The sequence below is a fragment of the Sorex araneus genome, chromosome 2 (genome assembly GCF_027595985.1).
Source record: "Sorex araneus isolate mSorAra2 chromosome 2, mSorAra2.pri, whole genome shotgun sequence".
NCBI classification, from domain to species: Eukaryota; Metazoa; Chordata; class Mammalia; order Eulipotyphla; family Soricidae; genus Sorex; species Sorex araneus.
Window position 1 is genome coordinate 300636286 of NC_073303.1, and position 72089 is coordinate 300708374.

The window sequence follows — 72089 nt, forward strand, 5'->3', positions numbered from 1 at the left end:
CCTCCATTGTTGGTGGGAATGTAAATCTGGTTCAGTCTCTATGGAAAGAGTTTGGAGAATTCTCAAAAGTTAGTAATTAAATTGCAATATAACCCAGAAATTTTACTTCTTGGCACCTACTCCAAGGGCACCTATTCCAAGGATACTATATGGAAAAAAGACAATTGTATTCCTATGTTTATTGCAGCACTTTACATACTAATGAAGACATGAAACCAACCCCCATAGCCAAGATTCAAAGACAGAGGATTTGTAATTTATAATCCTCTTTATAAGTGTATAAAATAAATGGACACACATACACACTGGTATATGACTCAGCTATAAGAAAGGATGGAATCATGCAATTTGCTGCTACATGGATGGAACTAGAAGGTATTGTGCTGAGTGAAGCAAACAGGAAAAGGAAAGTTCTAGAATTATCACTCTTATATGTGAACAATAGAGAAACATAGTAAGTATACAAAAAATGCCCAATGGTAAGAGATCTAAGAGTCAGTCTACAGATGAGTTTACCAAAAGGGTGGGCAGGAGTGGGAGGGAACCTTAAGACATTGATAGAGAAACACCAACTCTAGAGATGGTTGTGGCATTGGAATACTGTGTGCTGATACCTTATTATTAGCCATATTCAAACACGGTGTCTACATTAAAATTAAGAAAAATAAAACTGCTCAGATCCTGAAACAACAATTTGGTACATTTCCAACTGTTTTAAGTAGGAAACTAAGAACCAAAGTATTGAAGAGAACTCCTTAATATTGAGATAGGTTAAAGCCTAGTGTTATATGGAAATTAGGAGACTGATCTTCCCTGGAAAATATTCCCCTAAGGAAAGACTTCAAGGTTTAATAATAGCTGTTAATTTTCTCCAAAATGCCAATTAACTATGTTGTCTTCTGACATACTAGAGAATTATCTTCCTTTCCCCCCACTTAGAATCCCTCTTTGACTCTGTAACTGTTTTACCTATCAATAAAGATTGCATCTTTGATCAAAAACTTCCTCATCTGCCAATATCTGCCAATCCACAGATTGAAATTGACACCTTATTAAGGTATTGCATAGGACATAGTAAACACCAAAAGTTTTAGCCATAAAAATTTACAATGATTAGGGCTGGAGCGGTAGCACAGTGGGTAGGGCATTTGCCTTGCACGTGCCGACTCAGGTTCAATTCCCAGCATTCCCATATGGTCCCCTGAGCACCACCAGAGGTAATTCCTGAGTTCAGAGCCAGGAGTAAGCCCTGTGCATTATGGGTGTGACCCATAAAGCAAAAATAAATAAATAAAATTTACAATTGTTATAACAACCACTAAAAATCACTATGGCTGAAATTTGCATATCACCTTAACTCCAAGAAATCAAGGCCTTATCACCCTTTCTCTTGTCAGAACTTGTATGTATATTATATGCTTTGTTAACTTATCTTTTGTCTACCTTGTGTTCAACCTAAAACTTTTCCTCATTCATGTTATTCTCTCTTTTTCTCTCTCTCTCATATACAAGCATATGCACACACATTTACACACACACACACACACACACACACACACACACACACACACGTTCTGATTCTTTGGAGAATACTGTCTTACTGTTCCCTTTAAATAAGGGGCTTGCCTGTTTACCAGTCTCTGAATTCTTTCATGCTATGTAGTCAATAGCCTAGAAGCTTTAACAGTAGCCCTGACATCTTTGTTTTATTTAATTTTATTTGTTTTCCTGAAACAATATCACTTAAAAGAAAAAAAGAAGAAATTCAATCCATAACCCTTATCTCAGATCACAATATAGCTATTATAACAATCTAAATTTGACTGTTTCAAAATGAAAATAAAATTACTCCTTGGTTTTTCCTCTGCAACCATCTTTGGTTCTTTATTCTAAAATAAAAAAAAATGTTTCAGACATTTATTTTAAGTAATTTGATTGGTCTTATTGGTCTCCTTCTCAAATAGTTTGACCTAAAATGATTTTGTGACATGATATAATTAAAACATAAGACTCACAAAATTATCCAGAAGACATCATTATGTGGTAAAAGCAAAAGCCATCAGAAACAAGAATGAAAGAAACCAGCATTTCCTTCCTTTGGATTCATAGAGAACCAAAAAGCTTGGGTCAAACTTGCATCCTTTGACAAAACTGGTCATTCCCTGGCTTCTGGAAATGAAACAAAAGAGAATACACTGGGGAATTAAGTCACCTAAAGAGAGGGCTGAGCTATGGACTAAAATTGCAGGGGCTAGTTCTTTAAATGAAAAAGAAAAAGAAGACAGCCTCATTAATTTAATGTATTTGATACCGGGGATGGGTAAAGTAAAACAATTACTTCTCTATTTTTTAGTGAAAGAAAACTGTTCCCTGCCTCAGAACTAATGATATGGACTTGAACTTTCTAATGCTCTTTTAAACTTCACCATGGAGTCTAATTCAAGCAATCCACCTATTACTATCCTCTTGTAAGGAATTCTCTAGTCAGACCTTTAATTATTTAAATTAAAATGATAATTAATTGGTAATTCATTTTGATGGGGTTGGGAGAGAAAAGAATTTTGTTTGAGAGAGAATTGACTCCAACTTATTTATTTATTTATATTTAATTGAAGAGCCATGGTTTGTAAAGATACTTACAATTGCATTGTAGACATACAGTTATTCAACAACAATCCCTCCATCAGTGTCAACTTCCTCCCACCAGCGTTTTGAGATTCCTTCCCCATCCCAAACCCCACTCTACCCCGCCTGTCAACTTGACAGGCACATTACAAAGTTTCAGTAGCTGCCACTTAGTTCTCATGTTTTCAGTTCTGTTGAAATGTGTTTTGTATATATGGCTATATAGCCTCCACTCATACCGATGGTATCACTGAAGCCTTGGTGTCTGTTAACCCAACACTTCTTGTTCTATTATTCCTCCCTTGATTTCTTTCCTTCTCTGTCTGTCTGCTCTCTAAACTCTGGGTTCATGGATGACCTAAGCATCCCTCTTTTACTAAAATATATTTTCTTATACAGTATTCTATATTTCACAGATAAGTGAGGTCCTCACGTGTTTGTCTTTCTTCTTCTGGCTTACTTCACTCAACATATTTTCCAGTTCCGACCAGGTTGCAGAAAATTGCATATTTCATCATTCTTTGCAGCTGCATAGTATTCCATTGTGTATATATACACTTTCAGAATCCATTTATCTGTCATAGAATACCTAGGTTGATTCCATATCCTAGCTATTGTACTTAGTGCAGCAATAAATTATGGTGTGCATATATTCTTTTGACAGAATGTTTATGTTCTGGGGAAAGATGCCCAAAAATGGAATTACTGGTTCACATGGCACATCAATTCTAAGTTTTTGATTAATCTCTTTGGCCATTTAAGTATAAGGTAAAATTTAAAGAATAAATGCTTCTTCTAATTATTCCATCAACTGGATTGACCCATCATTCTCAGTCAAATTACATAAAATATAACATTTAAAATGTCTGCCACAGTAACTGTAGGTGCTTGAGAGCTAGCAAATTAATTCCATATAAACCAGAGGCATAATACTAATCTAAATATAGGATTAAGAAACCTAATGACTGAGGATCAATATTTTATTTTAACATTCTTATTTTCTTTTACATCGTAATTTTACTCTAATTGCATTCTATGTCAACTGAAAAAATGGGAAAATATAATATACAAATGTTAGACATTTAGATAATACAATAGTAGTATCTTTACAATCCTATTCCCTTTTAATTTAGCCAATGATTTTTATCTTATAATCTTTCCTTTGGATGTGATTGATCTCAAACATTATTTTTTACTAGTCTAGTCCTTCTTAAATTCTATTCTCTTTACAATAAAATAATTTTACTGAGCTTAAGTATACTTGGCACTCAGCAATGTAATTTTGTAATTTAAGTTAAAGCAAAGCAAAATAGCATTAACATCAGAGAAACCTCATGGCCACTTAGGGAATACCAAACAATGTCTCCATCTCTGTGAGGTCAACGGCACTTTAATTTTAAAACTTAATATTGTGCTTGCACCTGGATGTGATCTTCTCAGGGATCCCAACTCCTATTAATCAAATCATTAAATCACAGCAGGTCAATTAGTAATGCAAAAAGAGGAAAAGACGGACCAAGAAGACAAGAAAGTTTATATCTATTAGACATCAATCTCCAATAAAACAATCTGCACAGGAAGATATATTAAAATCTGCAACTTGCTTGAAGTAGATGGTGTTTATGATATCTGTCACCAAATCATAAGTACAGATACATTTATCCAGTCTCTAGAATATTCCTGCCAAATAGTATGGGGGATATGCAGGGCTAGAAAGAATATTTCTCCCCTAGGGAGTTCTGGGGACATTCTAATAAATGTCACTCTTTTGACAAGTCTCTTTATTTACTCTAAGCTTTCCATTTCTCCTTTTAAAATACAAAGGCAAATCATAGAATTGCTCTAATTCAGCTTACTACATACAATCACTGTAATTCTGCTTATAAGAAATCTCTTTGATTGAGGATTTAAGTATTAGCACAGCATTTCTGTTCTATGTTTACAGATAACTCTTGGGTTATCCAGAGAGAGTTCTAATCAAAACTCTAAAGTGCATTTTTTTTAACCAGACTAAGTCACTGAATTTTATGTCATTTCTTATCTTCACCATTGCATCCTGTATTGATGGCATAAGGCTCCCTGTATACTCGCCTTAGTATTAGAAGTATCCAGTCTCTATCTAAATAATTTAAGATATGTCTAAAGTCATTTTCCATGGAAAATGTTGACTTACAACTCAGTAACTTTGAAGAATGAGTAACATCATTTTTGAAAATTCCAGATCTTGACAACTGGAAAACTTCCTTTTGAAGGATAAATTCTTCTCTATTGTAATACTCTCCCAGATTTTCATGGAAATGTCCCTCCTACTATTTTCATAAACCAATAAACATGATTCAGCTGGCCTTTGGCAAAGCTTGGACACATACTGATGCTCCCATTTGAAATTAAAAACATAAAAACAGTTTATATTCCATCTGCCTCCACCATAAAGATAAATCCATTTACTTAAAATTTTAGTATAGACTAGGATTTTATATATTGTTTTATGCTGTAGAAATATATGACTTTGATACCTAGGCAATTTATGATAAAATACACAAAACACTTTAAAACTAAGTCACTTTATAGCAAATGATAATGTTTACTACTATTTTGAGTAAGTATAGACAATACAATTTGTAGAAACATTCCATTTTTTAATGTCCTGGTGATCTCTATTACCTCAAATCATATGCATTTACCTTACACAATCCAAATTTCATAATCACTCAGTATAATTTTTATTACAATTTTAATAATAATAATAATAATAATAATAATAATAATAATAATAATAATAATAATAATATATAAAACTCTAACTAAACAGGAAGCAAGAGAAGATGGAAATAAACATAATTAAATAGGCATATTTTGCATACTGCTAACCTCTCCCTCAGTTTGGGGATTGTCTACTATGCTCACATTGGCTGAGTTTCTAAGAAAGCTTCCAAAACTGAACCCAGGATCTCACGGCATCCATCAAGTTGTAAAACAAAAGTAAGAGGCACATGTGTTGACACAGATAGGTTCTGACCATATGATAATTAGTACATGGATTCAGCCCTCCCATGTCATTTCTAGAAGTCCAAAGTCTTATAGGGAAAAAAGAGAAATATTTAAATAACATGAAATCAGCTAAATTGTGAAATCTCAGTTATACTGACACCAAAATAAAGCTTCAGGGTTGGAGAGATAGTACAGTCGGTATTGTTTCCTTGGACTTTCCAACTCAAGTTCAATCTCTTCATATGATCCCGTGAGCCCATCAGGAGTTATCCCTGAGTACAGAGTAAGGAATGAACCCTGAGCACTGCCAGTGTGCCCCCAAACAAAACAAATACAAAGCAAAAGCAAACAAAATAATGGGTTGCAGGAGAGGAGCAATAGAACAGTAGATAGGGTACTTGATTTGCAGAAAATTCAACCCAGGTTTTATTCCTACTACTATACCTCCTGTCCCCTGAGGGATCCCTGAGTACAAAGCCAGGACCAAACTCTGAACACCATCAAGTGTGGCCCTAAAACAAAACCGTAAAATGTGCTTCAACTCTGAGTACATTGCTACGGCAATGACTGCAATAATGATGCGATGATTCTTATTATCATAAATGTGATTGTGTTCTTTGCATCACTTTGACAACAAATCTAACAATTTTTATTACTCTTTTGGGTCGTTTATTGCAAAATATTTGTCTTGGTAACTATAATTATTTCAAAATGGTGTGAAAACCAAGGTGTCTTTATACCCACTCCAGTCTCAGTCCATTGCTCACATCTGTCCCTTTATGTCACACATATCCACCCTTCCTTTTCTCACCCTTCTTCATTTTCCTTCAGAAAGTTCAGAATTTCTGCAAGAAGCTGGCAAGGATTATCTATGTTCAGTATAACAAACAGCCTTGCTGTGATGAGGGACAGATCTAGGTTATGGTGAGTGATAAATTTGCTTGTTGCATCTCCACCCAATTTAATGACCTATCCTCAGACATTTGGGCAACTTTTTTATTTCCTCCTCTCTTCCATTAGATGTCCTCTGACTTAGTCTCAATTTGGCAAAGTGCCTTCCTGGAAACACTGCAGGCCCTGTAACAAAAACAGCTCTCCATCTAGTTCTGCATCATGAGTTACAGCTTGTATGCTAAGCAGGCTAGCATGAAATTTAATGCCTACTAAGGGATCCTGGCAATCCAAAAACATTATCTCAGATACAGATGGCAAAATTTGAAAAAATACAGAATTTGGAAAAGGGGATAAAAGAAACACATTAGCAAAATAATTGGTAACAATAATAATATTGGGTGACACTCAAGGACATAAATGAAATAAGAGAGGTATGTTTGACCTCCCAACTAAAAGTCTTAAAGTGTGTCATTTTATATACGTACTTTATATACATGATTATACTGTCTTATTCTGAGCCCTAGCAATGCTAGGAATACTTAGTTGACAGGTTTTACCTTATAAATGTGCTACTCTGATCCAATATTTCTTTACACAGAAAAAAAATTAAAGCTCTTTCTTCAAATGAGATTCTCTTTCCCCCTGGGTTTTCGTTGATTTATAATTGCATCGATATTTCACATTTCTATTAAAACAGCGTGTTCTAATGCTCAGTCTGGCAGAGGCTTTCCTTTGCATTTGACAGGATGTCCACCAAATCTTCCTATTATGGAGAGAGCTTGGTGTTCTGGGAAAATCAATAGGTATTTAGCTACCAGGGAGACAGAAAGATGGAGTAATGTAAATGGGCAGTCACTGACATTCAGGAGGACGGACATCTCTCCACAGGCTGAAATGAGGTCTCCAATCTGCAAGTTGTGGAATTTAAGCAGTTATGTAGCCACATTTGGAAAGTTAATCATTCAGTTTCTCTTTTGTTCCTTTTCGATGAGCCGCTCCTGGGAGCAGAGCACTGTCATTCACTGTGAGTTACTGCATCATTGACCATCCTTTTTTTTTTTTTTTCCTGAAAGGAAACGGCCTTTCGGAGAACCCATATTTGTTTAAGCTTCTAAATAACAAATCCCTGATCCCTGTGAATCACATTGCTTTGCCATCAGTTTTAGAAGATGTTCAATGTACATTAAGGCAAAGACACTTCTCTCTCTCAGGTGTACCCAATAAAGCCTGCCTCTCTGCTATTCGCAATAGGCATTCCATTGTAATAAGCCAGCATTTGTTATTCCCCTTCTATCTGTATGAAAATCAAGTCATCTGCTCAAAAGTCAATGTATATTCCCAAATTTCTAAGTCAGTTAAACAAATTCTTAATAATAGTAGTCTTGCTGAGGAGAAATTCTATTTCCCTTAGGTGGTACTCTGGGAAACAGCATGCAAGAGCAAAATCCAACTTTAAAATATGACTTACTATATAACTAGAGGGTCTGGATGGGTTATTCTTTGTAAATATGGTTGATGGCCTACCCAGATGTAAATAGATGGAAACTTCTCACCAACACTCTACCCACAGTTCTTAAAATTGAGATGCTGAAGTAATTATTTTGGAGCTATTGTTGAACAAGTTTCAGTGCATCCAGAAAGTAAGGGACCAAGTCTTACTTGGAAAACATTTTGTGACTAAGGCCTTCATGAAGCAAATCTTAGCATCCAAAAGAAAGAACAGGCTCCTGTGGGAAATAGCCAAATTTCAAATAAAATCAACCAAGCAGAAAGTTATAAATAATATTATTTTAACAGGGTTTTGAGGTGCAGCCAAATATTTTGGAATGCTCTCAGTCCAAACAAAGCCAGCATATTTCTCATTTTTTCCAACCTCATGACTGAGACAAGAGATAAATGGAAAGGAAAAAGCCCACAGTTGCGAAATGTAAATTCAAAAGAAAATCAATCTGGACAGTCATAAAAACCAGGTGGCAGACAAAATTTAGACTCATTTATGAAAAAAAAAACACACACTATCCTCTAACAGGCAATAATTAAGGTACAGTGAAAATAGCAAAAAAATTGGATGCCAAAAGAAGTTTGGTTAGTTGATTCACTCACAAAATGTGTGTCTGAATAAATTAATTAGTTTCTCTGAAGCTTGCATTCCTCATCTGGAAAATGGAGATGATAGTACTGATCTTTCAGATGTGCTAGAGGATATTAAGAAGTCAAGAACAGAAATCCCTGGCACAGCATTTAGTATAGACAGGAATATCCAATCCCCCCTCCCTATATCTCAATTTTCCCCATTTGCTGGAATATATGAAAGTTTGCCTTGGATCTAGAAGTATTAAGTTGCATATTGTTGTTGCTATTAAGAGAAAGAGTGTAACACACCAAAAAATATGTAATTGGACTATAAAACAGCAAAATAAGTTTGACACTGCTTCTACAATATGCTAACTCTTAATTTCATGACACGGCCTCACATCTCTGGGTTTCAGGTTCTTGTGTTTAAAATCAAATACTTGATCTGCTGGGAACTCTCTGGTGTGAGTAATCAGAAAATTGTGGGCATCTATGCCTATTCACACCAAAACTGCTTGGCTGAGTTTTTATTTTATTCTTATGAATATTCTATTTCCAAATGACTTTAAATGCAGCCAAAATTAGATTTGTCTTCTAAGATGTGGATATTTTACTGAAAGCAAAGAGAGCTTTGCTTTAAAGAGTCGGTCAATGCATGTTTGTGGAATTAATAAGTTTCACTAATTAGGATGAAACAGAATGCTGCTCTTAATATAAAACATTGGTCCGATCCCAGCACATTTGTTCCTCCTTAATTACAGGTCTCTCACTCAGTACTAAAATTTCTATGGAAACATCAGAAGCGATACCCCTTAATATCATCAAATGGAGTAAGAAGCAGGCATTTAAAACACTTCTGCTTCTGAACCATGCATATCTAAGCTTATAAATTTTTAATTAATTTTTGCAGTGCAGGAGGTTTAGAAAAAGAATATAATTATCTCTCCCAAAATAAATAACAAAATAATTGTAAGCTACTCTTTCTCAGTAATTCCTAATAGAAGGAAAAGTCCAAATTTAAGAACTCTGACTTAATTGCATATATTAAAGCCACAAGAAGTCATAACCTTTCCTTTCTCTCAGCTAAATGGTCAGGATGGCAGGATTATCCTCCGTATGATTTGGACACTAGGGGTTCGTAATAGGACTTTCTGATCTGATCTATATGAATTGTGACAAGTATATGACATGTCTTTTGGACAGGAAGATGTCTTAATCTTGAATCAAAACATTCTTTATTTCTATACTTGGAAATGTATATCCAATGGGAAGGAAAATATTTTAAATAAAAACTTCCTACAAAGGAATAATATTCTGCAGCCCCTCTCTGTATTTGTGTCTCTGCATTTGTGTGTGTGTGTTGGGGGTTAGGGGGGGTGTTTTCTCTACTTTCTCCATACCTGAATCAATTTTTTGGTAGGCATTGAAATTTAAAAGACAGTCCGTCAAGAGAAAGAGGACTCTGTCAGTAATGTTCTCTCTGGCTAAAAGGTGTATGTAGCATCCTTTGTGACAGACAGTTGCCCCAGGCTTGAAAGCTTATGATTTTTCATTTTAACATATATGTTTTAAATTCCTTAAGGAATCAATTCTGTTGATGAAAAGCAATGAATCTAGAAAAAAAATTTTACCAAACAAGCAAACAGAAAGTTTCAAATCATAAACTAGGATTGAGGATATGTTTATTTAACTTTCAAGCTAACACAAGTATAACCACTGATGACTATATCTGATGAGATGTGTTGGTTATAAATAAATTCTCTACTTCTTGACTATTTTTCAATTATGAGTTTCTGTGTATGATTATTCAATTTCTTTTTTATTATTGTCAATAACAAGGAATTTTGCAGATGTGGATTTGGGATGAGTACATATAAACAAAATTTTTTTTCATTAAAACTTCTCCACAATATGAAGATGTCATGAGCTTGTCAAATTAAGATGTCAAATTAAGAAGGAAAACTGCTAACTTTTTAATTCCTCTTAAGATTTAGAAGTATTTGTTTCCAATAATATCAGAATTTCTCTTAAATTTAATCTGAGAAATTTTATTCAGAATCTCTTAGGCCTTGTTCAAAAAATTGTTTTAATTCAGCCAACAGTTAAATGAATTGTCAGTCAAATTTCAACAGGTAGTTGCACCTTAAAATTTACTCCTAACATTATTACTGATGAATACATTTCACATTTTGTAAAACAATACTGATGAATTTCCAAATTACTCATGACCTGCTATTGTATTCTTTGTACTCTCTAAATGAAACATATTTATTCCCTTCTCTATACCTAAATCCATGACTGTAATTCTCTACTTCCTCTCTGTTTGGCATTAATTGAATTTTTCATGACACAAGTGCAAATCTCATAGTTGCATATACTCAAGAACTGGAATATTTCAGGACATAGAGAATATCTATCAAATATTCCTGAGCAGCAATTAGAACTCTTTTTAATTTATGTATAACTATATGCCTCTTCCATTACATTTTAAAAAATGTTTAGAGACTGAAGAGATAATATATTTTATACCATGCATATTTTTTTAAAATGTGCACTATAAGACTTGATTCTAAATAATTTGCTAAAAGACTTAGTGAATATCCTAAACTGATTTCTGTCTAAAAGAAACTAATGTAGGAAGCCTCTAGCTTACAACATCAGAGATTTTGAAAGTTTTAAAGGTGTATGCATTTCAAAATTAATTGTGCTTTTCTTCACTACATTCTATCAGTGTGTCAATCTGAGTTTAACCACAGACAAAAACCATACATTCAATATTTCTGATACTGCATCTAGGACTTCCTTGACTACATCATAGATAAAAATCAATGAATAAATGGAAAGATTCTGAATGAAATGGGGTGGAAGGGACCCTAAAGAGTTATAAAAGTAACCAGTATCAAAATAAGTAAAATGGTACCATTGAGTGCAAATAAGTATGCCATGAGAAGAGAAAGGGAGATAATACATTTAATTATAGAAAATCATCACACATACCTGAGGTTATCTATACTCCTACTAAATTTCTTTATATTACACATATGAGTGAAATCATTTTTTGTCTTTCCAGCTCCCTCTAACTTCATTCAGCATGATATTCTTCAGATACATCCCATAGAAGCAAACTGCATGATTTCACTTTTTCTTTTTTTCAGCCACGTAGTATTCCACTGTGAACATGTACCATAGCTCTTTTTTTTTTTAAATTTTGTGGGCTATACCCAGCTGTGCTCACGGGGTTACTTCTGACTGCATCAGGAGTCATTCCTGGTGGTGCTTGAGGGAGAGCATGTGATGCCAGGAAACAAACCCAAGTCAGCCCTGTGCAAGGCAAATGCCCAATTGCTGTACTATTGCTCCAGCTCCGCCCTCTGCCTCCATAGTTTCTTTACCCAGTCATATGTTCTTGGCCACTTGAACTTCCAATTTGGGCTAAATTTGTGAATGAGTTTCAATGAGCATAACACTGAAAATGTCTTTTCTGCATTGGGTTTTTGGACCTTTGGGGTATATTAAGAGGGGTGGAATTGCTCAATTATATGGAAGAGAAATTCCTATGTTTTGAGCAATGTCTATATTATTTTCCTTAAGGTTCAGACCAGTTTACATCCCCACCAGCAGTGAATGAGATCATCTAGAGCCAAGCAACATATTAATATTTTCTACTTTAAAAAGGCAAAGAGAAAGGTTTTATGTTGATAACAGGATTATGTGAATATTTCTTTAATGGTGCCTTCTTGCATATCTACCCTGAGGGATATATTCTTGCAAAGAAATTACTGTCTTTTCTCCAATGACAAAAAAAAAAATGTTCAGTATCACCACTGTAATCCCAACCAAAGGAATGACAATGGTGCCATGAATATTTTCATTGAGCTTTGATCACTAGAGCAATTAAACATTTATTGCTTCATTTAATCCTAAAGCACCTGTGAGGAAGATATAATAGTTTCTTTTATTCATATATAAATTTAAGGAAAAGGTTGCTAAAGGAGTTCAACCTTAAATCCTAAATCACAGACAAGAGTATGAAAAGTGCAAAGTAGTTATATGGGTTCGATTACTGCGTACAAACATTGTCAGTTGAGATCCCTCTCCAAGACCTTCTTACAGGTATAGTTCTTATGTTTCCTAATGAATTGGTGACCATTGGAAAGAAGTCAATATGTAATTAAATAAATAAGTCAATCATTCAGTTAAAACAACAAACAAAAATTAAAACACCTCACTCCTAGGAATAGGAATTCCTGGCTATCTTGTAAAATAGAGGCATGTTTTAATTTAGCAAGCATATAGTCTATAAATTTTAATCATCTATAAGTTTGGTGCAGAGTCTCCTACCCCTGCACCAAGCTGTCTTCACTGGGGCCACCTCAGAGGGGGGCGGGTTGAGCTTCCCTGTCTGCCCCAAGCAGAGCCCCAGCAGCTGAAAACCTTCAGAACTCAGCCACTGCCGTGCTCAAGGCCACTCTCCACATGCTCGGAAAAGCCTCACACATGGAGGAACTGGCAGAGGAACCCAGGTGTGTGGGACCTGTGGCTGAGACCTCCAAGTCTGCTCAGATCGGGACTGGGCCTCCTCTACCAGATCCCCAGTTTTCCAGTAGCTTGGCAGTCACACCCACAAACTCCCCCCCACTCCACCCCCTCCACCGCATGCCATATAATCTCATCAACAGCCAAGATCCAGAGACTATAAAACAAAGCTCCTGGAAGAGAGCGATACAATTTTTTTCTGGAGCAAAATGCAGCTGCACAAACTCTTTATTTTATTTTATTTTATTTTTAATATTTCTTTCCACACAGCAGAGCCTGACAAGCTACCTGTGATGTGTCTGATATGCCAAAAATAGTAACAACAGCGGGCTTTTCATGTTCCTGGAGTGAGCAGACACCATTGAGCTACACTAGCACTCGACAAGGACAAATGAAGATGTTACTGGTGCCTGCTCAGGCAAATTGATGAACAACAGGATGACAGTGATACAGTGATAAGTTTGGTTAAAAATAAGTCATAAGAAAAAAATTGATAATTAAATTTGGGGGAAGGCAGTTGGTCAAATGCTGTTAAATCCTTACGGGGCTGGAGAGATAATTCTGTGAGTAAAGTACTTGTCTTGCATCTGGTGGAATCAGGTTCAATCCTCAGCACCCCACATTGTCCCCTGAGCCTTCCAGAAGTGATCTTGAGCACAGAGTGAGGAGTAAACCATGAGTTCTGCTGGGTGTGCCACCAAAACAAATAAAAATGAGTTTACTAAATTTTTATTGTAGTTTGGCAACCTGCTTACAAAATTAACATTTAAAAAATTTCCCTATAAATAAACTTAGTTAAAGTTTTTATATAATGATAAAAATATGAATTCATGATAAAGAAAATGTTAGAAACTTTTCCCCAATCAAAGTTCTTTAACAGTGGAACCCCCCTGCCCATCCTTTATCTCCCACAGAGCATCTTAAGAGATGGATACATCATTTTGTCAAGAATACATCTTCAGGGAATCAATGTCCTATCCAAGTCTCTATAATTTATCAACTTGCTCTATGAGAATTATGGAATATAATCAAACATTAAGGTTGGAACCTTGGGGGCCTGGTTTTTTGTTTTGATGGTCACACCCGGCAATGCTCAAGGCTTACCCCTGGCTCAGCACTCAGCAAATACTCCTGTCAGGGCTCACATGATACACGGGGTCCATCACCAATCAGCTGTGTGCAAAGAAAAGCGCACTACCCCACTGTACTATTGCTCCGGCCTCAAAGGTTGAAATTTTTATATTTATATGTATACTATTGTTTCGTGTATTTTGATTGCATATAAAATCATGAACATATGTTTGTGGAGATATGAAAGGCAATCCCAGTTCTTGAGATTACTGTATTTTGATTATTTCATACTTTTTTGTTACTGCTAGTTAATACATTGTGCTAAAATTAGAAAAAAATATTTTATTAACCTTAATCATGTGGCAGACTGGAGCTATAGCACAGCAGGTAAGGTGTTTGCCTTGTACCGACCCAGGTCCGATTCCTCTGTCCCTCGGAGAGCCTCGAAATCTACCGAGAGTATCCTGACTTCCACAGAACCTGGCAAGCTCCCTGTGGCGTATTCCATATGCCAAAAACAGTAACAACAAGTCTCACATGGAGATGTTAGTGGTGCCTGCTTGAACAAATCAATGAACAGTGTGACAACAGTGCAGTGCTACCATGCCAATCATGTGACAAGCTGTTTCTCTTTATTAATGTTGTTGTTTTGGCCACATCCAGCAGTTTTGAGGGCTTACTCAAGGCTCTGTGCTCAGGGATCACTTCTTGTAATACTCAGGGGGCATATCAATGCAGTGCTGGGAATGAAAGCAGAGCCAACCACATGCAAAGCATGTGATCTTGACCCCTGTACTATCTTCTAGCCCAGAAAACAAATTTCCAAATATGATTGTTCATATAGACAAAAAAATGACAAAACCATATGCTGACAGAACTGGTTCTTTTATAGGAAGTGTAAACAGTGTATTGAGTAACTGCATGTTTTAAGGCCCTGTTTAAACATTGATTTATTTAGTGCCAATAAAATTCTGGAAACACATATATGAATATATTCTTTTTTTAGAAACTGAGAACCTGAGTAAAATTGAGCAGTTTGTCCAAAGTCACTCAACTAATAAATTGGTGTGTTTTAATTTAAGCTCATGCAGTCATCTACAGAGTTTGTGCATCTAACACTTTCATTTTAACTACCTCATTACTATTAGCAATAGAAATGCAACTTTCTGAGAATTTCTATTTTTGCTCCTCAAAAAATAGATATTAACTCAAGTATATAAGCCTCTTCCATAACTTTAGATAAGAAGAAATACTCTGGTTCTCACCTCGGAATTGGGAAAATAGTCAAACAAAAGTTTAAATTACTTTTCTCCTTATACTTAAATCAGTTCCTTTGACATATAACTCTGGAAGAGCCAATGAAGAAAATCACACAGGAGATAACAGCAGTAGGTACCAATTTGATTTTGTAATAGATTTAATAGAAATGAATATATTATTTTAAGGAAAAGATATGAAGTTGAGTTTTATCCTTTTCTTCAGCATTACTGACTTATCCAAAATGATAGTTTCACAGTTATAGGTCACATATGAATCACAGATCTAGAGATTCCAAAAGGAAAAAAATCATAAATTAAAAATAGTGAATTAACCTGAAAATTATTTGATCTCTAAGATGTAGCTTTTAATAATTTCTGAGAAGAGAACTTAAAATAAGGAACTTTATTCATGAATTATTTTTAGCTTCAAAATGATCACTAATAGCTTTCAGAGAAGTTCTGGTTTGACCTTGAGACATATTTCATTATCATATCTATGTTAGAGTCCTTTCACTGTGCATAATGAAGCTATAATTTTAAAAGTTATGTGCTCTATTTAATTAGACCAAATTTATATATATATATATATTTGATTTCAATTTCTGATGATACTCTATGAAGTTTTAGCAATAGGTTTAGTACTAAAGGTACACAATTAATGCTTAATACTACCCAAAACTTTCAAGTTCTCAAGTGTATGCAAAGATATTGACTATATGCTTTTTAACAAAATCCTTGAAATATTTGCAACTGACAGGTATTATTCTCAATATTTCATAGACAGAACATGTGTCAGAGCAAAATGAAATGATTTATTAGGTCAGACTTATGGTTGTTGTTCATACTATATCTAGAGGACTTTTTTCTTTACCTTTTTTCTTAGTGACAAAAAAGGAAAATTAATATTAGAGTATTTTGTGTGGCTTTTTTTCCATCATGGAGCTATGGTTTATTTATATTTCCTAATTATTTTCTTACATTGTTCCTCCTTAGAAAAATAATGAGTATGTAGAGTATAGTTGAAATAATGTTTCTTTCTTCTCTAATTATGAGACCATAAGAGTACTAAGCATAGTGTGTTTTTAAGTCAATCATTTGCATTGCATTGTTTACTTCAACCACAATTGTCCAACCTTGATGTCTGTGTATCAACTAGAACTGATCTAATAAATCGGATAAAGCCTGTTTTTTTCTGACTCTTTTCTTTGTTTCAGAATGTATTCTGTCATAGTCTATCATTTAGTATCACCTTTCCCGCTGGAGAAAACCAAAATTACTTTGAGGAACTTTAAGCAAGTTACACAATACAGATATTTGGGCATTTACAAAACCAATGAATGAGAAGGTTGCAAGAATAGATTATAGACTACACTGCCTGAGATTCCTTTAGAACAAGACAAAACTCACCGAGCAGGGACTTCAGACCCCTCCTCTAGAAACCCCGATTCAGAGAGTACCACTGCAGAGCAGTGATCAGAACCCAGGACAGAAAAGATGCCGTTCCTGCAGCTTTCCAGATGCCTCCGGGACCAGGAAGGGAGGGAGGACTAATGGGATTTTTTAGAAGAACCTGTCCTCTTGTTTTTATGTTTTGTTTGTGTTTGCTTTGGGGGGGTGGAGTGGGGGAAGTCATACCTAGCAGAGTTCAGGGTTTATTTCTGGTTCAAGGATCACTCCTGGCGGGCTCAGGGGATCATATATGTCTCCGGGGTCTATAAGCGCCCTAGCTGCTGTACTATCGCTCTGGCCCCAAGAACCTGTCATTTAATTTTATTGGATGTTGGCGGGGAAGGAGGACAGAGCACAGCCGGCTTTGCTCAGGGGTAACTCTTGGCTCTGCACCCAGGAGTTACTCCTAGCTATGTTTGGGGGGTTATATAGAATGCCTGGAAAACAACACCGGGTTTGCCGCGTGCAAGACAAACACCCTACAGGCTGTACTACACAGCTCAGGTCCTCTGAAATCCGTCATTTTAGACCCCTGCGTACAAGAAGCATTCACCCCCAAAATGCTGGAAAGCAAACTTTGCCTCATTTCTAACCTTACAATTTTTTAGGACCCATGCATTTAATAAAATCTAATTCTCACTCCAAACTACATGAACTGCCAGAAGGGGGAGAAGTATGGTCAAGCACCAGAGATGATGCCCAGCAGGCATCAGAAACTGAGTCTGAACCCCTGTAAAACATGCACTCCCTCCAGTACCACTCAGGATGGCCCCAGAGTCGCTGAGCACCACTTTGATCTGACCCCTATAAAAATAGATAAAAAAATATGGGATTTTGTTTTAAATCCTTGTAACACTACAGTATAGAAAAGCACAGCAACAGGAGAGTGAATGAGACTGATTTAGAAACTATGAAATTTTGACAAATTGAAAATTTAAGCTATTATTTTTATAATTTAAGACATCATAGATTTGTGATATATTATTTCTATAGTCTTAAGAAAAATATAATTGCCATAATATTAAGTCATAGAACTACAAAAATAATTTCAATTATAAGATAAAACTAAACTCAGGTATTATTAGCTGTGTGATGCTATATTTCATGTTTAAATGTGTTACATTTTATTCTTCCTATTAGAATTAACAAAATACATTATGCATGTCATGATAGTTGTAATAACCTATTTAAATGGTAGTATGAATGTGTATGTGTACACATAACTACTTTTATTAGCAAAAATTGAACATTTCACTTAAATCAGCATGCGTTTTCAATGAGAAAAGAGTAAAAGGATATTAGAATGGTAAAAGACAAAAAGATATTTTATCATTTACCAGTATATGGATAATTTTTCAAATTTAATAACTGAAAGCCATATCTTTATATGTGAAATGCATATTACCATTTTAATTTCACTATTAAGTTCTGACCTTAATGAGAAATAGAAAATGACATTTTGAGTGATATTAAAGTACATTAAATGAAGACCCCCAAAATGACTTCAACCAACCAAATTTGCCACACAAAGTTTATTCTTTTTTTTTTTTTTTTGAGTAGGTCAGGATTTCAGGGGAGAACAGAAGACAGTATAGAACCAGGAATATGTGCGGAACTTTAATTTGTCAGCTGTGAGCAAACTGGAAGACAGTAAGACAATCAGAGCACTTGGCTAAGACTTGGCCGCATGGACACAGCCAAACCATTCCTATGCAGTTAAGAACCTGGAGGCCAAGTAATATTGCAAAGGAAGAAGCAATCAGTCAACAATGCTGAGGAAACAGAAGGTAAATGGCCTAATATTGGAGCCGCTGGTAGTATTCGCTGAGTAGTATTATATGTCAGGCACTATTCCAAGTGCTGTTAGCAAGAGGATGATAAATCAAGGTCACAAGAGATCAGAAAAGTTACATTTAAAGATGAGAACCAACCCCCCCACACACACGCACACACAAGGCATGTTTGTTGGTTATAGTAAAATTATTTCACTGAAATATCAATTATATCACCTTCATCTAATCTCATCAAATGAGCAGGCTGGCCTGAGATTTGAATTTATCTGACCTCTGTGTTTCTGGGAAGGTGGCGCACATAATGCTATCACCACAAAGCAGTGTTTTCCACAATCACAATCTTTCCCTGAGTTCCAGCACCAAAATGGCTCAAAATCTAAAAGTTGGCCTGTAGTATTTATGGAGCATAATATATTTTGCTGTCAGCTCAAAGATTGCAGATGTCATTTGCCAACAACTTGCTTATTTGATTTATGGAATAATTAATTGTGTGTAAGATAAGCCATGCACTGAAGATGGCAGTTATAATTAATCGACCCTTGTAGCAAAGAAATCTTTATGCAATTGTGAAAGCAAGCTCAGAGACCACAAATCCAATGTCTCTCAAAGTGTTTTATTTTTTCTCGGTATCCCATTCATGTACAGACAAAATTGTGTATATGTAATACCAATTGCTGATGTTAATTTAGGTTTTTTTAAAATTTTGCAAGGTGATTTGTGATATGCACTCTTGTGTTGACCCACAAGGTCATTCCTATACTAGACACACACACAAAAAGGCATAATTATCTGTGCTCAGAATAAAAAAAACAAAAATACAAATCCTCAGATTAAATGACTTTCCCAATGCCTTACTATACATGCCAAGGATGAATAAAATACCAGTTCAGAGACACCCAAATCTGTTGTCTAATATCACCTGTCAAATCATGTTAAAGAGAGCACTGCGTCAAAGTTCTTGAATTTGAACCCCACCTGCACATGCATGACCCATGCCAATGAAGCTTTCAATTTTCAGAATGCTTTTTCTCTACATACATATGAAAGCAGATAATAAATTTTCATTGCAACTTTTGGTGAAGAAAAAATGAAACAAAACATAAGAAAGCCCTTTCCTCCTGATTTTTGGATCATGGAAGAAAAAAAAAAAAACAGCTTCTGGCTGCTATATATGCCCCAGTCTCTATGCCTGGTCCAATCTCCATTTTTATCAACTCCCATGGCTGCCTGACTTAGCTGCATGCACAGTTCATCAAAGGTACCACATAATTCTGCCATGTCAAAGGAAGATCAGACTGCCTTAAAGTGAATCCTTTTGATACTTCAATAAAACCCTTTTGAAGCAGATACAGTCCAAAGGAGATTGTGCTTCCAATAAAATAATATTTAAACCAATTCATACTTTTTTTAAAAACAAAAGATCTGGTCCAGACAAAGTCACTTACATGGGGCACAAAAAGTTTGACCATCCTCAGAGTAGTAAGTAAAAATATTCCATTCAAGGAAACTAATTTCTAAAGGTAAGTAACTTGTTGAGAAAGACATATATAATAGCACACATAAATCCTTAATCTCTTTCATAACTGAATATGGGAGCATAGCTTTTCACTGCTAAGAATTTCAGTTTTATTTCATTCCAATGAGATAACTCTTTTAATTATCATAATAGTCTTTGTTCAAATTTTCAACAGTGTCCCTCTTATTAAATAATACTATACTCACCCAATAAAACAATCATAATCCATTTCCCTACAATCATTTCACACTGCAAGCTATATAGGACTTTGATAAAATGAAAACCTCTACTCTACTGTATCCATCTCTCCTCGATGAATTATTTCTTCCTTAAATATGCTGCATTGTGTGTGTGTGCCCATGTGTATGTACAGATGTGTGTGTAATCTAGAGAATTGAAAAAGATGGCGAATACATCCAGGAACATTTATTGTAGAAACCGAACATAGAGTGCAGTTCATGAAATGGGTCAAATCGTCCCTGATTTATTGCTCTCTCTGAGCACATTTTCATCACCATCAATAATAGTTCTTGGAGCACAGTCTCGGAGTGTGTGATTTCCTCTCTAGGCTGTGAACTGTGACTGCAGACTCAGCGGAAGAACAATTTTCCAAAACATTCTTAAGGTAACTTCAAATCATGGCCTGAATGGACTAGTCTCTTTTTGGTCAGAGGCCTACAACACAAACTTTTCTGATCACTTCCCCATGGACTGTGGTCTGAGACATTTAATCAAGAATAACAACTGAAATGAGCTGATCAGAATGGTTCTAGGCTCAGAGAGATAGGCAGTGTCTGAGGAAATGGACAAAGTCACCTGAATAGTGAGTTATTCGCAACTTGGTGTCCTACATAAATATGTTTCATACTTTGTCCTATGTAACTTGATGATTTTTAAATGCTTTTCATTCGTTTTAAATTGGGTTCTGAAAAGATGTCATTTAAAGGACATGTGTTACTTTTAAGCGAGTTGAAATTAATACTATTTTAATGCATGTTTAATCAATTGTTCTGTCTTAGGTGATATGGGCAGGAAGGCAAATAGTGAGCAAATATTCCACATGAGTTTACCACCTAGCAGAGGGAAAGAAAGTGCCCATGATGTGTTATGGTGTTAAGTAGTTTGGGGAAGGAACCAGGAGAAACTTGAAGCATAAGAAGGGAACATGGAAACATCCCTGAAGAGATCAGTGAGATGAGGCTGAAAAAGTGAGTAGAAAATATCCAGCGATCAAAAGGAATAGGGAAGACATTCAGAAGAATATATGAAGAGCCAAAGAAACCATCAAAGGCAAGGCGATCAGCCCTCAGTCCAGCATGACTATATGTTGGTATCAGAGCTTCAAGGAAGAAGTGGTGAGTGTTCATCTTCAGAATGACATCAGCTGTTGGCATGATCCTAACTACTTTTGAAACCTCATGTGGTAGTGAAGTGAAAGGTGGATTTGAGGAGCAAGAGCAAGTGGGCAGGGAGGCATTCAGAAACTTTAGTCATAATTCTCAATATTCAAGGGTTTGAGTAGAGGAATGCAGTGTTGATATGGATAAAATACAGTTTACAGAGATATGCAGGCTACTAACATGCTGAGTATTTAAATAGCAAATTCGCCATATAAGCATGGTTAGGATCTAGGAAGAAACACAACCTCCCTCCTGGTCTATATACCAGCATCAAACACGGTCAACAAATAGGAACAGTTAGCTTTTTATAGTAAATTTCGTACTTAGCTCATTATTAAATCACTATTGAATCAATAATAAAAATCCAGAATGGAGGACCCAGAAAGAGAATATGAGAATATTGGGATTAAGGTGCTCGCTTTGCCCAGATAGCATATGGCCATGTGAACATTGTCAGTATTTTTCCTGGGCACAGATTCAGGAATAGTCTGAGCACAACAGGGTGTGGCCCCAAGCTAAAAACCAAAAACCAACAAAATCTGGAAAGGAGACTTTTTTACTTACTTTGAATAACAAAGGAATATCCTTTATTATTTTGCACAGAAGATAATACAACTGATCTCCAGTTGGTAAGCTTATTCGTCAGATGTCAACAAAGCAATGATAATTTTCAAGGGGAAACATACAAATGATGCATGTCACTTCACCTGAGGATGTGTTTTTGAGCATTAAGCACTGACAGTAATAGGGGGCTGGTTTCTGCATCTCAACCCTTTAAAAGAAAGACTTCAGCATTCTGTCCAAATAAAACATTCACTTGCTATACTGTCCCTAAAAGTTGCTCCTTGGATCCATCTCAGAAATGTGTCACAAAAGACAGATTGTTTTTTTGGCTTACTCTTTTAGTACAGATGTCATTAAATGTTCAAATGTTCATGGTTTTGCGATGTACTGAACAGAAGTTACTCAGACTTATGCATGTGCCTCTGGGGTGTGTGTGTGTATGTGTGCGTTTGTATGTGTGTGTATGTGTGTATGTGCATGATGTCCAAATTACTTTTGATTCCTATTCTAAGAGATCTATTTCAAACATATATTTTAATATGTAACTATATGCTTATTATTATTATCTCTGCATAACATTTTGTCATATAGGAAGAGGAACATAACTGTTTGTTATATAAAATGTTAATTTTTCTTCCTCTTTTAAGACTAATTGCATCTAAATGATGTTTGACATTTTTGCTCATTAGAATAATTATACTGAATTTAATCATTCTTACCTTTCACTTTGAACAAAAGCCCCTTTTATACCAGTATGTGTATATGTGTGTGTGTGTGTGTGTGTGTGTGTGTATGAGAGAGAGAGAGAATGTGAGTCAGTTTGTGTGTAAAGGTGATTGCTAATATCATGAAAAATATAGGGTTTAAGCAGAAAACTACAGAAGTACAAGCCGCCCAGTGAATTTGATGTTCTTCTGCCTCTCTATCAAGCCTTGTTTTTAATATGTGATATATGAAAGACTGCATCTCACTGCATCTCGTATGTCAATCATTTGCTACCTTTTATAACATTATAAAAGCAATTTTGTTCATTACATTATATAGTAACACATACAGCATTATAATTAAATATCTTTATATATTACATTAAGCTTTCAACTAAAAGTCTAAAGCTCCCTTCAATATATAGTTGACTCCTTCTACCAGACATAGCCACTCCTCCCCTTCCCTTCTGATAACTACCAATTTTATTTTACAGTCTAAAATCTTATTTTGTTTTACTTAATTTTTTAATTTGTTTTATTTCTTTACCAATCACATAAAGGTGAAATGGAATGTTGTTTCCTTCTTTCAGATTTACTTTGCTGCACATAATAATCTCTACATCATTACATTCTGACGAACAGTACAGTGTTATCTTTTTTTAAAGCCAAGTAGTAGTCAAGTACTTAAAACATGCCTATTGCTTTGACGTCACTAGGGATTAAGAGAAAGTTAAAAATATATTCTTCTCCTCAAGGTCCACATCAAGCAGGAACCAATGTAAAGTGTAGGCTACCTACAGGTATTTCTAGTTTAAACCTGATGGAGAGCCTTGAGAGAAATGTAAAGATAATTCAATGATGATAATAGAGGGAGAGCTTAGATGAATTTGCAAGCTTTATAAAAGTAATGTTTTAGGAAGTCGGTTATTTTTATTCTTTGTTTTGGTGGCACAGCTGACAGTGCCCATAACTTGCTCCTGGCTCAGGGATCACTCCTGGCAGGGCTCTAGGAGCCATTTGGGGTGGCAAGGATTGAACATGAGTAGACTACATATAAGACAAGCATCCTAACCTCAGTTCTATCTCTTTAGCCCCAGGAAGCAATGTTTACTTTTTATGTTTTTGTTTTTTGTTTTTTTTAGTTACTGTGAACTCTTGGGCTGGAGCAATAGCACAGTGGGTAGGGCGTTTGCCTTGCATGCGGATGACCGGGTTTGATTCCTCCACCCCTCTCGGAGAGCCTGGCAAGCTACCCATGGAGTATTCTATATGCCAAAAACAGTAATAACAAGTCTGCAATGGAGGCGTTACTGGTGCCTGCTCGAGCAAATCGATGAACAACAGGATGACAGTGACAGTGATACAGTGATACTGTGAGCTCTCATGATTGAGTTTTAGACATAGAATGTTTCAATACCGATCCCTTAACCAGTGTCCACTTCCTTCCACCACCCCCATTTGCTTCCCACCCTGCTTTTATGAGAGGTGCTTTTTTGGAAAATAATACATTTATTTTTTTTTTTGGCAATGCAATTTACAGTACTGTTGCTGGTAGGATTTAATATACAACACTTTACCATCTCTTAGCACCACCTTGTCTCTGTTGAAAACTTCCCTTCACCATAGATGTTGCCTGCTGCCTGTTCCGAAAAATATAAAGTTAAGCCAGGAAAACCCTTTCAAAAAGTGATACTGGGAAAACCGGTCAGTTCCATGCAAAACCAAGCAAATAAACAAACAAACAAAAACCTCAAACCTTTTTATAGTTCCATGCACAAAAGTCTGACCACAATGCACTGAAGACCTCGATATTAGACCAAGAGGTGGTTTTCAAACCAACTTTGTGAATGAGTTCTCTATTATTATTAGAACATGCTGTTTCGAAGAAAGAAGTAGCAAGATCAAGGGGTTAGGGAGGAGTGGGCTTTAAGGATAGGGCATCAAGTCATTTGAGGCATATTAGGCAAGGAGTCTTGTGGTAATGAGGAGTCGGGTATTTGCCTGGACAGACATGCTGTTTGATGAGGTCCCAAGAATGTATAAGTCAGAAGAGAAAATCTGAATTAGAAATATATAGCCCCTGAAAAGTTCCCAGTGAGAAAGTATCACAACTGTATTTTAATAATTTCTATCTGTAAGTTCTACTGTTGAGGAAATGGAGAGTGACAGAATATATGATGAACTAGGTGGTATAGGAATTATAAAGTTATTTCCTCAGATGAGAGCTATTCAGTAAAAACTGAAGAGAAATAGTGAGAGTTAGAAAAGAGCAGCCTGGTGTGAGCTCATGCTTTCTGCAGCATGGCTAATGTATCATTTTACTGCGATTAGCAAAGTCACTTCTTTATGTGTGGAAATCAGATGCTTCCCTTGAGTGATGGTCCATCCTGAAATGTTTCAGAGAGAGAACAATCTCTTGATGCTGATATATTTCTTACAAAGGCAGCTTATTCATTAGAGCTCAAGTATCAGCTGCAAAAAAAAAAAAAGACAATAAGTTAAATAATTCTTTTAAAGTAGGAAAATAGTCTGAAATGTAGAAAGGCAAAGAAATGAAAATTTAGCACTATAAAAATTTGACTTTCTTTTTGTATAATGGCTACTCTTGGCAGTGCCTGGAAGTCACATGGGGCTGGAATGATAGCACATTGGGTAGAGCATTTGCCACGCGGCCAACCCGGGTTCAATTCCCAGCATTCCATATGGTTCACCGAGCACTGTTAGGAGTAATTCATGAGTGCATGAGCCAGGAGTAACCCTTGTGCATTGCCAGGTGTGATCCAAAAAGCAAAACAAATAAACAAACAAACAAACAAAAAACAGGTTGGGAGGGGGTGGTTATGAGCCAGATCTATAATACAGGAAGTAGGGCCTTGTATGCAGCCCATCTTGGTTTGAGCTGAGCTGGGTTCAATCCTGGCAACCCATATAATCCCCTGAGCCTGCCAGGAGTAATTCCTGAGTCAAGAATAAACCCTGAGAATCAACAGGTATGGCCCCAAAACAAACAAAGAGAAAGAAAGAGATAAAAAGAAAAAAAAAACAGATTGGAAGACATGTAAGGTGATTTATCTAACAGCATTTAAAGACAGCTGTGGCATTGCACTAGTGCTAAGAATAAAGTATGGGGGTTTTCCTTGCTCTTCAGAGTTCCCCGTTAAACATGATCAATTGGCACTACCGTAGGTAATGAGCAGGAGGTGGTATGAGTTACTGGACTTGAAGCATGCTTGATTGTTAGGGGAGAAAGAAACATTTTTTTTAAAAATACAGTAAATCCCCACTGAATTTTATGGATAGGGTCCCGAGAGCTGTAAGTTTAAATGCAGTAACATACAGGATTTTGAGTTATGTCTTGTTCAAAGCTGTCAATGTTTGGCCAAGATTGCTTTTCTTCATCAACATTATAGTAAAAGTAAGCTAAACAAAGCATAATTTTTCAGGACTGAGTGCATTTTTTGTTGTGGTTTGGTTTGAGTGTTGGGAATGGAACCCGGGAACATAACCATGGGCATAGATGCTTTATCACTGATTCATATTCCTGTGCAGAAGTGTTTCTCTTTCAATACACAATGATCCTGTAGGAATTTTATTTTTTCAACTTTTTGAAAAGAAGTTCCTATTTTGTCTCCTAAAGGAATCAATAAAACTTGTCACTGCTAAGAAAATGATGGCTGGAGGAACCAGTTGGGATGAGAGAGGCATGCCGAAGGTAGATAATGGACCAAACATGATGTCCTCTCAGTGTCTGTGTTGCAAGCTATAGTGCCCAAAAGTAGAGAGAGAGTATGGGGAATATTGTCTGCCTTAGAGGCAGGGGGAGGGTGGGAAAGGGGGGTATACCCGGGATATTGGTGGTGGGGAATGTGCACTGGTGGAGGGATGGGTGTTTGATCATTGTGAGATTGTAACCCAGACATAAAAGCTTGTAACTATCTCACGGTGATTCAATAAAATTACAAAAATTAAAATAAAAAAACAACTTGTCGCTGCTGTTAGGAAGGATGGACAAAGTTTGCCTGGGGAGGAGGGGGATCATTCAAGAGGCCCAGAAGGTTGAGCATCAAGTATTGATGCGAAGGGGAAACTCTGTGCTATTTGCCTGTTATTTTTCTTTTTTGTGTTCCCTGGTTTATCTACACAGTTTTTAACTCAATATTTATTTTTTTAGCTGTAGCACCTCAATCTACAACACTGTTAATTATAGGATTGTATGGATGGATACAATATCTAACACCACACCCTACACCAGTGTGTCCCCTCCACAGACCCACCCCCACCCCTTTTTCTCCCCTACCATGGTAAACTACCCCACTTCCAATAGACACGTTCTCAAGTTCTGTTGCCTTTGGCCAATGTCATACACCTTTTAATGTCAATGGAAAGAAAGCATGTAAAAGAAGTAGTCTGGGCAAAGTTTCCATGGACTCAGACTTTAAACTGGACACCATGGTTGGAAGAAATTCCACAGTAGAGTCGCCCTCCCCTTTTCATTTACATTCCCTGGCTACTTGAATCAAATTATTTCTCTGCCATCACAAGCCTTGCCCTTTCCCATGGTGAGTTCTAGAGACTTCTCATACTAGTATAGTCACAAGCCTCCCTTAACTCTCAGTATTTTTCGTGTGTATACATAAATTCTTCCCTGACCCTTAACTTTTTAACAGATGCTTAATATGCATAGTACCTCAAGTTCTCTGTGCTCCTTTGTAAAAGTTGCAGCACAAAAATATGTCAGTCCAAGAAAAATATGTTCTATTCTCATCGTCTCCTGCCCCACAGTACCGTGCTAAATATATAACCTCTACAGCAGAGCTTTTCAGCCTTGGTTGGACATCCAAATAATTTGGAGGCCTTTTAAAATTTCAGTGCATGAGCCATACGAAAGACCTGCTAAATCAGGATCTCTGGGGGTGAAATCTAAGCATTCCCATTTTTTAAGGCCCCCCGGGTGATTCCAATGTGCAACCAGGGTTGAGAAACTCCGATCAACAGCAACACATAATTACTTCCCACTTCCCCAAGCTACATTTATTTTCATGATTCTTGTGCCTGTGGTGTTTTCCTAGCATTAAATGCCTTTCCTGCTTACTCTCCAAAACAAAATAAAACAAATCCTGTGCAGCCACAAAAGCCCAATTCAAATATCCCCTTCCCCACAAAGTCTCCTCTTTCTCCCCCATTACCAATCTGAAGTTGCTTCTGAAGTTGCTTCTGCTACTCACTCCTACCCAAATGACTCATTTCTATACTTAACACATGAAATATCAGGCTTCGAAGCCTATATAGTTGTGAGCATATCTTTTTTTTTCCAAATGTATTTTAAGCTGCAAGAAGATCAAAGTTTGGACTTTTTCATCTGCACATAGTGAACATTCAATACATGCTTTGAGACCAAATTAAGTTTCAAAAACATGAATAGTATAAATAGTTCTATACCCACCTACATGTAGTTTGGGGGGGCTTCTATTAAAGATGAGTGCTTTTAAAAATACTGTAATACCATTCTCATGAAAACATGGATGTGATTTACTATTCCTGCTAACAGCTGCTGCTCGTCAATAGTAGTCAATGATAACATAATTCAGCAGACATGATGATTCTACACAAGATGCCATATGGACCTTAGTGTAGCAATGCTTCCTGTTCATACAAACATACTCCAGGTTTTGTTTTGGAAAACTAAACTGAAAGTAAGTGAGCACTCACCAAAGCATCTCAGGACTTCCTCCCAGGATAATGGCCCCAGATGAAAATGTGTATGAATTGTTATGGGTATGTTTGTCTATGTGTGTTTTCTGTCTGTTCCCATTTAGTCCCCAGTTTTAATTCTATTTCAGTTTGACTAATAGTATCTACTATCAGAAGTGGAATATACTAAAGATAAAAGTCGTGTCTTAATTTTTCTCTCTCACCTAATCACCATAGTTCCTATAATAAAGCAGGAGTCCAAAATACTTTGAGGTCAGTAATTAAACAAAGGATAAAAGCTGAACTGATAATGTTAAGTATTATTATGAATATATCTCTGATTAAAAAGTGTCCTATTCTGATGTTGCCAAAAGCAGGCACTAAATCATGTCATATTGATTGTGATTTTAACATGTACCAATTTTGATATGAATACATGAAAGGAAGAAACATACAAGTTGTAAATCAAGTCAGTGTTCTTTGATACTTCTTGAAAGTGTGATAACTTAACGTAAATTGTATTAACCTGTATAAAAATACTAATGAGAAGTAAAGAGAAAGTATAGAGGTTAAGGTGATTTCCTGTCATGTGACTGACCATAGTTTCATCCCTGGCATCACATGTTGTCTTCTGAGAACAGCCAGAAGTGATCCCTGAGCAGAGCCAAGTGTAAGTAAACCCTGAGTTACTGTCACATATGGTGAAGTGAAAAAAAGAAAAGATTATAGTCAACCTATGGGACCAAAACTACTAAAATAAGACAAAATTCAGGGTGTAAAAGGTAATAGTGTGCAAAATAGTGTACACCCAGTTTCAGGGTGTAAAAAGTAATAGTGTGCAAAAATCCCCAATAATCTAGACAACATTTAATTTAGTATTTGTAAAAATAAAAATTAATCCCCCCAAATATTATGAATAGTGCCAAAGTATAAATAAGGAAACAATCCATATGGATATGTTACAAAATATGCAAGCATTATTGCACTATGATAAATAGCATGCTAAATATTATATGAGCAACATTGCATAATACTACTACTAATAAGTCCTTCAGCATAAGAACAGCCTTCGGTTTTGTTATCAGAGCTCTGCAACCATAATCAACAATGTGAAAATATGGGTTAATTTCTAGTTAGCAGTACTTTTATATCAAAGACTATTGTCAGTGGTTTTCCAGAAGAAACATCAATAATTTTCATGGTTAGATTTTACTATGTGGTCAAAGCACCTACTATATTAGAAAATAAATGACTCACTGTAATTTTCCAACAAGTATTTGTAAATTAAAGGCCATGCTTTTTTTTTTCTTTTCACCACTGTTCAATAATTTCTTAACTATCTAGCAGAGTGCACAGTACTGAAGTTTTTCACTAGCTAAATACACCAACACCCTGTCAGCAAACATCAGTCATGGAAAACAGAGAGATAGCAGAGAAAGTACTGGGGTTATCATGGAGATGAGAATGACTTTTGTCCAGGGAACACACAAGAGGAGGGGCTGAAAAACAGTTTCAGGTCAAGGAATTATAATTCATTAGTTACATAGGTTTTTTTTTAAAAAAATTGTTCTTTTATTGAATCACCATGTGGAAAGTTACAAAGCTTTCAGGTTTAAGTCTCAATTATACAATCCTTGAACACACATCCCTTCACCAGTGCACATATTGTGATTCTTGGTGGTGGGATATGTGTACATAGGCTTTTAAAAACAGTTTAAACCCCCAAACAACTAGTTCACCATATGCATTAAATGCCAAAAAATTCTGAATAATTTTGGCAAACCACTTCTATTTTGAGGAAATAACAAAAAATCTTAAAGTTTATCATAGTATTTTCTATATTATAATGGAAACAAAAGAATAAACATAACCAGTAAATAATAAGACATTTTTGAGCTATATATATCATATACTGCATCACATGCAATAATTTAAAATATTGGGTAAGGAATCAAGGAATCAGAAATAATGCCTGCTCCTTTTCATAGTATGTCCCCATGGAGTCCAAACGGATAGTACAGTGAGTAGGGCATTTGCTTACATGGTGCCCCACATGTTCCCTGAGCCTGAGTGCATAGTGGTCACTGAGTGCATAGCTAGGAGTAAGCCGTGAGCACTTCTGGATGTGGCCCTAAAAGAAAACAAAACAAAACAAAAAATAATGTTCCCTACAATTGCTCATTGACTATTCTCTGATATGTAAATTCCTTAGCTCTGCACTAACTTATTTAATCAGAATCAGGAATGTGTGTGTGTGTGTATGTGTGTGTTTGTGTGTGTGTGTGTGTGTGTGTGCGCGCGCGCGCCAAATCTGGCTGTGCTCCAGATTTACTCCTGGCTCTGTGCTCAGGGATAAGTCATGGAGGCCTTGGGGCTCATATGAGATTCTAGAGATTGAACCCGGGTCAGCCACATGCAAGGCACACCCCTACCTACTATACTATAGCTCCAGGCCAAGTCAGTATTTAAATATTTCCCAGGCAATTTATAAGGCATTATAGTCTGAGAAACATTGGTGTATGCCATATCTTTAAACAAAAGAGACTGTGTATATTCTGATTTTATTTTTTAATATAATGTGACTCCAGAAAATGTGACTCATGAATAGAAAAAAAGAGTGGGTAGAAGATCACTTGTATCACTTGCCATCCCATTGCTCATCAATTTGCTAGAGCGGGTGGCAGTAAAGTCTCCATTCATCCCTGGTGCATGCTAGTGTAGCTCAATGGCATTTGCTCACTCCAGGAACAAAAAGAGCCTCAAACCATTCATTCAGGGTTTTGATGAAGAAGTCTGACCATCTCATACGTGGGTGGCCTGATGTTTTTTGATATCCCCTGGAATCCAGCCGGTCACGGCTCTAGTCCAGCAGTCATCTCCAAATTGCATTACATGTCTGCCCCATCTGATTTTCGACTCCTTTACAAACGAGACAGTGTCCCTGATTCTTGATCGTTGATGGAGGTCGGAACTCTGGATTCCTTCTCTCATTTGAGTGAAACATGATATTCAAGCATAGCTTTCCTCTTTGGGATACCCAAATAGTGTTCTCATCCTGTTTTCGTAGGGCTCAGGTCTCTGAGGCAAATGTTAGTGAAGGAAGAACGGTGGAATCAAAAAGATGTGCCTGGAGCCAGAGTTTCTTTGTCCTCTTAACAACTTCTTCAACACTCTTGAAGGTGTTCCACGCCACTCTCTTCCTCCTGCACAGCTCAGGTGCCAGGTCGTTGGTTATGCTGAGTTCTCAACCCAGGTACACATAACTACTGCATTCGGAGATGTTCTTTCTCTTGAGAGCAAATGAAACAGGAACTAGTCCGTTTCTCTTGAAAGTTGTCTTCGTGAGATTCAGCTGCAGTCCGACCTTTCCACACTCACGGTCGAAGTTGGCCAGCATTTGTGCCGCTTGGCTAATTTTTGGTTGATTATATCATTAGAATGATATAATCAGTTAAGCAGAGATGGTGTAGTTGCCGACCATCTAATGTACAACTGATTATTTGCAGGGACTGATTTTTACGTTTACTTTTTCCTTATATTTTTAAATATGCAACTACAAATAGGTATAGTTTTGAGTTTTAAAATAAGAATTTTTGTAAGTGCATTTTCTTGTTGTTTTTCCTTTCAAATCATTTTCCCAGTAAGTGAATTATTTTCTACAAGATAAAAATTCAAATCAATTGCACATTGAGGTTTGCAAAGTTGAAAGGATAATTTCATAGCAATAGGCTCTAATGCTATAATATTGCATAAATATGATTTCAAATACATTTTATACCTTTATCATAAGAATGTTGTGTTTTTCTTTGAGGGATCCCACACCTTGCAGTGCTCAGGATTTATTCCTAGCTCTGTGCTCAGAAGTCACATCTGGTGGTGCTCAGGGGTTCTTATGTGCTGTCAGTTATCTCACCTAGGTCGGCTGTATGCAAGGCAAGTGCCTTCCTTACTGCACTATCTCCCTGGTCTCTCCAAAATAATTTTCATATTATTCTATTAATGTGTCTTGATTTTCTGTTATATGAAGTGATACAACTATAATACAGAAACTCATGTAAATCTTGCTATTTTTATCTGTTGACACCATCACAAGTTTGTAGGGAAGCCCACTCAACAGTCAGTTATGTAATTCCTCAAATAGTTCTTGATTCGCTTTGACCTTTTCCCTGATACAAATACAAAACTGCCAGATATATACATTTTCTACTTTTTTGCTTTCACTTTGACTTAGGCCTTATAAAGCCTCCTTTCAAAAGGTTAGTATAATTAGCACATGAGCTCTTATAAATGTAAGCGTTCCTTTGAATGGGTTACATTTAATTCTTTTTTTATATTATTTTCTTAGAGAAGACTCTGAAGTCACCAGACTCAAGAAAAGCCAAAATTGAAATCAAGGTATCAAGATCTAAAGAAATGCTCAGATTAAACCCTGACTATCATGGAGAAGACAGAAGAGAAAAGAATGTTACCAGAAGATTCTAGGATGGCTGACCTCCAAAAGTCTGTAAGACTCAGTTCATTCCAAGATGTGTAAACAACACAAGGATTTTTTTTAATGAAAACTCTTCAATATAATGTTTTTGTATGAGTTAGTGCACATGTCCTTTGAGAATGCACACAGGTGCTTTACTTATCTCATTCAATGGATTTCATCAGACAAGGAGAGTAACAAATCCACTTATTAGGAGCTTGATTACGATATAACTTGCCCTGTGCTCTTTTCTATAGCAGGATCTTCAGACAAAGGCAATAAGTAGGTGTACAAGACCAAGAAGATACTTTTCAGAGAAATCTCCAGTAAAAGACAAGGAACATTATTTTAGTAACAATAAAGGAAGGTTCAGTCAGTAAGGAACATCGTGGAGGAGCCGAAGAGTAAAATTTCTCACATATAATCTCAGTTAATAGCTGCCGGAGAACAGTGAGGTTCTTAACTGCCCCCAATTGACCCAGCTGAGGAATGGTAGGATGAGGAATCAATTCAAGTTTAGTTCATTCCAAAGCCCATGTTCTTTTCACAGTAATATACTGTCTCAAGAAGCAATTTGAATTATGAATCACTCACCACTTCTCATAAAATTTTAAAACCTTAAAAATATTTTCCAGAGGAGAATTTCATCTCCCCATGATTCATAGGCAATCTTTGATTAGCACTGCCTAGTCATTTTACTAAAATTTAGATTCCTGAACCTGTTCTCTGGGAGTCAGTCACTAGATATAGTTGAGCACACATTTACCCAGGCTGGAGAGACAGGACAGCAGGCAAGGTGTTTGTCTCTTGCATGCTGCTGATGTGCGCTTGATCCCTAGCAGCATGTATGGTCTCCCAAGCATTTCCAGGAATGATTCCTAAGCACAAAGCCAAGAGCAGGCCCTGAGTACCACTGGAGGTGACCCTGAAACAGAAAAAGCAAGCAATCAAACAAACAAAAAACACATCTCATGCAGTTCAAATGCACAGATCATACAAACGTACGTACAGGTTGAGGAAGGACACGATCTACACATTAAAAGGAGACATTTTAGCAGTTCTCGGAAAATGCCTGCTCCTTCCTCTTCATCTGAATTCCATATTTCACTGCCTGGTTCCAGGTCCTCTGAGACGGTGAAGAAGGGACTGAGGTCAGAATGGAGGCTTAAGTCTTAGACCTCGTCATTAACTGGTAATGTCAGGTAAGAAGTAATAACCTTTCTGAACCCTAGTTCGGTTTTATTGAAGAGGGAGAAAATAATTTGTTCCAATCACCTCTGTGAAGATTATGAGGAACAAATAAAAGAATTTAACTGAAACTGAGTGCTATTGATTTTTCCATACAGATATTAGAAATTGGGTGAGGAACAGAGATTATAGAAAATGAAAAGTGCTCTGAATTCAGAGTTAGACTTGATTCAGAGTTCTGACTCTGCCTCTCATTAACTCTCACCTTGAACAGTTAACCCTCTAGATTCTGTTTTATTTCATGTTAAAAGAGAATAACAAACATGTCACACAAGAGAAGGGTCGGAAGTGACTGAAACATCCATTAGTTAAGGACAGGCTAAAAAAACAAATGTTTTGTACATGCTATTAGAGAAGAGTATGTTCTATTCGATTGTCTAGTTCTCCCTCTAGGAGAACCCAGCAAGCTACCAAGAGTATCCTGCCCACACGACAGAGCCTGGCAAACTCCCTATGGTGTATTCAATATGCTAAAAACAGTAACAATGAAGGGTCTCATTTCCCTTACCCCAATATGGCACCACTGGGAAGGACGAGAAAAGAGAGGCTGCAAAAATCTCAGGGGTAAGACAATTGGAGACATTACTGATGCCCGCTCAAGCATATCGATGAACAAAGGGATGACAGTGAGGAGAGTGATACAGTGATGTTCTCTTCACTCAAGTTCTATAAAATTAATTTGTTCTGGGAGGCTTGGGGGATCATATTCCTGGCTCTGTAGTCAGGAGTCACCCCTAGTTAGGCTCAAAGGGACGTTATTGAAAGCCAGGAATCCAACCCAGGTCAGCTACATGTGAAGGAACTGCCCAGCCCACTGTACTATCACTCTGGCCCCAATAGGAAGAAACTTTTGAACCCTCATGACCTTCCTTCAGTCCTTTATTCCCCACATCACACACACACACACACACACACACACACACACACACACTTACATACATACAATGCAATTTATAAGAGTGGTGGATCATTTGGGGTAGAGATTTCCCAAGCTATATTTAGGAGACTGAAGTCGCCACAGTTATTCTTGCTAGTTGGGCTATCTGTTTGACACAAGGTCTGAGAATTTGATGCCACACAGGCCCTGTGATGCTGGGGCTACTTAGGCCACCCAGAGGTGCTGAGGGCTTTCAGAACTGCACTGGCATTACTGGACCATATGGTGCTAAGAATCCAACCTGGGTGGCTTATAATAATTGCAGTATTATCTCTTGGCCACTAAGTGGTAGGTCATGGCTCAGCTTTACCTTTTTTTTTTTATTATTTTGGGAACTGTGCTAGGCTTAATGGCTTCTACATACAGAGCTTCAGTATTAATGAACCTGTTCCACTGGCTACCCAGGCTCTGTTTTGACTTCTATCTACAGTAAGTTAAAATTTGTGGTTTCCAAATTTTTGGTTTTTCTCATTCTCAGATTGTTCAGAAGATGAGTTCAAGGGGTAGAAGAAGGCTAGCATTCAATGAATCCTTTCAAAACTTTAACATATAAATCAAAAATTAGTGGTCACTTTAAACAGATAAGAAGTCATATGTATCTACCATCATGAAAATCATGTTGAAATATATTGTTAAATGAAAAACATTTGGAACAAGAAAGGCTATTTAGTATGCTCCCAATTGTCTATAAATAAAAAATGTGTGTACAGAAAAAAAAACGCATATTTCATTAGAAAATTAATCCCAAAAAGTAAGATAGAAGAAATAATTTACTCAGATTGCTATTGGGAATGGAATCTGAGGGTGTGAGATAAGATCTATTTAAGACTTTAACATAGCCTTAAATTTTAACAACTCTTGTATTATTTTTAATTTAAGAAAACATATAAGATACACATCTATCATATTGCTCTGTTGGAGAATAAACCATATTGCATAGGTAAATAAAACCTTCATAGTAGAGTCAATAAGTTCTGTTTCTCTACCTAGAAGTCAGCTTCTGTATCAATAACATCATTTTGGAGTTATTGCAGGTCACTTTTTTATAGCTCTGTGTTCTGACTTCCCTTAGCCTTATCTGAGATGCTAGAAATGAAACAGTCTCATACACTAGAAAGTAAAGTACAGGACAAGGCAAGCTGTACTAGAAATGAAAGTACAGCAAAGGATCAAGAACCATAATTCTATTAGCACCTAATCAGTCTCTCTCACATTTTTTTAAATAAATAAATCTCTCTGGCTTTTTATTTTTTTAATTTTATTTTCGGGTCACACCCAGCATTGCTCAGGGGTTATTCCTGGCTCTGCATTCAGGAATTACTCTCCTGGCAGGGTTTGGGGGACCATATGGGATGCCAGGGATTGAATTCAGGTCTGCCGCTTGCAAGGCAAATGCCCTACCCACTGTGCTATCACTCCGGCCCCCTAACCAGTCTCTTAACCTAGTAGAGAACAATACATGTTTTGAATATTGAATATCACATAGGCTTCTGAGTTAGAGAAACAATCATCCACTCATTTCCATGGAGATGAAATTGAGATATGGAAAGATTTTACATCCTACACTAAGCATGAAGAACAACTTCAAGGAGCAGCTGAGACTCCCCGGCAGAACACAAACTCAGCATATGACATCATTGGGCATTTTATATAAAAAACATCAGGCTACACCAAGTGAATCTGAACTTTCCCCTATCTCTGTGTTTTGTGATTATCTGATTAGTTGAAAAAGTGTGAAATAAAAAGTACCAACCAAGGATAATTGAACTATGAGCTCTTTGGAGCTTATTAACCTAGTCACTGTAGCACTGTAGCACTGTCATCCCCTTGTTCATCGATTTGCTCAAGTGGTCACCAGTAACATCTCCATTGTGAGACTTGTTGTTACTGTTTTTGGCATATCAAATACTCCATGGGTAGCTTGCCAGGCTCTGCCATGCTGGCATGATACTCTCGTAGCTTGCCGGGCTCTCTAAAAGGGACGGGGGAATCGAACCTGTGTCGGCCACGTGCAAGGCAAACTCCTTACCCACTGTGCTATTGCTACAGTCCAACCTGGGCACAGTTACAAAATTATGCATTGATATTAGAGCTGGGAAACTTGTCTAAGATCCAGCATTGATAGTAAAAAACTCTGGTTGACATAGCATGGACTAGGACGTCATATAGAATGCATTCAAATACTGACTCTGATCCTGGAGGCCTGAGGCATATACCTAGATTTCTACTAAAACAAAAATACTCCTCATTTTTAGATAAAAGTGATATGTTACCTACAAAGTTCGAGAATAAAATAAAAGATAAAAATCATATGATCATATCAAAAAATAATGAGATATCTTTTGGCAAGATTCAATATCTATTCATGACAAAATATCCTCAACAAAATAAGCACAAAATGAATGTACCTCATGATAGTAACAGCCGTTTACAACAAATCCACGCCAGCAACATATTGAACAGTGAAAACCTCAAAGCCTTTTCTCTGAAATCAGGCACAAGGCAGGATGTTCACTTTCTCCACTATTATCCAATATAATTTTGAAAGTCTTTGCCACACCAATCAGGCAAGGAAATAAATCAATAGAACCCAATTTGGAAAAGAAACTAAGCTATCACATTTTGCAGGAGACGTGATATTATACAAAAAACCCTTAAAAATCTATAAAAATTTTTTAGAACAATAAAGCAGTATAATAAACTCACAGGCAACAAAATCAGCAAACAAAATAGACTGCATTCTACATTCAAGTAATACAGTAGAAACAAAGGAAATCAGAAGGTATTACAACACCCAACCCAAGTTTGATTTCAGTAGCACATGTTTCCCTAAGCATTGCTGGGAGCAGCCCTGGAAGTCTCCAGCACGGTTGAGGTGGCCCATATTCCACCTGACATTTGCTTTGGATTTACAAGTTAGTTGGCTAACAAATACTCTAGGCAAGTTCTTTAGGAGGTGATTAGTTATGAACCCAGAATACTAAATTCTTACCATGGAATTAATATCCTTATATAAAAGACCTGAAAAGCTTCCTTGACACTTCCTATACATGATGGAACCTCTCTGAACCAGGAATTGGGCCCTCACAAGATATCAAATCTGTTGATATCTGAATTTAAGATTTCATAGCCTTCATAACTTCAAGAAATTAATTTGTATTATTTCTAGGCCATGAGTTCTATGCTATTTTTGATAAACAGTTTTAAAGAAAGACTAAACATAAGATTTTTGGTATTTTGTTAAGCACACTTTTCCCATCTCATATATTTGGTACGATGATTTAAGTTTCAAATTTATTTTTGGAAACCATAATTTTATATTTACCTGAATGCTTGTATTCATGCTCATATCACAGTCTTGATTTTTGTGGCTTTATGTTGACTTGAAATAAGATAATGTAAATAATAGAGCTTACTTTTAATGATCATTTATTTAAATTGTCTATATAAATATTACAATGCTATTGATGATTTCTGGGGAAGAAACATAGAGCTTCAGTAATTTTGAATGAATTGGCAAGGAATCTATAGCCTATGTGAAATTTTCAACTTAACAATATCAGTGCTTCAAGTTTGTTAATACATTATTGCTATTTATTTTATTTGGTAATTCCTCACCTTTTTAAAGCAATGTCTTAGCATGTTTAATGCAATGGCTTATGTGTCTTTTGTTAAATTTGTTTCTTTGTAGCTTAAGATATATATTATTACATAATGTGCAAAATTTCTAATTTTTGAAAACTAATTTACTTTTTATGTTGAGTTGCATCTGTTATGTGGCCAAATTCATTTATTAGTTCTACTAAACATGTTATAAATTTCTTAGACTTTTCTATAAACACAGCTAAATCATCTGAGAGTAAGGGCCACTTAATTTCTCCTTTACAATTTGTCTGACTTTCACTTATTTTTCTTGCCTTATTACACTTGTTAAAACCTTTAGTACAATGTTTAATAACAGTGGTAAGGATAAGCTCCTGAGATTTATTCCTGATAGTGCGGTAATGACATTAACTCTCTCATCATTAATGTGTTGCACTTTTAAATTATTACACTATGTATTCTTTATCAGACTAAGAAAGTTCCCTTGTGATGGCTAAGAAGTTTATTTACTTTACTTTGAATCCTAAATAGGTTTTGAGTATTTTTTTTTATAAAATTATCTCAGATAACATTTCGTCCTTAGCTAACATAGGAGATATTTTGTCCTGTCTGAATCTTGAGTCATTCTATATTTCAAGTGTAAATCCAGCCATAATATACTGTCTTTTGTATATGTCGGTGTATTTGATTTATTAAAATTTTATTAAAAATTTTTTTACTGTTTAAGTTGATGAGAGATATTTTTTATAATTTATTTTTTGTAAACAAATAATGGGACTTGGCGCCAGGTTGTTTTCACTCAGGGCACGACAGAGGGTGGCAGGGAAGAGCCCTCCCCACCCCAAGGGACCCAGCCCCGGCAGCCGACCTCCACTACCCAACTGCTGCCACACTCCAGGCCGCATTCTAAGACACATTTTAAGACACTTCCTACCCATTTTCCGTAATTACCACATCCTATTTGATGGGGTTCAGACATTAGGCAAGAGATCATATATATATATGTATATATATATACATATATATATGATCATATATATATATATATATATATATATAAAACACACACACACATACCTCTCGGAGAGCCCGGCAAGCTACCGAGAGTATTCCGCCCACATGTACAGAGCCTGGCAGGCTAACTGTGGTGTATTTGATATGCCAAAAACAGTAAGGATAGGTCTCATTCCCCTGACCCTGAAAGAGCCTCCAACCATTGGGAAAGTCTAGTAAGGAAAGGCTGCTAAAATCTCAGGGCTGGGAGGAATAGAGATGTAACTGGTCAAGTAAATCGACGAACAAGGGGATGACAGTGATATAGTGAATTTTTGGTAATGCTATAACATTTTAACATAGGAGATATGACCGCTTGTGTTTTCTAGGGAATGTTAAAAATATGATTTCATTTTTCTAGTTGTTGTTTGTTTGTGGGCCACATCCAATATTACTCAGGAATTATTTCTGGCATTGTACTCAGGAGAGGCCTGAGGGTGTTCCAAGGACCATATGTACCAGGAACATGTACCAGGAACAGAACTGGAGTCAGTCATTATTCAAAGCAAGTGTAATAAACCCAGTACTATTTCCTCTACCAAAACTATCTAATTCTTTTTTTAATTTTTTTTTTTGTAGAGGAATCTTTTTTTTTCTTTTTGGGTCACACCCAGCGATGCACAGGGGTTACTCCTGGCTCATGCAGTCAGGAATTACTCCTGGCGGTGCTGGGGGCCAGGGGAGGGACCACATGAGATGCTGGGAATTGAACCCCGGTAGGCCATATGCAAGGCAAATGCTCTACCCGCTGTGCTATCGCTCCAGCCCCAAGCTGTCTAATTCTGATATACCAATTCTAGTGACATACTATTTTGTTTATTTACTTGGGGTAAGTGGGGGAGGGGGTCAAACCCAGCTGTGGTCAGGGTTTACTCCTGGCTCTGGGCTCAGGGATCACTCTTGGTGGGCTTAAAGGGCCAAATGTGATCCCGGGGGTCAAATCCTGGTGGGTAGCATGCAAGGCAAGAACCCTGCTCACTATACTCAAACTTCAGTCCAACATATCTCTTGGGGAATTTTTATATTTCTTTAATTTTTGATAAGTTTCTATTTAAATGCTGCACATAATTTATTGTCAGTATGCTAATATTAAAAGGATAAGTAAAAATATCTCTTATTTTGGCTGGCAAGACAGTAAAGTTGACAGGATACTTACTTTGCATATGACTGATTAGGGTTCAATCTCTGGCATCCTGTAGGGTCCACCAAGCACCTCCTGGGAAAGACTCCTGAGAGCAGAATCAGGAGTATACCCTGAGCACAGCAGGATGTGGCCCCCAAACAAATATTTCCTATTAAACTATGGACATTTGCTATTTTAAAATAACAAATAGAACAGCCTAGCTAGAGCCTAGCAAGTTAGTACAGCAGGTAAGTCACTTGCCTTGTACTTGGCTGCCAGGTTCAATTGCTGACACTCCTTTTGGTCATATACCCACAGACTCCACAGCACTGCCAAAAGTGACCACAATATGCAGAGCCAAGAGTAATCCTTGAGCACCACCAGCTGTGGTCCAAAAATCTAAATACATGAAGAAGTAAAGAAGTAAAACAGCCCTGCCAGTGCTTTACTGTCTCTATTGATCTCTTCCGTATACCAATGTTTTATTTCACTGATTTTCTCTATTGTTTGTGTTTACCACTTCATTGATTTCTGCTCTTATCTTTATTTCTTTACTTAAATTTATTTTGTGCTTAATTTGCTCTTCATTTTCTAATTTCTTTAGATAAACATTTAGAACATTGATTGTAAGTCTTTCCTATTTTCTAACTTGAGGATTTAAATTCTCACTAAATGCTATTTTTGTGCACCCAATGTATTTTGTTATGTTGCACTTTGTTCTAATTTAGTTTTAAATATTGTAATGTTAATTTTCTTTTCAATGAAAGGATAAGTTAGGTGTGTTTTTCTACCTATTTGGGGAAGGAGAATTCCCAAGTGGTATTCATGGTGCCTGTGGCCACCCATGGTAATTACTGGCTAACTCGGTTGACTTCCCAGTGCATTGTTCAATTTGAGGACTTTCGAGTAAAGCACTGCCCAGCCCATGTGATGCTATTAGGGTGATGCCACCTTGTAGAGCTCAGGGCCTCTAGGGCTCTTTCCCCAAAGACTAAGGAGCCCTGGGTGCAGAGATGAATCAGTAATAAGGCATAAGCAAAGAATTAACCACTGTCCATATCTCACTGGACTGAGATATGTTTCTTCATTTCCAAGCATTTGAACTCTCTGAGGTTTCTTTATTCATGGTTTCAAATTCAATTTTATTGTAGTGTGAGAAAATACTTTTTAAAGCATGATTATCTTTATTTTATCTCATTGTGTGCCATGTTTTCTGAAAAATATGTATTATATAGGAGTTGGGTAAAATTTCATATGATTCATATTTATGTACATTAATGAATAATGTTTTAATCTTGTGTAGCCTTTGATTATTTTTCTATGCCTATCCTAGCATTAGTGAGAGAATTGCTAAAATCTGGAAGTCAAATTACAGATTTTCTCATTTTTCACTTAATTCTGTTCATTTTTTTAACCTCACGTATTATGATAATCTATTGTTAGTTGTATAGCACGTCTTAGCACGGTTGTCCCATTGTTTGTCGATTTGCTCGAGCAGGCACCAGTATCATCTCCATTGTGAGACTTGTTACTGTTTTTGGCATATCAAATATGCTACGGGTAGCTTGCCAGGCTCTGCCATGCAGGTGGGATATTCTCGGTAGCTTGCCAGGCTCTCCAAGAGGGACGGAGGAATAGAACCTGGGATGGCCACGTGCAAGGCAAATGCCCTACCTACTGTGCTATCGCTCCAGTCCTTGTTAGTTGTATAAATGTTGGAAATTTATGCCATATACATTTGGCAGTCTGATCTCTTAAATGTTCTTTTTTATTTTTATGCTTTTCCATGAAACTGTTTTGTTTGATACCAGTATTGTTACTCAAGCTTTCTTGTGATTAGCCTTTTTATGTTATTAACATATTTTAGATATTATTTTTAACATATCTAATCCTTTATAATGCATATTGTTGTGTCATGATCTTTTAATTGGTGTAAACAATCTGTTCTATTTGATTATAGAATTTAAGTATTTGTATGTAAATAATTATGCATATTATTCTATTTTTATTGGTATTTACTTCCTACTTGTTCATTATTTTCTTTATTTTATTTCCTACCTTTCATTAAGTATATGGAATAATTCATAGTTTCCTTTACCTCATATAGATTATTTAGCATTAAATAGTTTTTATGGATTTCAATATGAATCTTCAACCTAATGTGTATTGACTTAATATAATTCTGATAATTTACATAGAATGCATACATTTATCTCTTCCTTTGTAGCATATGTGACCACGTATTTTGTTCTTATGTATATTATTCACTCCAGTTGCAATATAAACTGCTAAAAGTTAAATAAAATATATATCTTTTCTATGAAGTTATTTCAGATGTTGTTTCTTCTTTACTATTTGGATTTTATTTTTATCACTGTTCTTCATCCAAAAATTTTTATTTTTATAGTTCATACACTATTTTAATTTTAACTTTAATTTCACTTGTTAATATCTTTTTATTACATTAAAATAACTTAATGTAAAAATGGCTCTTTCACATTTTGTCAGTTAATGCAATATCTGTAATAACATTCATGTCATTAACTATGTTACTCTTGGTCACCAATCATTTTCATGTCTGCTTTGTTGAGATAATATTTTTTGTGGAGATAATACTTTTATTGTCTTCTTTGAAGAATTTTATCTATTGTATTGCTAGCAAATTGATTTACTGCTGGATTACCTTGATCCTATTGAGAATTTTGTTTTGATTTGATTGGGCTGGATCTAAAGTAATCTTTATTATGTAGAAAGCCTTTCCATGTTCTCAGAGGAATTCTGAAGTTTAATCTGGCTAGCTGGAGTTAGGTTTCCTAGCACAGTGCAGTTTTTAGAATACCTTGTTCTGTTCACATATGAATAGCCATTTTTCCTAGATCTCATAATCTTCTTATCTATTCAACTAAAGACTAGCAAAGACACTCACTACATATTTTAAGTCCCCTTTCCTTACTGTCAACCTTCAAAATTCCAGGTTTAAATTTTGAAGGGTCTTCCAGCATCCCCAATCTATACTCCCTGTTTTCTACATATTCTAAGAGCACTGAACCCTCTTTGTCTTCTATAACCCAGAACTATAATTTTAATTTTAAAATTATAATTTTAAAATTTCTTCCTAGAAAAAGACTAGGTAAGTACAGAAATATGGAATTCACTTCATGTTAATTTAAGGGCTAGGTTTTATGTGACTTATACTGGAATCAACATTGAATAACTTGTAAATCAGTTCATAGTAAATAATATAATACAACAAAAAAAAAGAAAATTACAACCTTTGTCAAGATTTTTACATTGAATTTTATTACATATTTTAGCACAATTTTATCATGTTTACTGGTAATTACATAATTATTCATATGTAATATGGTAGAATCTTTTCATTCTATGTTTATAGTTTCATAAACACTGAAGTCTGCCAGTCTGAATTACACAGATGATTAAAGTCAAAAAGAGGAAGCAAAAAGGTAAAAGGTGAATTATATCTTTGTTTTATCCTCTGTTCATGTTTCGTTGGTATTCACAGTAATGTAAATAATTTCTCTAAGTCTACTCAAATATCAAAAAATTCAGAGCTCGGAAAATTCTTTCTAAGATCACAGGCTACATCTTGCCTATATTCATTTAGCTAGAGTCTTATCTACAAAGGCTTCCGTTCAGATCATAACCTCCTCATCCACAAGGACCACCATCTATTTAGAACTGTTGTTTGAGCAGTCTCTCTGCTGGAGGCAAGGTTACAGCCCGGCCTTCCCACTTCTAACTTGTGAACACGAGATTTCCCATAGCTCAGCGGTACAGAATTGCTTTATTTCTTTAGAGTCTAACTGAAAAGACAGCTTTAGTGGGTCCGAAGATGTGATGTGTGATTAAATACCTGCCTAAGTTCATCCCTGACTCCAACCCAAGGCCCTGTATGTGGTCCCAGCAGCAATGCTATTGGAATCCCCAGTACCATGTGCAGTATGTGATCTTCAGATCAGATCGCCACAGCCAAGTGTGTTATACTGACAACTAGACATCAATGACAATAAAAAATGGTTTAAGGGGGAAAATATTATTATTATTATTACTTTTTGGGTCACACCCAGAAATGCTCAGGAGTTACTCCTGGCCCTGCACTCAGGAATTACTCCTGGTGGTGCTTGGGGGACCCTATGGAATGCTGGGGATCAAACCCAGGTCGGCTGTATGCTGTGTGCAAGGCAGATGCCCTACCCATTGTACTATCACTCTGGCCCAAGGAAAAACATATTTTAAAAGATAATAATGAAGTGAACTTTTTGGCATTGAATATTTGAAATGGAATATTTACAAGAAAGCTTTATTTTTTTCTAAATGATAATTAGAATTGACTTATTTGACAACAGCTTTAAATTCTGTATATAATACCAATATATTCTAGCACAAACCGAAGACTTTCAATATACCAGAACTGTTACCTCTACAGGGAGTTGTCTTAGTTTCTAAGACAGTCTTGGGGTAGGTTTACTATTAATATCTGCATTTTACAGATGAAGAAACTAAAGATTGAATACTAGAACACAGGCTGATAAACAGCTACCTTTAGAACTTAACTAGAAACTCAAAATATTTTAAAAAATCCAAAGTATACATAAAAGCAGCATAATTTAGTTATATAAGGATATCACATGTGGAAAAGAGCTTTCAAAGCAGACACAAGTAAATTCAACTTTGGTTTTCCCATTTCCTAGCTAGGAGACAGTGGAAAAATTGCCTTTTCTTATTACTCTATTTCTTTGTGTTGGAAACACCATGGACTTAATATGATTTGGTGAGTTTATGATGATTAAAACAAGATAGTATCTGCTTAGTACCCAGTACATAAAGGAAGGAATATTAATAGTAAATATTCTTCTGCTATCAAATAAAAGTGGGTTTCATCTTGAGTCAGATTTAAGAATTATGATTCCTAGGAATGCAGTTCTAACATTCACTCGTTCTGTATTCTGGTTATTTAAATTTCCCATTTGAAAAAGTGGGAACAATGATGACCAATTCATTAATTTGTAAAAACTAGGTGAACAATCTCCTGCATACTATGAATATTCAGTATTTATCATGACGATCATGGTTAGATAAAAAGGTATAGTGAACATGCGCAAAGAACAATACCTATGATTACCAAGGAATTCATAATCTTATAAGAGATTTGTTACTTGGATTTGTTTCCTGGGCCTGACCTCATCATACTCTGCCTTCATCTGCAATGGAGTAGTAAAGTCCAATTGGAATGCTTTTTACATCAAGATCACTGTGGATTTCCACTTACAGACTCTAATCAAATGGGGATTGGCTCAATCAAATCCAGTGGATCCATTCTCCTTCATGCACTGCATAATCAAATAGCCAGGACAGCGGACAGAGTGCTAGCTTAATGCTTCAACAATAGATCCTAATAGAACAGCAGAGGTATAGTCAGGAGAACAACAGCAAACAAGGACAGTGAGAGAAATATGGTCCTGAGAGAGTTGTCAGTATCAGAGTAGCAGCAGTCTATAGTGAGGGCAAGCGTAAAGGTGAGCACATCTAGGAACTTACTGAAATAAGTGAAGAAGACTTTTCAGAGACCTTTATTATACAGCTGGAAGCAATGAGCCAGAGTAATTTGAATAATGACTAATAAAGTGACCTCATTTATATCCATAGGCCGGTGAGTTTTGGAGAAATTCAGGTTACATTATAATAAAAACAAGTAATTATTATTATTATTGCAGTGTAATTGCATTTAAAGTACAGATTTTGCTCATACTTGCTTGCTTGACACTTTGCATTGCACCAATTTTCTAGTGGCACAAACCCAATTTTCTAGTGGTTTGAGTTTTGACTTTTTCTTGACATTGCTTAGTGGGTCAACATGAGTAAGCTTTTAAGAAATTGTGTATTTGTTCTTTAAGTACATTTCCCTTTTTAAAATGCTGACGTGTTTTTCCATATGCCTAATTAAAGTTTGCATTATCCTTCATGTTTGTGCTTTTTCTTGCATCCTATGAGAATAGTTATTTTTAATTGACTTAATTAACATAGGAATAACTAGAAATAGGAAAGCCCTGAATAGTAAATTTTTCATTATTAATTAAAAGCTAAGAAAATCTTTTAAATGAATTTAAGAGGCAATTATCTCAATAATATGCAGACAAGTTTATCCAGTCTGATTCTTGGTATTATAAATTCATCACAAGAGACCAGAACATAAAATAAACACATTTTAAACATATTTCTTCTTTAGTTTAGAGTCTCAATGCTTATTAAAGACACAAAAAATTAACATTGTTTTAGATCTCATAAATATAACTAGAGATAAAATGTTATTTTTATCAAATAATAGTGGACAAATTCAGTACTGATAAGATAGAAATTTTTGCTTCAATTAATTTTTGTATAAAATAAATAAGTCTCTCCCCCAAACAAAAATTTTCCATAAAGGAAAATAATCTGTGAATTGATAGAGAAACTGCTAAAGGAAATGAAGCATCTGCTTCCAGAAGATGAAAACACAAGATATATATCTTTAAAATTTTATCTTTAAAAAGTAAGGTTTATTTGGCAAGAGAGTTATGTTGCTTCATATAGGAAAAGCTGAGTCTCTTACCATAAAATTGACCTTCATCCAATCCTGCATTATAAGCATTAGTAAGAATGCTGTCAATTGCCTGGCTGGTTAAAAAAAAAAACAGAGATCCCCAAATATTTCCTACATAACAACTAAGCTTTCCAATACTTACATATGGAAAGAATGGCAACAACAGTATCTCAAGAACAAATAACAGCTGATTCTTTAATGCATTTTAACTTTAGAAGCATGAGGCTCTTGAAGAAAGAACATTGTTTTCAATGCATTACAAATACCTCTAAGCTGAATTAACATCACTGTTACTAACAACTTTCTATCAAACACAGACTCACTATACTAAAGATTAAATTAAGATATATATTTTATCATAAGTATATGGGGAAGGTGATATTTTTATCCCTCCTACAGGGAAATTACTAAAAATGCCATTTGGAGAAGTTAATTTATTCATAGTTATACAACCAAGTTTAAAAGCCCAGAATTACATATGACAAAGTATATGAGTAAATATTTCTAAGAATCTACCTTTTGTTTTTGTTTTTTTTATTGTAATGTATCAATAAAATCAATTAAATATTTGATTTTGACCTGCTCACTGCCCCATCATTCTCTGGTGAGGCTAGCCTCTGGCTGACGTTACTCGGCTTGTTCAGAATTGGAGGCAGAACCCCTCTTCTCCACACCAGCTGGAGTCCAGCAGCCTGCTCATTGTACCTGTGGCACAACACCATAGTTCCTTAAGCACCTGACCACTTAAGCAGTTGCTTGACAGCTCTACCCAACAAATTACATGCAATTCACAGTTATTCTTCCTGTCATTCTATGAGAAAGGGCAGAGAAGACAGAGAATAATCTCCAGTTTAATCCCTCAGCATCTCCCAGGGGAGTTAACTACAAAGACTCATCCCAACACAGCAAGAACACCAGAAAAACAATGAGGAAAACATGTAGAACCCAACAAGCTCAATGAGTGAAAACAGTAACATAGGCAACATAAACACTATGATGAGGATGTTCAACGAGTTCAAATCAATGATAGCACAGGTCGTCAACAGAGCACATGAAAGTAAGAGAATCAAAATGCAAAATCTACTACAGTTGAAAGGCTAGAAATAAAGAATATGGTAGGTGATATTTTAAAAAGTTATAGAAGCTCTGAACAACAAAATAACAGAAGCTGAGGGTAAGATCAAGGAGCTCCAAGATGCACTGTCTGTAGCACTGTCTTCTTGCTGTTCATCAATTTGCTCGAGCGGGCACCAGTAACATCTCCATTATGAGACTGTTGTTACTGTTTTTGGCATATAGAATACGCGACAGGGAGCTTGCCAGGCTCTGCTGTGTAGGTGGTATACTCTTGGTAGTTTGCTGGCTCTCCAAAAGGGACAGAGGAATCAAACCCAGGTTGGCAAACGCCCTACCCACTGTGCTATTGCTCCAGTTTGAAATCACTAGGAAACTGCAGAAGGAAGAAAATAGATTGAAGACAAATAGCTTATCAGAGAACTATAGGATGAATTCAATATAAACAGTATAAGAATCATCGAAGTCCCTTGAAGAATAGGAAGGCAAATGTAATGAAGAAATAATACTTGAGGAAATCATTGATAAGAACTTCCCAGAGTTGAGAATTGCAGACACAGAAATCCAAAAGGCTCAAAGAGGTTCAAAGGGTCCCAGTGAAATTAGACCCAATAAGCAAAACTCCAAGATGTATTATGTTCAAAATGACAAAATTCAAAAGTAGAAGCAGAAAATTGAATGCAGAAAGATCAAAAATAGAAACTTATGAACAATGGAATGTCCATAAGACATACAATGGATCTATCAAATAAGACTCTGAGCCAGAAGTATATAGGGAAGAATATAGTACAAAAATTCAATGCAATGAATGCCACACCAAGAGCACCCTCTCCAGACAGATTATCATGCAGATTTGAAGGAACTAACTCTGCAGAGCTTCATGGACAGGCAACAGTTTAGGGAATTCAAAGCCTTGAAGTCAGTTTTGCTAGAAATGTTAGAAGAAAAAAAAAACAGATGTAAAGGGCAGGAGAAATTTCCCATCATATGGCATTGGGCATAGTACTCACTAATTCTGCATATGATTGTCCTCTACTAGAGTAAGAAAAGTTAGAAACATAATGCAATAAGTTATCGAAAATCGACTCTTATCTATTTTCTGTAAATTGCCATTTTTTAAAGTTTTACTGGACCAAGTAATATGAAATGAACATGCTATATGCTTTTCAGGGGCAAAGGCTGGTGGTGGGGAAGGAGACATTGGTGGTAGAATTGTTGGAACATTTTATGCCTGAAATAACTCTATTATGAACTACTTTGTAAATCAAGGTGTCTCAGGAAGCATTTCTGAAAAAAATTAATCTATTTTGTTTTACTGTTTTATTATCATCTTATTTTATTTTTTATTGACAGGTATTCTATGGTTTATAATACTATTAAAATAATGGGGTTTTATGCATATAATTCCAACACCACCCCTGACACCAGTGTATCCACCTCCCTCCCTTTAGGACCCTATTATCCCTCTCTCAACCCTCCCCAAGGATCCCAATATCCCTCTCTCAACACTCCCCCTCCCATACACACAGCTTGAATCAATAAATAATTATATATATACATATATATATAAATCACAGTATGTAGTGATAACACAGTGATTAGGGCATTTGACTTGCACACAGCCAACCATGGTTCGATTCCTCTGTCCCTCTCGGAGACCCCGGCAAGCTACCAAGAATATCTCGCCAGCAAGGCAGAGCCTGGCAAGCTACCTGTGGTGTATTCTATATGCCAAAAACAGTAACAATAAGTCTAACAATGGAGACATTACTGGTACCCACTCGAGCAACGGGATGACGATGATGATGATGATGATGATGATGATGATGATGATGATGATGATGATGATAGTTGGAACTAGAGGATGTCATTCTGGGTTAAGTGAGTCAGAACAACATACTTATTAAAGGTTGCTGGATAATTGGTGAGAGTGGGTAAGGCTTGCTCTACAACTAACCTGAGTTTGATTCCTGGACCACATATGTTCTCCTAGTCCCAGCAGAAGTGATCTTTGAGCATAAAGTCAGGGGCAATCCCTGAGCAGATCTAGTGTTACTCAGAAACAAACAAGCAAACAACAGTGATAAGAATGGATCTCCATCTGTAGTCTTTAACTTTTCCTCCTTTGTCCCCACTCTCCCAGAACCTTTAGGTTAATATTTTAAAGCTTCTCTTTAAATGCTAAATAAGAATTTATTTAGTGCTACTCATTCTAAGTAGTTTTGATATTCTTCAGGATAGAAAAGACTCTATGTAAGGTGACAATGCTTAGAACAAGCCTAAATTTTAAAATCAGCAAATTTAAGCCCTACTATTAAAGTTTTAGACAAACTTTTAGATTCTAAACACATAATAGAGATTACTAAGGAGTGGAGAGAGTGGATTGAGAAGGTTCACTATTGAATTAAAGGTTTATTAGAACTTGGTGGTGGTTATAGTGTGATTTCAATGTACTCCAAAACACAAAAACATTTACACACTTGAAAATCCATGTTAACTTAAAATACATATATATATATATATATATATATAAATTAGATATAGAAGTGAAGAAAAGTTTTGGAGGTGCAAATATCCAGTGGAACTTGTATTTAAGATTGTTCTTATCCCTCACAAAATAAGGGAGGAAAGGAGATGAGGGACATTAAAGAACTCTATGTCTCAAAGTTATTTAAATTCTTCAATCTATTAGAAGGAGACAGTACTACAGGGCGGGTCATTCCAGGTGAATTTCATATACTCCATGGTTCCTTCTCTCTGAAATTTCACCCATTTGGAGCCCCAGTACTTGAACATTTGAGAAAGGGAAGCACTGTTCTCAAATTAAGTTGAATTAAAAACCTTAATTATATTTGGATCATCACAATTCTACATACTTTGAAACTGGCCTGGTATTAAATCTTGAGTTTGGGACAAATACTATGAGGTCTTGGTGAAAGGAGAAATTCTTTCTAAGGGAGGTCTGTTGATAGCCAAGAAATAAACTGATGTGTAAAACCTATAAGAGCATTCCTACCTAATAATTGAAAATTCCTCTGATTCTGGTAGTGTCAAAGTGTTTGTATTACTTGATTAGAGAAAAAGAAAACATCACAATATCTCTTTTCCATTGGCTTAGCATTGACAAAACCATTTTCATAAACAGAAAACTGGGCTATCCACGAGTCTCCCTATTTGTAAGCTGTTGTTTCAAGGCAATAGATTAATTCTTCAGCTTCTGAAGAAAATTTTTCCAGTTTATTGTGACTCCCTTGTGTAGAAGTGACCTGAATCAAAATTATCTAGTCTATTACTGATTTTTCTCTACAATTACAATTGTGTGGTAATGCGCAAATTTCATTGCCTTTCAACATAAAATTAAAATTGCATAATTATAAAAAGAATTTCAATTTACAATTTTTGATAAAAAAGTCTTGGACTTCATAGCATAATTATCTTGATCTCATTAAAATGCAGAATTATTAACCCAAGAGCTAAAGTTTCTAGTAATAATAGTTATTTTATAAGTATAATTATAGCCATCATAAATATTAAGCATGAAAGTATAATCCTACATATAAATGAAAATTATGCACTTCCATCTTCATCAAATTTACCATCAAAAAGAAGAGAATGAAGAAACCAATACACTAATAAAGAGTTAAAAAGTCCTATGCTTGGATATTTTATTAATGAAAGATAACATAACAAAATGTTCCCAAATGTTCTATGTACAAAACTGTGAATGAATAAATTGTTACTTAGCAAAAAATATATCTTGTAGCACCTTTCATGGTCTTTTTCCTAATTGTTCTGAAGGAAAACAAATAGAAATAATATATAGTAAAAATTTTGTTTAAAATAGAAGAGAAAATAATTGAAAGGAAATTTACTTCAATACTAACAGCTTTATTATCTACATGTTAGATAGTTCCAACTTTTTAATAACAGTAATTTCTCGGCATTTTACACAGAACCTACACTTTTCATTATTCATCTATGACTTTCAACAATTACAGTTTTTATTTCCAACATACTTAGGTCCTTTTTACAATAATTTATTATTGTTTGATAATAGAAGGCTATTCTGTGAAACTTTTAAAATATTTTTTAAATGTATTGTACTTTGTTGTGGACTGAAGCAGCAGCACAGCGGGTAGGGCGTTTGCCTTGCACGAAGCCAACCTGAGTTCGATTCCTCCGTCCCTCTCGGAGATCCTGGCAAACTACCAAGAGTATCTCGCCCACACGGCACAGCCTGGCAAGCTACCCGTGGCATATTCGATATGCCAAAAACAGTAACAAGTCTCACAATGGGGACGTTACTCATGTCCGCTCAAGCGAATCGATGAACAACGGGACGACAGGGCTACAGTGCTACATACTCTGTTATTGCCTGTATCAGTGTGTAGATGTGTGGTTGCAACAAAACTCTTTCAGGGAGATGTATGGTTGGAACAAGCCCATATAGCAGTTTTATTTATATGTTAGTAGAGCTGAAGGGAAGGTGAAGTATTTCTAATCATAGACATATGGTTGGTCTCCTGCAAATGAAGGTGACTTTCTCTCCCAGGTTCTATAGCCTTATCTCTATACATAAGACTATCTTGTCTCTACATCAAGTCTTCATTCCTTGCTCCTATCTTAAAGTAGTCAACGCCATGTTGTACCCGAATGTCTATTGTCTGAATCTTCCAAAAGTTCTACTATGGAAAATTCTTGTTCTATTGCCTCTTTATTTCATATCCCCCTTGGTAGATTCTGATGCCTCTGTCTTACTAGATATTTCATACTAATTATACACGAGAATGGTGCTTTCAGACTCCCTGAATACTCCCAAATTTCCACTGTGCCTTTGACTGTACTCCAACAATTTGGGTAAAAGTTACTGGAGAAATTAAACAGCGAAAAGTTAGGTATGTGGGAACCATGCCCACAAACCTCCAGCTCAGCTATGCAAGCTCATTTATCAGCTTTGCTTCAGAGACCCATAAATAAATCTTGAGAGAGATCAAAAGCCACAGTTAATCTTGGACCTGCACATAGCTGAACAGACCAGGGTAGGTCCAAGGGGTGTGGGTCAGCCTTGTGCTCACCCAAGCAGAGCACTTGGAGGCCAGTCACTTGCTTCCACAGTACAAAATCACCAGCATGCCACCAGCTGACTCCACCATCTCAGAACACACCTCACCAAGATATAATCTGCTGAAAATTCGGATATGTGAGTTTTGTAACTGAAATCTCTAGACTTTCTCAAAGGGGGTGGGGGAGGTCAGAATGGGCTACCTCCCCCCACCTCACAGTACTTCAGGAAGACTTGGCAGTCACATCCACAGTCCAAAGTGGCCACCCAGTCAAAAAAGCTACTTGAGCCTTACCTTCTCAGTTCAGAAGAGGAGGCAAAGGTTCCATCAATACATGGTCCTTAATTTTGTATTCTATTTTCTGGTGATAAAGCTTGTTTTACCTTTTTTTAATTGAGTCACCATTAAATACAGAGTTACAAAGTTGATTACAGCCGGGTTTCAATAATACAGTGTTCCAACACCCATCCCTCCCTCCACCAATGTACATTTTCCACCACCAATGTCCTCAGTTTCCCTCCCGCCACCCTTTCCCCAGTATGTCTTGTTTTAATTTTGAGTAAATCCTTTGTGCCCTGTTGGTGATGATAAACAATGATTACTCGATGAAAGTTTGACTGTTCAGGTATAAACTGAAACAGTCATACTTCTACTACTATCAAATAATCAAATATTACTCAATTTTTAAAAGATAGAATTATTAAAAAGTGTTTGCTAGTGACTTGAAGCAATACAACTTAAGAAAACTTGCTTATTCATAAGCCCATTTGGAGACACATTACAAAGACTAGAACATTCAAAGATCATCAGTATGTACTAAAGGAAAATGTCAGCCAGCTTTTGGAAAGGCCCCTTGAAAATGTTATTAACAGGCTTTTTTTCACTTCAGTTCTCTCAGAAGTCTCTCTAACACTCAGGAGGTTCATTCTTTTAATTTTGAGTTAATCTTTATGACTGGTATTTTATTCAATAGTTCTCCTATAAAATTTTATTTTATTCTTTTTTTCAAATAAAAAATGAGAGTCAAATAAAAATAACCAGAAAAAATATAAAATGCCCAAACAGATATTCTCTTAGCTTGCAATTTTAAAAAGTTTAGATTGAATTTTATTCTCTTGGGCTTCAAGTTCTATTTACAGCCAACTAAATGAGATTTACTGTTCCTGAAAAAAGAGAAAAACTTCAATTTTGGGGTAACATCTAGAATGCCTTAGAATCTGTGTTTGATGATTTAAGGGTAAAAGAATTAAAATCCAACAGCTTAGATTTCTTTTGAAATACACAGGGGTTAGAAAATCAAGAGGGAGAGACTTGGCAAAGAACACAGTTGACATCACTAAAGCTTGAAATTTTTAAGGAAAAAAAGAGTTGAAATTTTCTGCTAAATTCCTAATATGGTTTTGTTTTACAACTTGTAAAAGTAATGATATTAACTTCTCCTACCTTCTTTTCATTCCTCCTTCCTTTTTGTAATGCTAATATACATTGCATATTGACACACAAAGTACACTGTATATTATATTATGTTTTACAAGTATAGCTTCACATCTTTTCGTATAAATGTACCACACCAAACCCTCCACCAGAATTCTTGTTCTCAGCTCCCACCATGCAATTAAGTCTTCTAGTTTCTCCTCCAATCTCCTTAACTTCATTAATCTCTTAACCACCAATCAGAAGCCAGAGCCATAGGATGCTGGTTTCATAAGCAGCTAATCTGGCTTCATTCCTTGAACACCATATGTTTCTCTGGGCTGGCCAGGAGTGATCACTAAGTGCAGAGCTAGAAGTAAACCCTGAGCATCACTGGGTACAGTCCAAAAGCCAGAAAAATAAATAAATCACCAAAGAGTTGCCAGAATCCAAGGGAGAGTTGGTGTTCTTTATTAAATTTGCTTTGTCTTTGTTTTCTTTCTTTCTTTATATTATACATGAGTGAAATCCTACAGAATTGTCCTCCTTTTTGAATTATTTCAGCTAACATTATTTTACTTTTCCAATCAGTTTCTACCTGTATTGTTGAAAATGTCAAGGATTTATCATTTGGTTATATCTGAGTAGTGTACTGTTGTACATATATACCACCTATTTTTTTTATCTAGTCATCCATCACTATGCACTTAGCATATTCTGGATCTTGGCTATTGTGAGTAGAGCTACAATGAACACAACAGACAAGTAAACAACTTGTAATACTAATACTTGTAAGATTAATCTTTGTCTGGGTCTGCTGAAGTAATTCTACCTTCTTGAAGTACCAGAATTTAGATTTGTGGAAGATTAGCAGAGAATTCATCTCATTCATTTATGCAATGAGTTGCACATATTATAAGTGAGCAGATGTTAAGGCTGGTAAACAACAATTTTTACAAGGAGAAATATAACCAAGGATGATGATGGTGATATACGCTGAAAATGCAAACAGAAAGAGGGACATTTAATGACATCTTGATATTACACAGGTGAAAGCCAACCAGAGCTGTGCTGTATTGATAGAAGAGATAGAAAGTATGAAAGTACTCTGTGATCATCTTTATGAACTTTAACTGGGCCAGGGCTATGAAACAAAAGAATCATCTACTGTAAAAGGCCAATAAACATAAGGTACTTGACTACTTTAATAAAAAAACTGACTAAAAGAAAAATGGTTATTGCATATCCAGCAATCATTTTTGCCTATCATATTGGCAGAGATGGCAAGAAAACCTAATTTGGGATTCCCCCTATATCCTTGGGGGAAGGATAAACAAATAGAATTTTCTTGTAGTATCACTCATCCTGAGTTCTCTGGAGAGAAATTTAAGGAAAAATATTCAAGAAAAGCGAACAATTCTATTTCCTTGCAAATGATTCACCCAGATTCGATCCTTATCATCCCATCACTCCACACGGTTTCCCAAGCACCATTCCTGAGTGATACCACCAGGTGTGGCCATAAAGCAAAATAATAATAAAAACAAAGCAAAGTACCATATTTGAGGTAGCAACTATCAGGTGAAAATCTCTATCCAGGGGCTGGAGTGATAATATAGCAGGTAGGGAGTTTGCCTTGCATGTGGCCGACCCGGATTCAATTCCCAGCATCCCATATGGTCCCCGAGCACCACCAGGAGTAATTCCTGAGTGCATGAGCCCGGAGTAACCCCTGTGCATCACCAGGTGTGACCCAAAAAACAAAAAATTAAAAAGGAAAATCTCTATCCATAGCTCTGACATGACTATCCAAATTGCTACTTGCAGAGAAAATGTTTCAGACTTAACAAACCCACAAAATCTTGTAAAATATAAACTCTGGCTCCCCCAGTGTCTACCTAACTCATCTCAATTTATGACAACTCCACTCTTAGATGTAGGAAACAGAATGACTACTAGGGTTTTGTTGTTGTTGTTGTTGTTGTTGTTGACTTGCCTGATTGTTTTTTATTGGTGGGGTGCACACCCACACATACTATTTAAGGGACAGTGCAATGCCAAGGAGAGAAGTCAGGACTCCTGCATACAAAACACACATGCTCCCACCCTTTTATCAACTTCTATACCCCACTTTCACACCTCTAGCAAATCCTGCTCTTTCTCTCTTCGAAATATGATGAGAATATGACCAGTTTTTCTACCTCCACTAATGTCACTACAGTCCAAACTAAGACTTTTGGGGGGTTCATCTTTCTTCTTAAAATAGAGTTGTTGAAGAGGCAGTAAAGGAGTTAAGGCACATGTCCCACATGTGGCTAATCCTAATTCAATCCTCTGCTGGACCACATGGTCCCCTAAGCATTGCCAGGTATAACCATGGAGTCTCCAGGGCACTGCCAAAGTGGTTCAGGTAATCCACATATGACAGGGCCTGACCAACATTGCATACTCAGATCCTAGGGTTTAACACTCAGCCTCATTGGCCAAGAATCTTTGGGGAAGGGGACCAGAGAGAAAGCACAGCAGCAGATAGGGTGCTTGTCTTACATGTGCTGGGCCTGGATTCAATCTCCAGCACCCCCTGTGGTTCCTTGAGCCCCGCCAGGAGTGATTTTCAAGTTTGGAGGCATCAGTAAATGCTGAGCACAGTTGGGTGGGCCCAAACTCAAATAAACAAAAATCATAGGTAGGGACTCCAAATCTTCTGAGCACTATTTGAAAGAACCCCTGAAAATAACACAATGAATTTCCTTTAACTCTCTCCATTTATTGTCTGCTCTAATCAGCAAGCAAAGTGATTATGTTACAACTAAGTTATAATACAATTATCTGTGTAAGATATTCCAGTGCTTTTTATGAGTAAAACAGAACCCAGTTCTCCACTGAGGATGAGCTAAGTAAACCTCTGTTTCTCCTGTCTTCCTCATGAACAGCTGAGCATCCAACGAGATTGCCAGGAAGAGACTGCTTGTATGGTCAGTGCCTAGTTCGGTTTTTATAACACAGTGGATGCTCCATGAATAATTGCTGAATAAGTGTTATGTATATTAAAGTGAGCATGAGTTGTTACCAGGTGATAGAATTTAGAGTGGAATGCCCATAATTTGAAGAGACATGTTTCTTTCTTGCTTTGTAAGTATTGCTGCAAGTGTTGGAGAGGCTGTGGTAACAAGGAAACAATTTACACTTTTGGAGGAAATATAAATACATGCCACCATTATGTAAAGCATTATGGAGTTTCCAGAAAAATTAAAAATAGAAATTCCATAAAATCTAGTTGTTCTAGCACTGTGAAATGACCTTTATACTTCCACATTTATTAGAGCATTATTTGTACTAACCAAGATCTCAAAATAACTGACACATCCAGCATCAGATAAAAAGATGTGGTTCATATGCATAAATAAAAATTTATTTGGCTATTAAAAAAGATAATTTTTCAACATCATGGGTGGAGCCGGAGGATGCATGCTAAGTGAAATAAGCTAGATGGAGAAAGATAAACATTATTTGATTTTATTCTTATATGACACACAAAGAAACAAAATGAATCATTTGACTAAATAAAATAAAAGTAAACTTTTAGACTATAAGTTATAAATTAGTAGGTACCAGCAGGGAAGAAGGGATTGTGTAACATAAGGAAAAAGAGCCAATTATACAGAAAAGGATAGAGATGGACTTTATTTTTAAAAAATTTATATCTTGGTGGTCACACGCAGCTGTGTTCCAGGTTTTCTCCAAACTGTTCAGGGATCTCTCCAGGCAGGGCTCTGGTAGGCCGAGGACCAAAGCCAGTTGGCTGCATGCAAAACAAGTTCCCTGCCTCTACACCATCTCTCCAGCCCCAGAGTTAAACTTTTAGTGATAAACATAGTGCATTTTATACAGATATTGATTTTAGTGACACCTATTTAAAATCTACATCACTGTATCACTGTCATCCCGATGTTCATCAATTTGCTTGAGCAGAAGCCAGTAACATCTCCATTAGTCCCTGCCTTGTGCTAGTGTAGTCCGATGGCGTACAGGATCTCTTTCAGGATCAGGGGAATGAGGACCGTTGTTGTTACCGTTTTTGGCATATCAAGTACGCCAGGGATAGCTTGCCAGGCTCTGCCATAAAAAAAAAAAAGAAATTAGTTTGAAAACTGTAGATTGAAAAATCTACATATTATGATGCAATTCTTTAATACTTTAATTAAATTAAAATTTTCAATTTATTAATTTATAATTTTATAAATTAATTAATACTTTAATGCAAACATAAAAATAAAATAAAAATATAAAATAAAATAATAAATAAATAAATAAATAATTAAAAGTGATTAGAAACTATCCCACCCAATGGGAAAACAGAACCTTTGGCAGAAGAGAGACCTGTGTAATTTTTGACGTTAAAACATACATCTAGGAGAATGCAGGTTGGCAGGCCCAAAGGCACTGACTATTTCAGATTGCATAAGATCCCTGGATCTGGCTTGCAGTATCTCTGAGGACAAGCTGGTATTTCTAGGGACCTGCTTCAGAAATGTTTTAAGGCATGCATGTTCCAGTTGCATATTTTAGCTCTGGATCACCTTTAACTATATGCCAGATACAAAATGTGGGTAAGCCTGGAGTTGAGCAGTCCTTCCTGTATGAGAAGCATGTGCTGAAATCCTGTTTGTGTTGAATCGCAGAAAACACTTCTTGGCAGCAGGTAGTGGTTATGTATTCCATGGTAGACAATGTTTTCACTTCTGCAATCAACACTAGACTGCAGTAATGTAGAATAGCCTCAATGGTGATTGTGGTATTTCATCAAGCAGATACTGACGGATTTGTGCAACCTGAAAGAACATTTCCTTAAAATAAAACCATTACAGACATAGGATAGACTGGAAGAGCTGTTTGTGTTCCCTCTCTGTGTAGATCCCACCATCATGTTGAATTCTGTGAAAATTATGAATTCTTCAGGGAATTCTGTCAATATTCTCTCCATTACAAATAAAGACAGGCTGGGCCCTTCTATTAAGAAACCGCTCACATTGGAGTTTCAGATCTTTGTGTTCATAACGAAATAGAATATTGTGTCATATTTGAATCAGAAGACTTCTGTTCTAACGGGTTCTGAATCATTGGGAATGAGGACAAGAATAACTTATCTGTGACACTGCTGTTTTTCAAATTCATGATAAAGACACAATGAATATTCTTTTTTTCATTAATATTCTGGAAAATGGATCATTGCCATATTAGAATAGCAGTCCATGCCTGGGATTTTACAAATAAAATTTGGCCAAAACAATAAGAGACACTTATTGGGTTAATTTTCTATATAGTAAGTGCTGTGTAGTGTGGACGAAGAAGAAGGAAGGAAGGAAGGAAGGAAGGAAGGAAGGAAGGAAGGAAGGAAGGAAGGAAGGAAGGAAGGAAGGAAGGAAGGAAGGAAGGAAGGAAGGAAGGGAGGGAGGGAGGGGGGAAACTAAATAGTTTTTGTAAGCTAAGTAATTTTTAGAGAAGAATTAAGGTTGCAGCAAATTTGGGTGGCTAGTACAGAGAGTTCTTACCTGCCCTCTCTTCCCACACAGTCATACATCCTCTAATATCAAAAGCTTCCATCAGAGTGGCACATCAGCTATAATCTATAAACCTACTTTGACACATCGTTGTCAGCCAGTCTATAATTTACAGTTCTTCCCTCGTATTGCAACTTCTCTGGATTGGGGCTAATTTATAGTAGCATGTTTCCCTCATTAAAATATGAATATAGAATAGTTAAAAATCTTCCGTGTTCAACAAATTTATCCATCCTTCTAAACTCGCCCCTTGAAATCTATGATATTTTTACTGTCTCCACAACGTTACCATTTTCAGGTGTCACATAATTGGAATCATGCAATATGTAACCTTTTCAGAATGACTTCTTTCATTTAGCAATATGCATTTAAGATTCTTCCATCTCTTTTCATAGCTTAAGAGCCTATTTCTTTTTTAGTACCAATTAATATTCTATTGTCTGGATGTATAATTCATCTTCTCACCTACTAAAGAACATCATGGTTGCTTCTAAGTTTGGACAATTATTAATAAAGATGATACAAACCTTTGTGTGCAAATTTTAGCATGATCATAAGTTTTCAGCTCATTTGAATAAATATTAAAGAGCATAATCTGATGGTAAGAGCATATTTACTTTTGTTAGAAACTGTCAAGTTGACTTCAGCTGTGGCTATACCATTTCACATTCCCACTACTAATAAAAAGTTACTACTGCTCTACATCCTTACTGGTATTTGGTCGTGTCTGTGTTCTGGATTTGGAACATTTGAATAGGTTTGCAGAGACATCTCATTATTATTTTAATTTACAGTTATCAAAGACTTATAAGAGTTTTTTATATGCTTATTGGCCATCTGTATATCTTTTAATGAGGTATCCTTTTACATATTTTGCCCATTTTTAATCAGATTATTCATTCCTTTTTTTACTGAGTTTTAAGAATTCTTTGTATATTTTGGTTAACATCTGCTTAACACGTGAATTGTGTTTCATTCTCATGAGATTACTTGTATAATTAAATAAGCATTCTGCATTTTGAAATATATACCATAGATCATATGGGTATTAAATTATTTCAAATTACAGCTGTCTATGTAACACCTAAATTACAAAATTACATTGGTTATAGTGTAGAGGTTATGCATAAATCAGCATACCTTGAATTTATATAGTTGAATATCCTTTTGGGCCTCTTGATAAGTCATCCTTACATTTCTTGATTTATTAATGCAAAATAGCACTTACCAGACTCTTCATACCATGTTGTCTAAGTCACACATTAGTGGATGAAATCACAGCAAAAGCAGCTCTCTGTGGATGTATATACCTCATCTATTCTATTCCTAAACCAAGCATCTCTCCTGAGTCCTAAATTTCCTAATAGGTGAACTAAACAGTATTCACCCTCTGCCTTGAATAACAATTGCACCAAGCAGATACTCTAGCCTGCGGGGCATTAGAAATGTTTCTGTTCTGCAGTACACAATAAGGCTTCCTTGCCAGAAATTTCTCTGAGTTGCAAAGGAATCAGCCACCTAAGCCCTACCTCAACAGAAAGGTATTCGAGAAGCTGACACTCCCAGAAGCCCCACATTCCAATCCAAAGACTTCCCAAGACATTTTGAATGTTTCCCTATGATTCTTCAAATCTCTGTAAAAGTGCAGTTTCATAATCTTTTGTATTTTTTTTGTCTTATCTATGATCTGCCAGAAGAGTGGGAGGGAAATAAATGGAATCTCCTCTGTTCTCTAGCCAATGCATTCTCTACCAAGCATCGTCTGCTTCTAATGGAAAATAAATTCTGCTGATCATTACTGAGGGTCCTTAAGCACTTTGTTAATCTGCTTGAACCCCAGTTTCCATGTCTCTCAAATGGAGATAAAACTGTTTTCCTCTCAGTGCTATTAGGAAGACTAGACATAATATGTATAAAACACATTTCACATTTTAACTATCAACAAAGCTAATGGCACTGCTCCCATTGCTTTTCCAGTGTTTACTCTGATTGCATTGGTCAGTTGGCCCCATTATAATGCCTTTTTGAGCTCTCAAGTACATGTTCTATCCCAAGTATCTTCCCTTGAGAAGGTACATGTGAGAAATTGGTTCCATGATTTGATTTATGTCAGTAACATCTCTTATGAAATGATCTGCCCCATTTTCTAATTCTTGACCAAGTAAATGCGAAATAAGACCTTGATCTGCTGTTACATGCTGAACACTTTCAGCAGCATGGTGATCACAGGAATAGTTTTAAAATCAATCTGATTTTTGTTCAACTTAATAATCACTAGGAAACTTTTTACTGCTACAGTCATAGGACAATAGGGAGCAAAGAAATCGGAGCTCACTGAGATCTCCAACCTCTTGGCCTTAGAAATGTTCTAGTACCATTCATTTTTACTCATTATTCTATACATACAACAATGATTTGAATTACTGTGCTAGAATAATTAGATGACTTCTTTTCCACCCCCTTATCTAGGATTGCTGAAACCACTGGGAAAGCTAAAGGGTGAAGATTGCAGGTCTGAAGACAATAAAAAGGGGCACACTTTGACTGCTTTCTCTTAATGACCCCTGATGTTACTACCAATTGGAGCCACTGACACCACCTCATCATAATTTTGACAGCCATAGTTTAGTCTATTTCTTTTCCCCCCAGCTATTACAAAAAGCCATTTTCATAAAATATTCTTTCTTTGGTTCCCTCCTACGTACATGCCTGATGTACCTCATTTTAACTTGGCTGATATGTTAATTTATACTCAAGAAGATATTTTAAGACAGGTTGGCAATGTTTTTCTGAACCCATGCAACATGAATGACTGAATTTTTCCAGCAGAAGTCCACACAGTAGTAGAGTGTGAAATCTCTGAAACCTAGATATGCACAATACTTAGGGTTACTTATTCCACATTTTCTTCTGTATTTATGGGACAAGTCACACTTGAGAGTTAGGGCAGCTTGAGTACTTCTTCAATCAATGCCTTGTGTAACTGAATGTTGCACCATGAAGATAAAAAGATATCTGCAGTATTAGCAAAACTGCAGTGATACTGTAAAGAGTGTGGCCATTATTAATGAAATGTTTGCAGAAGGTAAACATTTAATTGTTAGCAAGTCAAATACTGGAATGGCAAGAGGTTACCTGGCATTTAAAAGACAAACTAAATGGTAATTACAAGAAAACCGAAAAGAAGATTAACACACCAAAAAACTTTGAATGGGATGTGTTACTTTCTCAAAGCCAGAATTTGGTCTACTCCCAGTTTTGTGCTTGGGGGTTGGTTCATGAACAGAAATTGGAGGACCATTCAGTGCCAAGTCTTCCACTTTCAAAGCATAAACTTAGCCCATGGAGATAATTGTCTGACTCCTAACATATTTTGTTGAGCCTAACAAGCATACTCCATTTTTACCATCTTGACTCCTATTCTATTCTGGGGTATTAGCTTCTATAAAACCACAGAAAATCATTTTTAAAAATCATGTCAAATCAGTAGGACAAAGACACAACCTTCCCAGTCACATGACTACCCACTATGTTTCTACAAATAGTGTTAAATTGATAACTCTGGATACCAAGCCTGTGGCTCAAAAGTAGAGCACACCATATGTGAAGTCCTGAGTTTGGTTCTCACATTTCAAAAAGTATGCAGAGATAGAGAATATTCAGAAAAAAAGAGTACTTGTGGTGGAGTAAATGGTTGTCTGGGATTAAAATTTAAATGTCAGAGTACATGTAGGCACAGTGTTACCACTTCATATCACTTAGAGCAGTAGTTAACCTCATCTATAACATGACACAATGCATTTGAAGCATAAAATAAAACAACTTAAATATCCTTTGAAATATTACTAAAGTAAATCATGAACAAACATTCATAGAAATACATCCTTCTGTTAAAAAAAATAGTAGTGTATAGAACTATGTGTTCATTTTAAAACACAGTCCAGGCCTTTAATGAGTTGACAAGCTGCATGATAAAGTGAATATGATATAAGAGAAAAAAATGGACACGTGTTCCACACTCTCCATTATTTTCAGGTTATATATAATATTAATATGAGCAGCATTTGAAACAAGGCATTTCCTTTGTCTTCAAAATATTTTCCTTAGTATGATTTTAATTATATCTCTATTTTGATTGAGTAATTATGGTAGTAGATAACTATAATATAGGTATTCTATAGTAATAGATAGCTAGCAATAGGTAGCTACTCTAAAATATCTATAGTAGATATCTACTTCTGTAATAACTAATCATCCAAACATCAAGGCTCTTAAATCAGTGACTTCTCTTACTATTCTTCACAATTGTGTGGTATGACCTGACTAATAGCTAAGCAGTTCCCCCTCTATGTCTTTTATGTGGCTGCATCCAGCCAATGCTTAGAATCCTTCCTAAAACTTCTTCATTTCCCTCCTTCAGTGTATTGTTGGCTGTAGACTAGCACCTCAGTTAAGGCTCTTCACAAAAACTACCAGTGCATGAATTCTCTTGGTGAACTCCCCATTCTTTCATGACATAGTGCCTAAATTCCTCAACCCCCAATACTTAATAAAGTGCCCATCTCATCTTTTATATCAGAAGTCACAAAGCATCACTTTGAATACAGTCACAGACACACCCAGAGTTTAGGCAAGTGACACTCATTCTTCCCTCTAGTAGGAAGAGGGTCAATGTCATATTGGAAAAAAAAATGATGAGTATGGGCAGTGCTCAGGGGCCCTGAAAACAACCTGTTTTAACACACACACACACACACACACACACACACACACACACACACACACACACACACACACACACACACCTGCATGCTGTTGAGCTCCTTCCCAGCAGTTTATTCACCTTAATTGAAGTTTTTGTAAAAGGCTATGTCTGTTAGTGTTTCTCACTAGGACATAAACACCATGGGAAAGAGTCACATCCAGTGTGGCTCTTGCCAAATGGTTACCCAAATGACTATCCTGTCTTCTGAATTTCTTGGGATAACTATTACCAATTTAAATACCTCTTGGGTCAGGAGGTCAAAGTGATGAAAGAAAAATGGTAAGGACTGTGATATATTACAGCACAAATCCATTGAGAACTTCCAATTCCCATTAAAAGCAAAACAACAAAATAAAACAAAACAAACAACAACCAAAAAACTCACTGTACTGAATAAGCAGTTGAAGTTGCTTCTGATATGCAAGCAATCTTCCAACTCAACTTATAATTACTCAACTTGTAATTCCTCAGGCAGAACCACCTTGTATAAAAGAAAACTTCCTAACTAAGCATTCATAACCAATTGGTAATCTTTTAGAGGTTCTCAGACTGAGTACAATGACTCTAATAAATGTCATCAAAATTAAATATAAATTTTGAATATTAGCAAATGATTCTACTTAAATTCTTTACCCAATATCACCAGCACCTCTTCTCTCACTTAAATGTAGGGCTTATACAAAAATAAAAGCATCACCCATATCAATTCATTTATCTTACAACTAAAGAAACTGGAGCAAATAATTTGACAGGTCTCACAAGTCATTATTAGCGATATGGAGGTTTATTTTCCTAGGTGCTGTATACTAAACTTTTCATGTCAAAACAACATTAGAGATGAAGTACAAAGTAATTTTTGAACCTGAGATACTACTCAAATGCTACATATGCAATAATTTACATTATATGTCTATTTTAAGATAAAATATAAATATGCGTATAAAAAATTCTCACACATTGGCTGTTTTAAAATTCTGGGCATGACCCAGACTCAGATCTGAAATTGATCCCTTGCTAATGAGGGACAACTAAAAGGCAAGGATTTAATGATAGAAATTGTTTATGGTAGGTCATAAATAATGCAGTAATGGAATATTTATTGATCCCATGTTCAGTAGCTCAAATGAGTGATGGGCTAGGAAATGCCAGACACTTTCTAAGGACTTACACACAAGTGCAATCTATCCTATTAACGAATGTCCAAAAGCACACAGCCAAAATTGACTGAACTCTCTGGACTCACACTGACTCATTTGCAAGTTTTTTTTTTTTTTTTAGATTCTTAGGATAGAAGGGATATATTGCTATTTTTTAGTACATTGGGGGAATTTTTTTTTTAAATGGGGTGGGGATCTTATTTCTTGGGAGTGCTGTCAGCTAAGGAAAACAGTTATCAATTGGTCCAAAATTTAAGATCATTGTATGGCCCATCTGTCAACCCCTCCTCTGAAGACACTCAGAATCCCAGTGCTACTAGATTTGCTTTCATTTTCATTTTCTCCTGTAGTAGACAAACCTGCAGCCTTGATGCTTTTATCACTCCCCAAAACTTCTTTGGCAACAGTGCCAAACAAAAACCACCTTACTGCCTCTATTTAATCATAGAATGACAATATTTCAGCACAACAGAAAGGCTGTTTGTGCTTTATCTTTTACTGCATTTTTATAGGGAGCAATATATTTTCCTCCTTTCCTCCCCCGATCCTGTAACAATCTTTCCTAAATTAAATATGTAACCAATTTCTCTTACAACATTATTCCCAGACTTTTTAAAACCATAGTTAAATATAGCCATGCTATCTGACAGCAAGTCCTCATCTGCACGTTACCTTAGAGACTGCCTGGTGGAAACAGGGGTTGACATGTGCCAGTGGGAAGGATGCCGAGGAGCCAAGTCAGGGCCTGAAGCTCCCATAGTAGGTTTGACAGACAAATAACCAGAGAGAGACACACTTGAGAAGCAAGACCCATCTACCCATATTTCTCTCTCCGTACCCAACATTGTTCCAGTTTTAGCAAGTTTCTGTGAAACTACTGGGCGGGGAAAAGAGGGAGATGGTGAAGATGAATATAGATGAATATGTCAATGAGGAAAATTGAGGAGGAAAACTGGATGAGGCCGAAGGTTGGAGAGATGTTTCATGAAGGAGGGGAGAAAAAAACAGAGAAAGCACAACAGAAAGAGTTTCGAGCAAATCTATTCATGTCTTCATTAACTCAAACCAAGATGTGTTCTGCACACTTATGGTAAAGTGATTTCTCAATGCCTGTATACAAAGCAGATCCAGCACCCTACAGGATACACAGCTGTGATATGATGCACATTGTGAGGGGCAGAAAGAAAAGCTCAGAGGGAGAGTGCAAGGCTGAATCATACTGATTAAGGTAGTAGACACTAGATTTGGGGCACCATGCAAGGGAGTAAGAATGAACCAATAGCCAACAGAGGCTGGAAGAAATTACATGGACCAAAGAAAACAACACACTTAACTTTCCTAATAAAGGTATTATCTGGATTTATTAAACATATCATTAGTTTATCTGGAGGACAAGGAAATGGATTGGAAGCTCGAATCATCACAGCTGCTGTGTCAGTTTTAATATGCAACCGTTCTCCTTGACAGAGGTTCTGTGGTCTTAAGTAAGAACCAGATTTCTGGGGCTGGAGTGATAGCACAGCAGCACAGCAGGTAGGGTGTTTGCCTTGCATGCGTCTACCCGGGTTCGATTCCCAGCATCCCATATGGTCCCCCTAGCGCCACCAGGAATGATTCCTGAGTGCAGAGCCAGGAATCAGCCCTGAGCATCACCGGGTGTGACCCAAAAAGAAGGAAAAAAAATAAAGAACCAGATTTCTAAGTTTCTAATTTGTATGACCTATGTAAACAGGTAAACTTCACCTGTGCATCATTTTTTGAAAATTCGGACAGAACTTGACAACTATTTCAGTTGTCAAGCTAACAAAATAGTGTAATCCAATACTGTTTGGCACGGTTTATTTTGGGTATCCATCTAGATGTGTTGGGAAATTAGTCATAGAAGAGGAAACATTGTTCAATTTTTAATGAATAAACAATTAAGTCAGTATTTCTTGGAAATGGTGTTTTCTGCTATACACAGGGCTATTTCTTCCTAGATTTTCAGAAAGGATAATATTGTATATTGTAAGTGGTGATGGTTTGTTTATAACAGAATGAGCTGTCACCCACTGTGAAGCTCTGACACCAGGTTCATTAGTTCAAATCTCAGCTATTTGAAGTGTCTGCCTTGAAAAAGAAAATGTACTTTAGTAGAAGTCAAAAATTCTATGCTAGACTTTCCTACTAACTGGAAATGAACTTGAGCAAATTCTTTCATCTATTGAAGTCTCAATCCTTACTGTGAAATGAAGAGCAGGACTCAGATGATCTTTAAGAAATCTTCCAACTCCAGCATCGTTATATCTATAATAATAATAATATTAATAATAATAATAAATAAACAAGTTACATTAAAACCCACAAATTCTCAAGAAGCATTTACATGGGATCACCTCAGTAAGGTCTCTATATTCCTCTGACTTGTAATTCATGGCATTGACCAAGACTATGCTAGTGTTCATGACCAGTTCCAATAATTATATAAAATAGGTACTCAGGAAGACATCCCTTGACTCCTGAAAATATAGGTAAATTCATTCCAGAGTGCATAGTCAATTACTAGTGTAATACAGATGGTGGTGAAATATGCTTAGGGAAACACAGATAAAGGGTGTACAGGTAAAGGTAGGGAGTGTAGTGTTGGGATTGGTATATGGGTCTCCAACATTCTAATGATTCAAATTGAGCTCGGGTTAAATTATATCATATGAAATTTTTGGAACAGTCAAAATAATTCAGGAATTAAGAGGAAATGAAATACGTAAAGGAATCCTTGAAAATTGGCATTCTTAAAAGTTGGCTTTGTTGTACATAAATGAAGTGAAATAAGCTAAGCTGTCACTTGGCATCCATTTATTCATTAGCATGCTTGATCCTGTTTCAGGCATTACTGGCATTGTAGAGATAACCAATATTGACAGTGTTTTTGGCTATCATGAAATTTAATTTATAGAAGAGTCCTTGAATTAAAAACACTACCTGCTCTATGTGCAGGGGATTTTTTATTAAGTATTTTATTTGCGGAACTGTGGTTTGTAAACTTATTTGTAGGATTTCACATGTCAACTATTCCAGGACTATACCTTCACCCAGATATCCCCCTCCCTCCACCATCGTCCTAGGGTTAGTCACCCATTCTTTCCACCTCATGGTAAACTTCCTACTGAAGACGAGTTCTCCATTTCTGTTGCCTTTGGGTATTTGTTATTTCCCTCTTCTGTTTCCTCACTCCTCATATGAGAGACATCATTCTACGTCCATCTTTCTCCTCTTACTGACTTCATCAGCATGATACTGTCCAGTAACATCCACAATTCTAAATCATACCAATGAAAAGAAGATCTTTGGATCTGAATCTTAGAAAACAATAAGATATTAGTGTAAAACCTAGAAAAATCTATTGTTTAGCAAATATCATAGTATTACTGTAGCACTGTCATCGATTTGCTCAAGTGGGCACCAGTAATGTCTCCATTGTGAGACTTGCTACTTTTTTTGGCATATGAAATATGCCATGCTGATAGTGTGCCAGGCTCTGTCGTGCAGGTGGGATACTCTCGGTAGCTTGCCCGGCTCTCCCAGAGGGATGGAGGAATTGAACCCGGTAAGGCAAACGCCCTACCTGCTGTGCTATTGCTACAGTCCAAAAATTATAGTAGCAATGTTAATTTCTCAGTGCTTACAGTTGTACTGTGGTAATGCAAGGATCTAATAATAGGGAAATGTGGGTGGAAGGATCAAAAGAGCTCTCCAGGTACATTTTTTAACTCTTCTTTAAATCTAAAATTATTTCAAAAGTAAAAACGAAAGTCAACTTAAGTAAAACAGGAAATCAGGACTCTGCCCTCCTATTTACTGTTTGTTTCTCAGGTCACCTCTACTCTTCTGTTCTCCCTCTATCAGTGAACAATATTGGGAAGCTGGAGCGATAGCACAGCAGGTAGGGCATTTGCCTTGCACGTGGCTGACCCGGGTTCAATTCCCAGGATCCCTTATGGTCTCCCGTGCACCGCCAGAAGAAATTCCTGAGTGCAGAGCCAGAAGGAATGACTGAGCATTGCCTCGTGTGACCCAAAAAGCTAAAATAAAAAGATAAAATACTGGTCGAGGCAGGGAAAAGGTCAGCATCAGTAATCTCTTGCTGGCATGCTTCTACATTCTACCTGATGTTTTCAAACATCAAGAACTGTCTTCCTGAGCACCCATATTATATATTTATTGGAACTGAGTTTTTTCATCTGATTACTCTAAGAACTTGATAGAGGTTAGATATTTAATAAACACTTAATAAACACTTGCTGAGTAAATATAATAGTAACTTTTCTTCATGCCACAAAGATTAAAAATAAAAATTCTTTAGGTCAGCATAGTGATGCTAATATTAAAAAATAACAAAATAAAACATTTTGGTGGAACTTGTCATTTGCATTCTCTGACTTATGAAATTTACGTTCTCTAACTTATAAAAAACTGCATTTCATAATCATGTTCTCCTGCAAAATAACTAAAAGAAAGTTCATCCTATAACCTATGAATAGATCTCTGACCTTCCTGTTTCCTTTATGTCTATTTCTGACTTACAAGTATAATTTTGTTCTTTACATGTTTGCCAGATTTTATCCACAGTCTTACAAGAGATAGATTATTTTGACTGTGGTCTTAAGGTACTTAAAACAAAACCACAGAGTATATGTTACTCAATAAAAAATTTTCCTGCTGTAATCAAAAAAAAAAAAAGTCGGGTACTGGAAAAAGTTTTCACTACCAAGATTCTCCTGCTTTACAACCTTTTTTCAAGCCATCATTTATTCTTGTGCACAGCACCTCGTGTATATCTGCATCTTTTTCTATGACAGTTATCAATACCTTCCTGATTTGACGTACTTGCAAACAGAGCCTATGTGGAGTAGAGGCTTAAGAGTTTTAATCAGTCAACTTCTGGGTAGGAGAAGGCTACAGGTAACCAAAGCTAATTCACTCATACCTACATACGCATTTTCAATGTTGCAAATCCTGCAGACAAATTCTAAACCACATCAATGTACATAAGAACAACATGAAGAAGGCCTTGTAGAAAAAAAAAAAGATGTACTAGAAAGATAAAGTGATTCATCTAGACCCTACTCTTAGAGTTTTGAGTAACACTAAACATTGAAGAATGTAAATTAGTGATTTGTTTAAAATTGCTTACTCAAAAATTGGACGCAAAATGGCAATAGCAAAGATCTCATATCAGACCATGCTGTTCGTTTATTTAGAGCCTTTTTGTGAATCCCACAGTGTGTGCTCAGGGACCCAGCTCAAGCTCATAGATGCCACAAGATAGATTAGTGTTTTGAGACTCGGGACTTTGCCTGCACCCAGACTATTGTTCACCACCCCCTCTTGGACTAAGAAGAATGAGTTTATTGTGCTACTTGGACTTGTTCTATGAAAGCCGTCTCATGTTCTATGTGTTCTCTGTTCCTTTCT